This window comes from Patella vulgata, chromosome 7 (assembly GCF_932274485.2).
Source record: "Patella vulgata chromosome 7, xgPatVulg1.2, whole genome shotgun sequence".
NCBI classification, from domain to species: Eukaryota; Metazoa; Mollusca; class Gastropoda; family Patellidae; genus Patella; species Patella vulgata.
In genome coordinates this window covers 21,352,647-21,424,735 of record NC_065885.2, presented here as the reverse complement: position 1 = coordinate 21,424,735, position 72,089 = coordinate 21,352,647, and the positions used below count along the sequence as shown (strand labels likewise).

Sequence of the window (72,089 nt, the reverse complement as noted above, 5' to 3'; positions counted from 1 at the left end):
TAACATCGTAATAGATAGAGGAATGGCTTTACATAAAATGCTGCGATTAATTACAATTGGCTTAGGAGGAGAGGGCTATCTTAATTTCATTGGCAATGAATTTGGTCATCCTGAATGGCTGGATTTCCCCCGGGTAGGAAATAATGAAAGCTTCCATTACTGCAGACGTCAGTTTAACCTTGTTGATGACGAAAACTTGAAATACAAATTCTTAAATAATTTTGACAGAGGAATGATGCATTTGGAGGAGCAATATGGCTGGTTGGCTCACCCTCAGAATTATGTGAGCTGTAAACACCAAGGGGATAAAGTTGTTGTGTTTGAGAGAGCAAACAAGTTGATTTTCATTTTCAACTTCCATCCATCTCAAAGTTTTACTGACTATAAAATAGGAGTGAACATTCCTGGTAAATATAAAATTGTCTTGGATAGTGATTCCGAAGAATATGGAGGTCACAAAAGATTGGATCATAGTACCGAGTTTCTGACATTCAATGAACCATGGCATGATAGAGCTCACCATACCTTTGTTTATATACCAAGTCGAATGGCAATAATATTAGCTAAGGTGGATTAATGATTGACAGTATAGGGTTTTAGTTCATAAATGATACTGTATGGTTTATTTTAAATGGATTGACTATATCAATATAATAAATATATCTAAATATTTAATGGAAATTGGAATGTGATATGAAATAATAGGAGAGTTCTTTTACCGGTGAACATGTGAATTGATTTTACATAGACCACCTTCTCCACAAATTAGTTAAATTTGATTACACATGTGGCCATGGTATTGATAGTTCTGGTAGTATTGCTGGCTTCTAAAAGTTGATTCACCATTTCGAGTAGCTGTATTCATATTCTATAAAATTAGAAACAGCCCATCTTCTTTATTTTCATTAGACTTGTCATATATATGCTTTTAAAAGCACAATGTACGCTTTTCAATTAAATAATTCATTCTCTGTTGATCTGATCAGGTTTTACATAATTATGATAAATTGATGCCATAAATATGATAATTTGCAATATAAGTAAATGTACATGTTATGTAAAGTGTAATAATCTATATATTGAATATACATACATGTACTAACAGTATTATAAAGTGCTAAATTATAACCAAAACTGTGTATTAAAAATATTGTTGAAGTGCTTCTGGTATTTATTATCTACATGTAGCTATACATCATGAGATATCTTAATTCTCTATGATTTACTGGTTTTAAATGTGCATTATAAGGTGTGATTTATTGATTAGTGTTGACATGGGATGATAGATATTGCATATTGCACAGTAGAGTATTTAGCCATAAATTATGCATTCTATTAGCAAGTGCAGAGGGACCACACTACACGCAAAACAAAAATCTACAAGTAGTACAAGATAAACCTGCGGACAAGACAGAAAATAGACATTGCAAAAAAGAAACATATTAAATCAAGTGAATGGATATATTTATAAACTTTTGAATCAGCTGATTTGGCTCTTTTATTGTTATACTCCCACATGGAAATGTGGTCGTATATTGCCGTCGCCCCCGCCCGTCCGTCCGTCCGTTCATCCTCCACAATTTCTTGTGAACACTCTACAGACTACATTTATCAACCGATTGTTTTGAAATTAATATATGTTGTTTGTATTAGTGAGATGAAGAAGCCTATTTAATTTCAATAACTTCTGTTAATTTCTTCTGGAGTTATGGCCCTTGTTTCACTTTGTTGCACCTTGTGAACACTATAACGACAAAAGTTATCAACCGATCTGTATGAAATTTATATGCATCATTTAAATTAGTGAAATGAAGAAGCCTATTGAATTTCAGCAATTTCCGTTAATTACGCCGTGAGTTATGGCCCTTGTTTCACTTTGTTGAATGTTGTGAATGCTCTAATGACAACAGTTATCATCCGATCTGTTTGAAATTGATATGCATCATTTAAATTAGTGAAATGAAGAAGCCTATTGAATTTCAGCAATTTCCGTTAATTACGCCGTGAGTTATGGCCCTTGTTTCACTTTGTTGTACCTTGTAAATGCTCTAATGACAAAAGTTATCCGATCTGTATGACATTTATATGTATCATTTAAATTAGTAAAACGAAAAAGCCTATTGAGTTTCAGTTATCACCTAAATTAGTGAAATGAAGAAGAACAAGCCTATTAATGTCAGCAATTTCCATCAATAACGTCTAGAGTTATGGCCCTTGATTTACTTTGTTGAACTTTGTAAACTTTCGAACAACAAAAGTTATCATCCGATCTGTATGAAATTTATATGCATTATTTGAATTAGTAAAACGAAAAAAGCCGTCGAATTTGAACAATTTCTGTAGATTGCTTCCAGAGTTACCGCCCTTGTTTTAGTTTTTAGAACCTTGTGAACCTTCAAACAACGAAAATTATAATATCATCTGTATGAAATTGTCTATTAAATTCCCCTAATTACCTACAAAAGAATAAATATGTGACAACCATTGTTGACTGCTCGATCGCTAGCCTGGAGGTCGGGTGTACGATCCCTGCATTGGCCGAGAAAGTTCATCCAGATTTTCCGGCGTGGTTCTCCCTTGTCAGTGATGCAGGACGGAGGGGCTGACACGGAAAGCTGTCTAGTCGTTCGGATGGGACGGAAAACCGAGGTCCCGTGTACACATTGGCGTGCACGTAAAAGATCCCTTGGCAGTTGGAATTTGATATAAGAATAGGCCGTAGTGCCGTTGTCCGGGCAAAATTTCCCTCATAGCACACTGTATGGCGTATGCCCGTCTTCATTAGCCCAGGTTAGGAGCAGAACAGTAGGACGTTAAACTCCATTTCATTTTTTGTCGACTGCTCGGACGATTTAGCTGCTGTGGGCGTATGTTTTGTTGCCTGGCAACCTATCTTTTTTATATTGCTGTTGCTCCCGTCTGTCCCTTGGTTTTGCGGCCACAATTGCTTGTGGACACTCTAGAGGCTAAAGTTAATACCCGGATGACTTTAAATTTATAGACAGTGTTTAAGGTCATGTGACGAAGAACCCTATTGATAATTACTGTCAAAGTTCTGGCCCTTGATTACTTTGAAATATCTTGTGGATGCTCTAGAGGCTAAAGTTAATATCCGATTGACTTCAAATTGATACAGTGTTTAAGGTCACAAGACGAAAATCCTATTGATTTTCAACGATTTCCGATAATTACTGCCAGAGTTATGGCCCTTGATTACTTTGAAATATCTTGTCGATGCTCTATAAGACTAAAGTTATCATCTGATTGACTTTAGATTGATACATAGTGTTTAAGGTCATCAGACGAACAATTCTATTGATTTTCAATGATTTTTGAACAGCTAAATCCACGATATTAAATGTTTCATATACTAAGTGTTAGCATGGAGCAGAACTAAAAGCCAAACAAATTATTATGATTTTCTGATAATTACTTAATGAGTTGTTATTCTTAATCAGATTTTAGTGTATTATAAATGTTTCATTACCGACAATAGAAAAAATATGCGAAAACTCTTGTTGACTGCTGGGACGACTGTGGGCCTATGTTCCATTGCCTGGCAACCTGTCTTTAAATGAAGTATATGATGTGTCCTTTATGTACATTATATACTATTAGGATTTATCCACCATCATGAAGAGCACACCTCAGGTCTGTTAAACAGTATTTTATTCACAGGATACTGAAATAAGCCAATGTCTTATATAAATTGGCTTACAGGTACAAAAACCAAGATACATAAATGATGCAAACAGATATTATCGATCAAACATGTTTGCAAAGTGTAAAATTACATATATAATAAGATTACAGAATAAATATAGTCAAGTATATTATCTTGTTTAAATTCGAGTAAACAATAAAATGGGTGAACCCCTCGGGACTACACCTTGTTTAAATTCATTTCACAAAATCATGGTCGGCTGATGTAACCGATTGGAGGTTAGGTTGGGTGAACGGAGGGTGTGTGGGTGTGAATTCAGTATACACAGCAGAGGACTCAAATTTAGAATAAAATATATCGTAAATAATAGTAGACAGGGATAACAATAATAACTTATTTTAATGAAAATATTGTACCAACCAAGCGATTTGACTATTGAACAGTCGGCATAACCCCCCCCCCCCCGACACACACACACACACACACACACACCACCGTACAGTGTGTTGTGAAGCAAATTTTGTCTGGATAGGAATTGAATTATAACTGGCAAGGGTTCTTTCACATGCATGCCCAAATTTCTTTCCACCCCTTTACGTGCAGCACCACTGGCAAGGGGAAACTACGCTGGAAACTCCTGGGGTACTTTCTCAGTCAACACTGGGATCGAACCCCAGACGATCTAATAATAGCTTTTTCTTTAAACTTTGAACTGTTTTCAAGGCCTTTTAAAATCTGGCAGGTTATTCCAGTATCTGATTACAGATGAATTATCATATATTTCGTATCTTGAAGGTCATCCCAAGGTCATCCCATAGCAAATTGTCAAGTGGTGCAGTTTTTATCCCAAACATGGATATGACAAATAGAGGGGTCGCCTTCCTAAACAGTCTCAAGTGGTTTATCTGTTTTCTCAAATTGCTAAAGACCCCTACAATAAAATAGTACCATACGTTTGTCCCGAATTGACTTTGTGTCTAGTGGACGTTAAACCTGATTTCTTTCTCTCCTAAACAGGTGCAACCACTACTACTAGTATATGAGAACATAAATAAATGCTTTGGATGCCATTACCAAATATAGCAAATGATACAAAAATCATAGAGAAGTAACTGTTATCCTCTAGCCAGCTGGATCCAGGTTACCACTTTTATAATGTATCCTCCTTTTAAATCAATTGAAATGAAATGAAATGGGGTTTAACATCCTACTGTTCTGCTCCTATCCTGGGCTAATGAAGATGGGCATACGCCATACAGTGTGCAATGAGGGAAATTTTGCCTGGGCAGCTGCGCTACGGCCTACTCTTATATCAAATTCCAACTGCCAAGGGATCTTTTACGTGCCCGCCAATGTGTACACGGGACCTCGGTTTTTCGTACCATCTGAACGACTAGACAGCTGTCCTTGTCAGGCCCTCCATCCTGCATCACTGACAAGGTGAAACCACGCAGGAAAATCTGAATGAACTTTCTCGGCCAATGCAGGGATCGAACACCCGACCTCCAGGCTAGCGAGCCAGCGTCTTATCCACTTAGCCACGTGATCCCCCCTTTTAAATCAATTAAGGGTTAATGTAAATCATACTCATAAATAACAACAGAACATGACATTGGATTTCATGATTGTATTTGACTGGAATAATACAAAAGTTGGATAAATAATTGTTTCCTTTATTAATGATGGTGACAAATTCATCTACCATTTTTTTTTAAATCAGAATAGCGACATCATAGAGATCATGGTAGCTTATACATCTGTACATGGCAAATTAAGAAATCTTGGGACCTGCAATTCTTTAATTTTGATTTTAAATGCCGAAGTTGAGATATCAAATAAAATAAAGTTGGTTTCATATGATGATACATAGTTACAACAACATGAAGAGTAAGTGACAAATTTACACCTATTATCATTGTGCTTTCAAAAATCTGTGTCCAATACTGATATAATTCAGTTGTTTTAAGCAGAGAAAAAAGAAAGAAACTAAAGTGGTAAATAGTCCACATCACATTTAACTATATGAACATTTTGGTTATACATAAATTAAAGAGATATGCCCATTAATTGTAAAATTATAATAAAATTGTTGAAAATTATTTATCAATCACAGGAAAGTGACAAATGTTGCAAAAAGGGAGTTTCAGTTTGGGTAATAAAGGAGTTTAACACGCTAAAAATGAAATGCATCAATATGGGCACTTTGCGCCTCTTCTTCAGTGTTGTATTAAATTTATATAATGATTGACCTAATTTAATATAACAAACATGTACATGTAATAAAGAGAGGTACTAATTGTTTAACATCACAGAGTTAATAGAGGAATACATGTGGAATAACATATATATTAAGTACAACTAATACCGTTTTTGGGCCAAGGATTGACCATTCATATATAACCCACACCCTATTTTTCAAATTTTTTAAAAAAGACCACAACCGTTGCAAGTTGTGTCCAGGCAAGTTGGTTATTTTATAACATATGTCATCAATGCTTTCGTGTTGAAAGCATTATATACAAGCACCATTAAATTAAGTAACAAATGCCCTACTGAACAATGCATTGGAGATATTCCACACCCCACTTCAGACAAACTAAAATATGGTTTTATATTCATTCATTAAAAACAAGAAAAAAAGTATGGTTTCGCCTGGCACAATTAACTATTTTCATAGAATACATGGGTCGTTAAAATATGTTTCAGTTATTTAGTCATCTGTGGAGAGCATACATGAAGTTTTAATATTTGTTCCAAAAAAACTATTTAAACTGTTGTGCTATTGTGTTTGATTATTGGATTTTAACAACATTTGTCTTCTCCATGTCTAAAATTACAAAGCAACTATTCGGTACATTACAGGGGAAAAATATAGATGTTTCTAATTATCTAACTGATACAACCTTGTTTCAAAAGATTAAACTTAACAATTATTTAACATGTATTACTGTACAAATATGATAAAAATCTTATAGAACATACAATAGAGAAGTTTATAATTATCTATGTATATAACACACCGATTAACAATTTAAAAATCTACTCAATAATAATAGACCACTTACTACCCTTTCCGAACATATTGCCTGTGATTCCAGAAAAAATCCATTTTTCAACACCTCAGGAATTATCCATTTTCCACATCTAAGGTCGCAAGATTATATTTTTAAGATAAAGATATATTTATCAAATATATAATACTAACAATAAGTCATATTCTTCATAAAGACATTAAAGATAAATTATATGAATCTAATTACATGGACAGGAAAAGTGTTTAATTGTGACTTCCCAAAAATGCTTTATTAATATAAGACAAATTACTTATATAGCAACCTACAAGTATGTGGCATTATAACTATAGTATTGATATGTTTGGTATGGGGACTACACTGTTTGACAACACACAATATAATAGCAGCATGCTCTATTATTATATTCTTGAATTCACTATCTTCAGTAATGCAATGACATAATTCCGCAAAGTACATGTACTACATGTACTACAAAAGCTGAGAGCAATATAATACATCGTTTTGTCATTAATATTGAGAAATAAAATTGGAACATGTGTACCAGCAATTGGTTCTTGTTTCCTAGAGTGGAAATTTATCCATAACCAAGAAAACAATCTGAAGCACTTGGTAGAAGTACTAAAAGGAAGACATAATAAATAATACACAAACAACTGAAAAGTAGATTTTCTTTAAAACAAAGCTGTTCAACAGTTTCTTTTTTTTAAACTTATAATAACATAGGAATTATGATATAAAAATAAATATGTAATTTAATTTAAGGCAGCTTGTAATAAAATATGTTAAATCCTATCAAAATGTATGGCAAAAAATGAAAAGTTGCAAAATATAACTGATTTAAATTGAGCATTATTGTAATATCTGTTACTAACATTCAATACTAAATATATAATAATTATTGTACAATATCAAAGTAGTACGTAATTAACATCAAGTGATTCTGCTGTCACATTTTACTAACAATTAAGTGAGTTTTGATAGAGGACAATTGAAACATAACACAGGAAGACTATTTTACAGACAATGACCACAGATCTTGAAGTTTTATTTCCTCTAACATTTTTTATACGAAAGTAAACTAACATACATAAGATATTCGCACTAGCTCAATTTAAGGCAGTTTCATGCTGCTTCAAAACCTCTTAAACCATGAAATCTAATTTATTTTGAGTTAAAGAGATTTATATGATATTTATCACTAAATAATGGTGATTTTATAGCTAAATAAATAAAATGTATTTTTAGATAAAACATTTCATCTAGGGGCATATAATCATCTTAAAAACAAATCTCAACAATATTTATTAAGCAGCCTAACACATGAGCCATAATTATGAACCTCTGTATTAAAACTATGTTTGTTATCCAGTTTCTGAATCATAATAATACAACTGAATACCATGATTAATAAATGCCATATTTCAAGGGCAGACAGTCATAATTTACACGTAAAATATTTTTAAAAAACACAATACTGACGTTGAATGTAACACTAAAAAGTATTAAAATTGAATTCCTCTGATAAATATCTGCCCATAAACACAGAGTGAATAACATCTTTAAGAAAAAGTGACCAGTACTGACAAATATTCATATTATAAAGCATCTTATTTAACTACACATTTATCACAAAAATTGGTAAAGACAAAAAGAGGAGATCAGAAAAAGATTTTATTAACAATGTCCAGTTTATTTTAAAATACATGTGTTTTTATCCATCCATTTCTTAAACTCTTCCTCTCTGTATTACTGTGTTTTTTGATTTTGGGAATCAACAAATAAAGCTGTGTGTTGTACTACTACTTGTACTATGTTTTTTAACGGAGTGGCTGGGTGATTCACAGAGATCTATATCACGATAATAGTTGAAAATAAAACCAGAAATAAATCACAGTGAATCATCATCACTTTCAGAGGAAGAATCTAACATTAAACTTAATAACAATAAAGATAGCTCTTCATCTAACACTCCTAAATGGTCGAGTTCATCTCGTACTTGTAAGAAATCCCATAAATTGCTATGGTTAATGATATCAGTTTCTCCATTCGCATTTTCCCGGCGCCGAATTGGTCGAGGACGGGGTTCAGCCTTAGTTCCGTCTGGATAAGCGTGGAGATAGAAGCACTTTTCATTGAAAGGACATTCTCCTTTTCCTAAATCAAAATAGCGACATGGTTTGGAGCTGAAAAAGTAAAGAAAAATATATAATTGATGGCAGTTAAATTTATAAACATGTGAAGAGAACAGCAAGAAATGATAAAATATGGTAAGACGTTTATGTTGAAAGAAAAGCAGTCTTGAAATTTGTGCCACAAGAGGTCATTGAAAATTGAGACGCTCAATAACTAAGTACTGTTAAACTAACCTTAATGCATTTTTATAACCTTCTATTAATTTGGCTTTATCTTCTTCACATTCTACCCAATATTGACTAGGTGCTACAAAATCTGACTGTACTCTACATTCTGGACAAGCTCTGATAAAATACATAAATACAGCAATATCAAAACATCAAAATATAGTCTTTTAATAGGTTGATCTGATGTTTTATTTTCTATTGATGATGAGAAAGGCTCTTATTAATCTTGGGTGAAATGGGGTTTAATGTCCTACTTTTCTAAACCAACCGGGCTTATGAAGACAGGCATACACCATACAATGTGCTATGAGGGCAATTAAATACCTTACATCCCGCCGCACCACCGACAAGAGTAAACCACGTGTGCAAATCCCGAAGAATTTTTCAGCTAATTTCAATTCAAAAGATTCCGTGGAAGATGGTTAGTATAATTTTTGGCATGAATTATTAATAATAATAATAATCAATTTGTATAGCGCTGAGTGCTCCAGCTAACAGCTGCTCCGCGGCGCTCTTGATAATTAAAATGAATACAATGTAAAACAAATAGTTCTAAAACATTAAAATGTCAACATGTTCATAGTTTAAAAGCACTTTTAAAAAATTTGGTTTTAAGATTTTTTTTAAAAACAGCAACATTAGTAGAGTCTTTTACATGTCTAGGTAATTCATTCTACATATTAGCAGAGGCGTAAACAAAAGCCCGTTCACCAGTTTTAGTTTTTACTGTAGGAACATGTAGTAAGTTTTTATCAGCAGCGTAGGTTCCTGCATGGTTTATACAGGGTTAAAAGTTCATTAAGATACTGTTATTGATGGTTATAATCAATTATAGTATCAATGGAGACCGTTTTTTTTTACATCACAAAATGAATTATTGTGACAATTTTATTTTTATCTCAAATCAAAGAGGTTATACTTTTACTTTGAGATTTTAACATGGTAACTTATTTTCTCTAGTAGTATGTGCTAGGAATGGACGTGTGAAATTTTATCTGCCTAGAAATCATTTAAGTTTTATGTACACAATGTGGATGAGGGGAACTTCAACAGGAAGAGCTATTCTTTAAATATTTTTACTATCTTTCAATTAGAAATAGTAAGCTTTGATCATACAACAAAACTTGGTATCAAGAATATATTTAACCATATATCTGCAATTAATGTAACTGATTACCTTATTATTTTGTTTTCAAACTGTTTGGCACACCTCCATTTACGTATACAACTGAGACAGAAAATATGAGTGCATTTTGGTAATATACCAAACCTTCGTTCATTGACTGGTTGTTTATCTAATACTATATCCATACATATTCCACAAACTTTATCTTTACTTCTAGCTACAGCAAATGATAATTCCATATCTTTTTCATGTTGTTCTGTACATTCCTACAAATTGAAGCAATTATAAACTTATTACATTCAAATAAATGAACATGAGTTTGATTTTTTTGTTGGGTAAAAAGATCATATACAAATGAGTGCAACTAGTCACGATACTTGAATGTATACGTCATCAAGATATGATGTTTCTCAAAGCGCAAATTTTTAATATATGACTGCGTCAGAAGCTATGTAGTGTATAAGTATGACAATGTCCAGGGTTCTGAATCCACATCAGTTTTGTATAACAGGCCTACATATATTTATCTGTGCATGTTTTTTACTACATTTTGTAACAGGTAACTTACCGAAGTATGTTTTTTTCGCAGCTCTGGATCAGTGGGATGTAAAACATTGAGACCACATAATTCACACTGATTGCCATGGAGATATGTACAGTTGTTACCATACCAACACTCTCCACCAGCAGCATATGGGCATAGTTCATTATGGCTATTGAGTTCGTTGTTTTCTGATTCTTCAAGATCTTGACCACACAATGTGGCTTTGGCATAGGAAGATGGAACTGTAAAATAAAATTGTAAAAAAAACATGCTTTGAGTCACTTAAATTTCTACACATTAACAGAATCAGTGCTGTATTTTACTTTTACTGGCCTGTAGAAAAGTTAACTTAATATAAATTATTCAACTTTATTTGTAACAGGGTACAATATACTTTACTTGATTGTTACTTGTAAGTTTTTGTATATACTCTAAATAATTGGTTAAAGGGACTATCCCGGTTTGAACAGAGTCTTAAAAATAAAAGTCTGAGTACGTATGAAATTTAAGTGCCAAAATATAGAGGAGTGGTGTATCTACCTTGTCTCAAAATTTCAGCTCAAAATATTGAGTCGTTTGGACATGAACGTCAAAACTGCTTATCCTGACACGTAACCTTTTTAAGATTTCGGGTCAATTTTTTCGTTGGGTGACCTGATAATCGATTCCCGTTCCTTTAGAGGTCTATACAGTGAATGACACATGTGCTGTACTTGATAACGAAAGGTAAATTTCACCTACACCTTATTCTTATTAAAAAAAGGTCTGGTTTTATCCAGACACCATATAATACAGCTTGGGGCACCAGTCTCCATTTCCAGACGGAGACTGACAGATTTAAGTTGTTTGAAAACGTATCACATATATTGAGTTAGTTGCTCGGCCCAAAGGTAGATGATTTTAAGGGATTTTAAGACAAATTTGTTCTCCAAAATATTATCAGGATTGGCCCTTTAAACCTATTTTGATTTGTTATGTACTATTATATAATCACTGAAAAGTTTTAACCAACATAAGAACTATATAAAGATCATATTTTCAATTACTTTAATATTATAGATAGTCCACAAATATTGATTTTACTAAATTAATCATATTGAATAATCAAAATAACTTACTAGATCCTTCATATTTTTCACCTGGTACAAACTCTTTGGCTTTTACCCATTCTTCTGGTGGTTTACCATGAGGTGATGTGTTATTTTTTTCTGGCTGGACTTCCCCTCCTTTCTTTAACGCCACAAGTTTACTTTTCCTTGTATCATAATCTGTTTTAATGTGAGGTTTCTGTATAAAACTTTCTGGAGATTTTGAAAATTTCTTGTCATTTGGCTTATTTTTATCTTTATCCTGTCGGACATGGTCATATCTGCAAAAATAAAGATAAAAGTAAGCTTACTCTTGACAAATGAAATTAAAAATATGAACTCGTACATCATATCTAAATCATTTTTAAAAGTATTAGTGGGAATTTATTTAAATAATAAGAAAGAAAAACAGGACTTGTTACTACAGTGTATACATTATCCTACAGGAGCTGAACATAATATTTCTTACAATTACTTTACAAATGAAATTGTGTTTAATATCCTACTGTTCTGTTCTGGCTGGGCTAATGAAGACAAGCATACACCATGCAGTGTGCTATGAGGTCAATTTAGCCTGGACAGTGGCGCCACGACCTACTCTTATATTGAATTCCAACTGCCAAGGGTTCTTTTACGTGCATGACAAGGTGTACATGGGACCGCGGTTTTCGCACCATCCGAATAACTATTCATTGCCTCTTGCCAAGCCCTCCATCCTACACCATTGACAATGGGAGATCATGCCAGAAAATCCTTATGAATTTTCTCGGCCAAGGCAGGGACTGAACACCGGACTCGAGGTTAGCAAGCCAGCATTTTACTCACTGAGCCACTATGGCTCCAGATTACTTTACAATTTGACACTAAACAATTGTAGTCTGACTAAACTAGTGGACAACAAATTTGATTATCATATTACCTGCATCGATCTCCATAAGCACAGCTTCCTTTTAAATAATATCTACATACCAATGATGGTGTAGCATTTAAATCATGAGCAAATTTACATCTATCTCCTTGTGTACAAGACCCATGGAGAAAATATCTAAAAAAATTACATTAGTATATTTTATATCCATCCTTGCATATTGACCAATCAATTAAAGGACAATATTGGTGTCAGTCATTATCACATATGTGATAGAACTGGTTTAACACCTTCCAAATATAATTTTAACACAGATATCATTGCTATGCGTTATCAAGGTTACAACAAACGGAAGTGACAAACGCAAAAGGAAAACACAAGTTATCCTTCTATATAACTGACTGAAGTGACGAGTGATAACAGATACACGTTCGAATTACATGTACTGCTCACTAATAATTCCTTTGAAGACCAAAAGTTGTTATATGAGACTGTGGGAGGATATGGCCATCTCCAATCCATTCAGAGAAAATCCAGATAACCTAATCAAAACATGTATTGCGTTAGAAAATTTCTAAGTTATTTATTGTGTTGAAAGTTATAATTACAAATTAGAATATCATGTTGCAATATTACAAAATTCGTAATATCACAAAATATATTTTAGTTAAGCTATATTTACAAATATATTTTAGGTTAAGCTATACATGTATTTACAAATATATTTTAGGTTAAGCTATATTTACAAATTTATTTTATAGATAAATGAAGATGCAATATCTGATGATTTTTTACGTGCCGATATAAAAGTTAAATGAAAAAGACATGTTTTCAACCACAAGACAGTTGGCTTTGTTTGCTAAATCCAATGTGTAATCAAGTATTTGAAGCCACGATAATATTACATATTCGAGTTGCTGCCATGACTCTGAACATTGATACATATTTGATTTGGTGATGTGCAGCAGGATAGTACTAAAAATTATATTTTAGCTGTGATCTATTTATAAGTCCCATCAGGGGTGCTCAAATATGATTATATGATATCTTTTACACAAACTGGTTAAACTGTTGAATATGTTTTATATGTGGCTTTAGTTTCCTGGGGTTTATCTATGCGCTAATGCAAAATATCTTCAGTGCCGTGATTTTCAACATCGGATAAGTTAGGCTTACTAATATTAACTTTATTCAAAATTATGCTGTGTAGAAAATAAATTTCATTTTTTTTAAAAAGATAGGTTGCCAGGCAACGAAACATACGCCCACAGCAAATAAATCGTCCGGGCAGTCAACAAGGGTTGTCGCATATTTTTACTTTTTTCGGTAATGAAACATTTATAATACACTAAAATCTGATTAAGAGCAACAACTCAAGAAGTAATTATCAGAAAACTATTAGAATTTGTTTGAGTTCTGCCCCATGCTAACGTTTTGTATGCAAAGCTTTTAATATCATGGATTTACTGTTCAAGTCATAAAAATTCATTGAAAATCAATATACTTGTTCGTCTCAAGAGTCAAGATCTTAAACTCTGTGTATCAATCTGAAGTCAATCGGATGATAACTTCAGCCTTTAGAGCGTCACAAGATTTTGCAAAGTGATCAAGGGCCATAACTTTGGCAGTAATTATCGGAAATCGTTGAAAATCAATAGGAATCTTTATCTTATGACCTCAAACACTGTGTATAAATTTAAACTCAATCGGATATTAACTTTAGCCTCTAGAGCATCCACAAGATTTTTTGAAGTGATCAAGGGCCATAACTCTGGCAGTAATTATCGAAAATCGCTGAAAATCAATAGGATTCTTCGTCTCATGACCTTAAACACTGTGTATAAATTGAAAGTCAATCGGATATTAACTTTGGCCTCTAGAGCGTCCACAAGATTTTTCAAAGTGATCAAGGGCCATAACTCTGGCAGTATTGGAAATCGCTGAAAATCAATAGGTTTCTTCGTCTCATGACCTTAAACACTGTGTATAAATTTAAAGTCAATCGAATATTAACTTTGGCCTTTAGAGCGTCCACAAGATTTTTTGAAGTGATCAAGGGCCATAACTCGGGCAGTAATTATCGAAAATCGTTGAAAATCAATAGGCTTTTTCATCTCATGACCTCAAACACTGTGTATAAATTTGAGGTCAATTGGATATTAGCTTTGGCCTCTAGAGCGTCCACAAGGTTTTTCAAAGTGATCAAGGGCCATAACTCTGGCAGTAATTATCGGAAATCGCTGAAAATCAATAGGCTTCTTCGTCTCATGACCTTAAACACTCAGATATTAACTTTAGCCTCTAGAGCGTCCACAAGCAATTGTGGACGCCGGACAGCCGCCGGACGGACGGACGGGGGCGACGACAATATATATGACCACATTTCAATGTGGGCGTATAAAAAACTGATAACATTGCTGTATATTGCTAGGTTTGATTAGGCATATCACGTTACCCAGTGAATGCATTCTGGTTGCAGACCTGACCTGGTTTTTGTTTTTTTTTGTGTATTCAGCTGCGTTTTCCATACTTTGTATTAAATTACAACGTTAACATTATTAAACGTATAAATATTTATGCTAACGCTCTTTTATTAGATATCTACTGAAAAGTACTGACGCTTGTTTCAATGGCTCTGGCCTATTTTCGATTTTGTTTACAAACAAAAACCAGACGTACACTACAAAATAAGTCAAAGTGGAGGGAACAGGACTATTTCCATAAATAGCATGTAATTTCATATTTGAAATGATAAGCACTGAGAAAAACATTCATGCATATGTCTGAGGAAGGCTTATATTAAATAATAACATAATTCATTGTTTTAAAGTAAGTATATTTGCATAAATCCATTTTGTCTACCTGCATTGAACTTCAGACGTCCAAGGAGAGGCCTCCGCCATTATTACCCATATTATCCAACTATTCAGACATATTTTCGTATTTACATTAAATCGGACAAAAGGAAAACAAACTCAGTGCTACGGTGTTTTTATTCGTCACGTGTCTATGATATCATTAAAAGTTTTATTACACTAAATATCTTATGTCCTTTTGTTTCAAATAAAGAAACGACATAATAATATAAATCAAATTTATAATAAAATTTTGGTGGAATATCAGTCTAAGGGAAGCAACTCCATTTAACAATGTCAAATTTTAATACTTGGTTGAAAATGAAATAAAGACTAGTAATGAAAACCTTCTAGGCCCGAATCATTTACTGATAATTTTTACTCTTTAATGATTAATTATGTACCTAAATTATTATCTACTTGTCAGAAATACAATGAAAAAAGAAATAATGAAAAAAATGCAAGATGGGTGGCCTTTGGATACAGTACTAGGGAGGAAACTCCATTTATTGATGACAATGAAACAAAGAAATTGAAAACCCCCACTACATGATATTATTATTACCATGGACCATGTATTATAAGGTCCATGTTATTACTAATAGTTTCTCTAACTTTCACGAATACAGTTAACCATTTGCCTGTCAAAAATGCAAGGGAATTAAAAAAAAAAGAAAAAAAGAAGAAGAAAGAATGATAGATTGGGGGCGTAGCAGGGGCGGATCGAGGAATTTTTGCGGGAGGGGGTTTGTTAAGGGAATTTGACAGTTGACAATGCATGATGCCATCATATCCCCAAATTACATATGCATACATGCATGATGCCATCATCATTCTGAAATTACATAGGCATACATATACACTGAGCTTTTTAAAGAAAGAAATCCAACATTCCGTTTGGGTGGGTTGGATGGCCGAATATGGTTAGCACGTGCGCGCTGTATTATAAGGCCTGTCATTGAGTCAACTGGCGTGGTTTCGATTCCCTGGTTGTACGTGACAAGGAGTAGGGTCGCCTGTCCAACCTCGTGGGTTTTCTCCGGGTCCCCCGGTTTCCTCCCACTGCTAAAGACCCCTACGCGCAAGCGAATTATTGAAATAAAATTAAACCATATGTTAGTCCCGAAATGACCTAGTTTTTGTCGAGTGGATGTTAAACCCCATCTCTCTCTCTCCAACATCCCGTTTGACGTCAATTTTTATAATGAATTAATAGGATCACATTGCGATTCAATTTCATTGATGCAAAGCATTGATTGTGATATCACATTATAATATCATATATCTCGAACTTTGAATGCCCGACCAATCCCACCATCTCACGATAAAGGATATAGCACACGACCGTTACACTTTTCTCATAAAAAGTGTTGTTTTACAATTTTTTTGACGTAGTCCCCCCCCCCCCCCCCGGGATCCGCCCCTGCGTAGTGTAAAACTTTGACATTACTTCATATAGGCTGTATCCCATGTTCGGTACAAGTATAAGTTGATGCAAGATCGATATCATATGTATCCATGTAGAAAAGTTCTCCATTTCCCGACTACGTTGTTGTTCACTTGTTGTTGCTTAAGGATTTACGTCTGCTTCTACCTTGGGTGATATCGCAGACAAATTTTCGATTTCATTTTCACCCACGGTAGTTACTAGTTCTACCGTGAAGAGCACTCTAAAAACTCCATTTAAGGATGACAAGTTTCGAAACGTGGGTGGAAATGAAATCGAGAAATGGAAAACTTCCACCTCTGTTTTTATTACTAAGTTTGTAATATAAAATTTGGTGGAAAATCAGTCATAACGATGTCCAATTTTCAATACTTTGACTACCGGTAGTAAAGAGAACCTTCTACGCCAAAATCTATCTTTCTTTTTTCTCTTATTCCCTCGCATTTTTAACAGGTAAATGTTAACTGTATTTGAAAAAATTACAAACTATATGTAATATATTAAGTGGTGGTAGTTTTTAGTCTCGGTCACCCATAACCTCCTAGTCTGATAGAGACTAGATAGTTTTAAATTTCTTAGTGTCATTTAATTTTCATCCATGTTTAATGGAGTTTCCTGCCTGACTTTTAATATATCCCATTTAAAGGTACAATAACACTCTTTCTGACTTGACAGTTCCAGAAAATAAAAAAAAAAGCCTTATTCTAAGTAATAGATGTGTTAGTGTCTTACCTGTTGTGTAAATTATCCATTAAATCCTATTTTACTTGTCCAGAGGGTTCAAAAATATTTTTAAATCCAAGTCACATTTGAAAAGCTTTACGTCAGGCTTTTCAAATCATTTATTTGAATTTTTCCAATTTTTTAAAATTAGGTGTGTTAAGATGAAATTTGTATCATCAATTAATTGGAATATTGTAAAATAGTGCAATTTGTTGACCAGAATAAAGATTGGGACATATTATTCAGTTACAACAAGAGTGGTATTGAGCCTTTAAGGCCACCCATATTGCATTTTTTTATTATTTCTTTGCATTTCTGACAAGTAAATAATATTTTAAGTACATATATCATTAAAAATTACAAACTATCAGTAATAGACTGGGGCGTAGAAGGTTTTCAACACTAATCTTTATTTCATTTTCATCCAAGTTGGCCTATTGAAATTTAGCATCGTTAAATGGACTTCCCTCCCTTAGACGGATATTCCACCAAATTTGATTATGCTGTTTCTTTATTTGGAAAAAAAATTGTTCATGCTAACTGTATTCGATAAAGTCACAAACGATTTGTAATTGATTAAGTGGTGGAAGTTTTCCATTTCTTGGTTTTGTTTCATTTTTATCCATGGTTTGAAACTTGTCATCCTTAAATAGAGTTCCCTCCCTTAGACTGTTATCCAAAGGACACCCATATTGCATTTTTTTCATTAGAACCCTGTAATCGCATTTCTGACAAGTAGATAAGAATTTAAGTACATATTTAATCATTAAAAAGTACAAAATATCAGTAGTAGAAGGTTTTCATCACTAGTCTTTATTTCATTTTCATCCAAGTATTGAATTTTGACATCCTTAAAGGAGCTAAGTCTCTAACTCAATATCATCCAAAATCTTCAACATTTAAAACACGAATTATTTGTCAATTTAAAACAACATTGATGCTGTGATCTTACCGGAAAAGGGTGGGCTTCTGATATCCAATATTTAAGACAAAATAAATATTTTACCATGTAGACTGGAATAACCAGGCGCTAGGAATTTGCACTCGATTGAGACGGCTGGCTTATTTCACGGAACATAACTGATTTGAAATTAGAGAGAGTAAAAACGGAAACGATTGAATGTAAATCAGTTTATATACATTCATATTACGGTATTATATGAGTTGCGACCCACTTGTGTCAATTTCTAGGTCCCAAATATTAGCGATTTAGCTCCTTTAAATAGAGTTGCCCCCCTTAGACTGATTTTCCACCAAAGTTTTATAAATTTGATTATAAACTAGTGATTGTATCCCATAAAAACTGTGTTCTGTTAAATTTGATTATGTCGTTTATTTTTTTATTATGGGGATCATGGTGGTTAAGCGGGTAAGACGCAGGCTCGCTAGCCTGGAGGTCGGATATTCGATCCCTGCATTGGCCATTAAGGTTCATCCACATTTTCCGTCACGGTTTCCCCTTGTCAGTGATGCAGAACGGAGGGCCTGACAAGGACAGTTGTTTGGATGGGACTAAAAACTGAGGTCCAGTGTACACATTGGCGTGCACGTAAAAGATCCCTTGACAGTTGGAATTCGATATAAGAGAAGGCCGTAGTGCCACTGTCCGAGCAAAATTTTCCTCATAGCACTCTGTATGGCGTATGCCTGTCTTCAATGTGGAAGTTTTCCATTTCTTGATTTCATTTCTACCCTCCCTTAGACGCTTATTCCAACCTAGCTACATGGTAGGCCTACATACCTAACGGATTAAGGCAACCTCCAGATTTCGTTAGGGTCACGAGATGTAAACAGCGCTAGGGCTAACCAACTATCCTTGGCAGCAATTAGGTGCCCTAGTAGGCCTACGTTTACATCTCATGGCCTTGACAAAATCTGCAGGTGAGCTTAATATTTAGATCTAACCACATAAGGTCTGCGATATCACACAAGGTTGAAGCGGACGTAAAGCCTTACGCAACAACAACGAAATTGAGAAATGGAAAATTTCCACCTCTGTCATAATAATCAAGATGCCAAATTAAATATTAATTTGTTTTACAACAGCTGAAGGGAAGATAACCTCTCTTTCTCAAGCATCTGGTAACCATCTTACCATATTTGTATAGTTAGAGGCTTGTTAACTGATAATATATTGGAACTATATTCTGAAAAATGTGTCTGTGACTGTATGATATAACATATTGAAATTTATTTTGAAAAAAAGTGTCTGTGACTGTTGATATAATTTTGCTGTATTAGATATCCATTGAGTTCTGCAAATATTGACAATCAGTTTCACTCTTCATATTGTCTGTTAACATGGAATAACTTAAAACATAAAAATGATTGTTTCATTAACTTTTATTAATATATTATAATCCAAATGCTAAAATTAATTAAATATATATTGAACAAATCATCAACTAAAAGTTTAACAAATGTTAGTGCAATAAGTAGTGATTTGAGCATAATTATGAATTATTTCAAACATCCATATCTGAAAAAGATAATTGAGCTGTAAAAAAAGGCCCAAACAAAAACGAACAAATTCGGTTAGGACATTAAAGTAGCCAAGTCTCTAACTCAATATCATCCAAAATCTTCGACACTAAAAACATGAATTTTTTGTCAATTTAAATCAACATTGATGTCATGATCTTACCGGCCAAAGATGGACTTCTGATATCTAATATTTAAGACAAAATAAACATTTTACGATTGGTACACAAATCGTGTACCATAATGCTTTTCAGCACTATTTGTCATAAGGGACTCGAGAAACGAGGCTAGGCATATTGCACAAGTCATGTCAAACAGTGACCCATATTCTTATCTGGAGAGTATGTGCAATAAATATTATCGGTGTATACTGGAATAACCAGACGCTAGAAATTGCCATTCGATTGAGACTTCTGGCATATTTCTGCGAACATAACTATTTAGAAATTACAGTAAAAGCACTAACGGTTGAATGTAAATCAGTTTAAATACATTCATATTACATTATTATATGGGTTGGGTCCCATTTGTATCAATTTCTAGGTCCCAAATATTAGCGATTTAGCCCCTTTAAACGTAAATTTCTGTGAAACTTTCTGTTAAATTATTAGCCCCCTGCTCATGGGAACATACCTTTTAAGATTCATTTCAAAATTAATATCATTGCTTTTTTTCCATTGTTTCACATGGGAAATTCGCAGACCTTCTTATTTCATTAATATCAAGCCAAATATACAGCATAGTGAGAGGCCATTCATTTAATATACACTATTCATTGGAACAAGCATATTTTTTGATAACATTTAGCTTTTGGAGCATAAATAGATATCCTAAATTTTGTAGAATAAATACATCTACCCCATTTTCTGATAAAATTAAGTTATAGAGGCATAAATAGATATCCTAGAATAAATACATCTCTAATCATAAAAAAATATTTTATAATACGAATACATCCTTAAAGGAGATGGTCGACATATTTCTATATTCTAAAAATAGATTTTATAACTATGACAGCTACTAGAATCAACTTTTTAAAACATTTTAGATGCTCCCATTCAAATGCAACACTAAATTAGAGATTGTATTTAAGGATGTCACTGGTGAAACTAGAACTTGAATTTATTAAAAACATAACCAGGTTTGGACTCCGAAGGCGATATAGATACATCAGATAGTATTGAATAGGGGGTACCTAGAATTTATCTAAAGGCTCTTGCAATTAAGTAGCTGTCATCATTATTTATCTCAGGTAATAATATACATCTAAAACACATGAACCATCTCCTTTAATGGAAATAGTTTAAAACACAATTACATCACACAATGTCTAATAAAACAAGTGGTTGTCATGCAAGTTATGCCTACATTTTGCCAGAGAATGGGCTAAAAACTAATGAGATTTTTTTGTATATTCAGGGGCCATATTCCAGAAAGTTTCGGTCCAATATGTGCGAATATCGACAGAAACCGAAATCCTTGGGTTATAAACATACATTTCAAGTTTCATCAAAATTGGAAGAAAATTGTGATCTCTAGAGTGTCCACAAGCTAAAAACGTGATTTTTCGTACAATCAGGCGCCATAATTCATGAAGTTACGGTCCGATACATGGCAATTTTGAACGGAGCTGGGATCTTTGGGAGATAGACATATATAAAAATTGTGACCTGTAGACTGTCCAGAAACAAATGTGAACGGACACAGATGGACAGGGGCGATGACTACATACGTCCACATGAAAACGTAAACATATAAAAATACCTTCAAATACCCAAAATACAACAAACTAATTCATTTTCTAATTTTAACAGCTTAATTCTGATAAAATTGAATGTAGTTACCTTTATAAATTTTTTAAATAAATATACTTGTATAAAAAAAAGTAACAATTAAGAATTAATTTACACCCAATTATATCACAAAATTACCAATATATAATGCATTTGTTTCCAAAATATAATCATCAGAAAATTAACAACTATAATAAAATTATAACAAGATAATTGTGTATATAATCATTAGAAAAATAACAAATATGACAAGATAATTGTGTATATATTATAAAATTGCAAAGGTAAATATAATACATTAGACTAATATAATAACAGTTGTACTATTACACAGACTATGGTGGAACAGAAGTTGTTATTGTTTTTAAATGAAAATCAGAATTGTTTGGCAAGACATATATTCATTTTAAATATTTTAAAAAAAAGAAAATCTTGGCAAGATCATTAAAACCAAAGCACCTAAAATAAATAGAAACGTTTCACTAATTCTTTCTTTCATAATCTTAGTATCTGCCTATGAGGTGTTACAATATATCCATCCCTTTATGGCCAGACAGTATTAGATTGTTAGTCAATTCTTTTGTCACATTAAGCCTTACAAGAAGAAGAATAATCGACAGGCAAGTCATTAGGTCATCCTAATTAGCAACAGCTCCACCAGTCATCCACTGTGTTGTAAGTGTGATGCTCATTGTGTGTATTTGAATTATAACCATTTGTTATACATATGTAAGATATAGGTTCCAGTAATTAAAAGATTGAGGAACCATTCCAGACTCGTTAGTTATTGAAGAACCTAATGGGTATATCTTATTCTTTAAGCATATGATCCATCTGGTTTAATAGAAACGACTCGGTTTTCCTTTCTTGCGGTCTCGGCAGCAAAAACTAACAGATGACTGGCTAGAGTTTCATCTGGACCTGTCACTAGATCTTCTTTCTTATTCTCCTTAAAAAATAAACAGGTTGTACTGTTATCACTTTTACCAAGAAAATAAAATGTAACAAATTTAGATTAATGTCATATTCTAAACAAATTTAAAACTTTACACTCACCAAATTACTGAAAAATTCCAAAATGCTCACCTAAAGAGTAGCATATTTTAGATGAGCTTTTCTCCAAAACCAAATAAAAATAAACCCTTACAACTTGCAATATTTAAAATGTAATTATCTTAATAAAAGATTGGATGATATGTCTCAAATTTTATATCCAATCTTTGGATATAACTGTTTTGTCAAAAACACCTAATGTAATACTATAGGGGTTATTTTAGTTCTAGGAAAGGTGCTCTGCTTAATATATTGAAGTGGTTAAACAAATGGGTGTCAATGAGAAATCGGTTAAGTAGGTATTTTGCAAGATTTAAACATGCATTACGCAAGAGCTAAATCTGATTATTGCAAGTCTTTATTTAGGCTTCAGATGTCAGAAATTATAAATTAGATCTTTATTTACACAAAAAGCACAAAATCAACTCTGTAGACCCACGGATGGCTTGGATTCGGCTTGGATTAAAACAGGATTTTGTTGATTGATTAAATTTTTAAATGGCGTCGTAAGTGGAGATTAACCGTTACGTTGATGTCATACTCCCGGAAATAATTTTAGATCGAGGCTAAATGATAGATTGTACGAAGCGAGGCCGCATGTCAGTCAATTTGATTGAAAGTTCGATATACATGTATATGGCCTTGATATTATGTTTAGTTGTGGTTAAAATGAGAGTTTGGATGTCGGTATTATAGGCTACGCTCTTTTGTCACTTGCGTTTACAGAAAAATTATAGAAATTGATAAACATCGCAGCTAACAACATCACCCCAGTTGAATTGCAGCTCCATTGGATCACTGTTCGGGAGTTACGCAGGCCTACCAGTTACAGTACAAGAGTACAAGCAGGTTAACAAGAAGTCGGCTATAATTATGCCTTATTGATTTGGTCCATTTCTGTCAAACTTTCGCTTCTTATCTATATATTAAAAGTCTTATTTTTAATTTGTAGTAAAAATAAATGTGATACGAATTGAATTGCAACCCCGTCTCAAACCACAGCCATTGAAAACGTTACTTGATAATCGAGATTATGTAGGTGGAGTTAACGCCTGTCAATCAAACGATCGTCCATTCTCGGAGATGGTGAAGAGACAGTTGACTCCCATTTCTAGTCAAAAATTACAATAGTGATAACTTTGTTCAAAATAAAGTAATTTGACTGAAATTTTCAATATATTCTTCTTTCATCATCTATTTTTGAACTGTTATAGCAAGAATGGCCAACTCTCTATTAAAATCTCCCTTAATGTATCTTTAACTTTCTTAGACTAACTCACAGACAGTCTCTGCTATCATCAATTGCTGATAGTAGGGTACTATCGTCTAGTCATCTTGTGCACAGATTAGTCCAATTAAATAGAATAAGCAGCTAAATCGTCCGGGGAGTCAACAAGAGTTGTCGCATATTTTTACTTTTTTCGGTAATGAAACATTTATAATACACTAAAATCTGATTAAGAGAAACAACTCATGAAGTAATTATCAGAAAACCACATTAGAATTTGTTTGTTTTTTATAAAGTTCTGCCCAATGCTAATGTTTAGTATATGAAACTTTTAATATCATGGATTTAGCTGTTCAAGTCATAAAAATCATTGAAAATCAATATACTTGTTCGTCTCAAGATCTTAAACTCTGTGTATCAATCTGAAGTCAATCAGATGATAACTTTAGCCTCTAAAGCGTCACAAGATTTCTCAAAGTGATCAAGGGCCATAACTTAGGCAGTAATTATCGGAAATCTTCGTCTCATGACCTCAAACACTGTGTATAAATTTAAAGTCAATCGGATATTAACTTTAGCCTCTAGAGCATTCACAAGATTTTTGGAAGTGATCAAGGGCCATAACTCTGGCAGTAATTATCGAAAATCACTGAAAATGAATAGACTTCTTCGTCTCATGACCTTAAACACTGTGTATAAATTCAAAGTCAATCGGATATTAACTGTAGCCTCTAGAGCGTCCACAAGATTTTTCAAAGTGATCAAGGGCCATAACTCTGGCAGTAATTATCGAAAATTACTGAAAATTAATAGATTTCATTGTCTCATGACCTTAAACACTGTGTATAAATTTAAAGTCAATCGGATATTAACTTTAGCCTCTAGAGGGTCCACAAGATTTTTCAAAGTGATCAAGGACCATAACTCTGGCAGTAATTATCGTAAATTGCTTAAAATAAATAGGCTTCTTTGTCTCATGACCGTAAACACTGTGTATAAATTTAAAGTAAATCGGATATTAACTTTAGCCTCTAGAGCGTCCACAAGATTTTTTGAAGTGATCAAGGGCCATAACTCTGGCAGTAATTATCATAAAATCGCTGAAAATGAATAGACTTCTTTGTCTCATGACCGTTAACACTGTGTATAAATTTAAAGTCAATCGGATATTAACTTTTGCCTCTAGAGCGAGAGAGAGAGAAATGGGGTTTAACGTCCACTCGACACAAACTAGGTCATTTCGGAACTACCATATGGTTTAATTTTATTTCAATAATTCGCTTGCGCATAGGGGTCTTTAGCAGTGGAAGGAAACCGGAGGACCCGGAGAAAACCCACGAGGTTGGACAGGCGACCCTACACCTTGTCACGTACAACCGAGGATTCGAAACCACGCCAGTTGACTCAATGACAGACTTTATGAAACAGCGCGCGCACGCTTACCATTCAGCCATCCAACCCCCCCGCCTCTAGAGCGTCCACAAGATTTTTCAAAGTGATCAAGGGCCATAACTTTGGCAGTAATTATCGGGAATCGCTGAAAATCAAAAGGCTTCTTCGTCTCATGACCTTAAACACTGTGTATAAATTTAAAGTCAATCGGATATTAATTTTCGAATCTAGAGCGTGAACAAGATTTTTTGAAGTGATCAAGGGCCATAACTCTGGCAGTAATTATCGGAAATTGCTGAAAATCAATAGGCTTCTTCGTCTCATGACCTTAAACACTGTGTATAAATTAAAAGTCAATCGGATATTAACTTTAGCCTCTAGAGTGTCCACAAGATTTTTTGAAGTGATCAAAGGCCATAACTCTGGCAGTAATTATCGAAAATCACTGAAAATCAATAGGCTTCTTCGTCTCATGACCTTAAACACTGTGTATAAATTTAAAGTCAATCAGATATTAACTTCAGCCTCTAGAGCGTCCATAAGATTTTTTGAAAATCAATAGGCTTCTTCGTCTCATGGCCTTAAACACTGTATATAAATTTAAAGTCAATCGGATATTAACTTTAGCCTCTATAGCGTCCACAAGCAATTGTGGGACGGAGTCTGATGGATTGGGCCACGAATATATACGACCACATTTCAATGTGGGCGTATAAAAATGGTAATTGCTCTGCCCCTAACAGCTGACACATCTATACTTTCTATATAAGAAAGAGCGAGGTTAAATTTGCCATCAGACATTATTCCGAGATCCTAGGGAAGACATCATTCAAAGTTCAGGGGAACATCATACCCACAGCCTCTCCAGCTTAGAGGCCAGGGATAGAGACATCATTCGGCGTTCCTAGGACATACTCTCAGTCTCTGGTTCTAGAATGGGATAGAGACAATATGTAGTGTTTCAGCCATTATGCTTGAGTGCTAGGCTTGTTAAAATCAGACTGTAGATATTATAATAACTCCTAATGTACTATCATAGATGTTGTAGTTTCCTGTATTTGATATATAAACAGAGCTAATTGATCATATGCACAATGTGAAGCCAAAGTTAGTTCCAAATCTATAATAGTGTCACCCTAGTACATACATGTGATTGGCCACAAGTAAAATGTCAGGAGATTTTTGTAAAAATGTCAGGAGAATTAAGGTCAAAAGAGGGAGACTTTATCACACATTAAAATTACCCACCCACTATGAATAAAAGATAAATTAATTTACATATTTTATATATTTTAATATGATTTGATTGTTATGATTACACAAACTTAACAAAACACATGAAAACACACGATGTGGCGGCAGTCTTGGACGTCATCTTGAATTTCTCAAAACGCTCAAGGGTGACCGAGGTACACCCGGCAGATTCTGAAAGAGGACACCCTAGGCTACTAAAATCACTCATAAAAAAAACTTTGTATATACTTTTTTAGCCTGTGATCATCTAGATTTGTCTCTGACGTATATTTTTGTAATTCTGTTCTGTTAGGCCTTTCAACTTGTGTATTTATTTTTATCAGATGCTAAAAAATTTCTTTAACAGAAACAACAGTACAACAATTCGTTTCTACATTTTATGTCAAGCACTGGATGCATAGGTTACAGAGGTTTAAACAATGGTATACATAAAAGTCATTCTCTACACCTCATGTGGCTAGATTTATTGAAAACCACTACATCACCAAATGGTCGTCTAAGGACTACATGGTATCTGACCTCTAAAGAATCTAATGCGTGTCTAATTGTAGCACCCAAGTCCAACTCCATAATATGCCTATATTTCGGCTATTAATTATTCAATTGGCCAAATAAATGTAATTAATCATGTGATTGGTTACTTATGCCCTAACCGGTAATTTTCCCCTCATGTGTATTTTAAACAATAACAACTTAGCCTAGAAAAATGTAAATGACCAACATGTTTACTAAACTATAGATCAGTTAAAGTATCAAAATAACCTGCATTACTCACAAAATTTCTTGATTGTGAATTTAGAATCCATAATTTGTAAAGTTAACAATATTGTTTCAGCCACTATAATGTTAAAGAGCCCATAACAAAACCCTGCTTTCATTAATATAGTTATTGTGTTCCATATTATATTTTTGTCTTTATTATGTGTGTCAATTGCTGTATGCGGCACTTAAGAAGGAACTTGTCTTAGTTGGAATTTCGCAATCTAAAGGAGGTGGTCATTAAACTAGCTAAGACATTACATCATTAGAAATAATGTTACTTTAAAGATACTGTTCAACATAATATGTATGGCCAGTCTTTTATTGTTTGCACAAATGGAAAGTTGTCAGTTTCAGCCCATTACTTACCCTGACAGTTTTAATAAAATACTGCATTAAATAGAAATCGGCACCTCCATGACCTTTCAGTACGGTTGCTTCAATCTTAGGTTTGTGCTGACCTGAAACATTGACATAGAAAGATTACAATAAAATTTCAGCTTGGATTCAATAAAATTAAAAATAGGTATATCAAAAGATTTTAGAGTAGAATTATAGGTGATATCCGTAAAACAAAACATCTAAAATGGTGAACGATCATAGCTTTTAATCGAAGATTAGTCATAAAAAATCAAAACAAATATTAAATATTTAACATGAATCGAATGATATATTTTTACATCAATTTTGACCAAATTTTTGGCAGTTTTGACCAAAGTGAATTCTGGCTATTTTGGCTAACACTCCATTTTGACCATACTCAGATGACATTTTGATGAAATATATCTTACTTGTTTGTCCTGTAACAAAGTCACAAACTTCAATAACATTTGATTTGCCATCATCAAAATTTAATTCTCCCTATAATTATAAACAGGTAATATTTAATGTAATTTACAAAGAAACACCAGGGGCGGATCCATGAATTTTTGCAGGCGGGGGTTGCCAGGTTCCTTTTAAGGAAATTTAACAGTTGACAATGCATGATGCCATCATAGTCTTCAAATTACGTAGGCATACATGCACTCTGAGCTTTTTAAAGAGAAAAATCCAAAACCCTGTTTTGACTTCAATTTTTATTATGAACAAGCCAACAGTGAGGCTGATGTCCTCCGCCGAAAACCTCATATAAATAGATGACACATATTAATTAATCGCATATCTATTTTTTTCAAAAGTATCAAGCAATCAAACTGATTATCAACTGTACACTAAATTTCATCACTCTCTATCAGATAGAATCAAAGTTATCTTGTCCCAAAGCATCGACCAAGGAAATTGCTTATCTCTGCTTAGCTTTAGCTTGAACTCAGTCAAGACGAACATCTACATCAAGTTTAAACATACTACCTCAATTGGAAGCAGAGTTGTTATGTTCCAAAGTCTTGACCAATCAAAATGCTTATTGTTCCTTAGCCTAAGCACAAAATTCTCATCATCGAACTTAGTCAAGGTATTGATGTAATGAAACTATACACCAAGTTTCATCACTCCCAAAGCATCAAGCAATCAAATTGCTATCTCTGCTTACCCTAAGCAGAAAATGTTCATCTTCGCACTTCATCAAGGCATTGACCTCATAAAAACCTACACCAAGTTTGTACATTCTAGCTCAATAAGATTGAGAGTTATTGTGTTCCAAAGTATCGGCCAATCAAACTGCTTATCGCTCTGCTTACCCAGAGCAAAAATGCTCATCATCAAACTTAGTCAAGGTATTGATGTAATGAAACTTTACACCAAGTTTCATCACTCTCACTTAATTGGAACTAAAGTTATCGTGTCCCAAAGCATCAACCAATCAAATTGCTTATCTTTACTTAACCCTAAGCAGAATATGCTCATCTTCACACTCCATCAAGGCATTGACCTAATAAACACCTACACCAAGTTTGAACATTCTAGCTCAATTAGAAGGAGAGTTATTGTGTTCCAAAGTCTCGGCCAATCAAATTGCTTATCGCTCTGCTTACCCTGAGAAGAAAATGCTCATTATCGAACTTAGTCAAGGTATGGATGTAATGAAACTATACACCAAGTTTCATCACTCTCACTTAATTAGAACTAAAGTTATCGTGTCCCAAAGCATCAACCAATCAAATTGCTTATCGTGTCCCAAAGCATCAACCAATCAAATTGCTTATCTCTGCTTACCCTAAGCAGAAAATGCTCATCTTCGAATTCCATCAAGGCATTGATGTAATAAACACCTACACCAAGTTTGAACATTCTAGCTCAATTAGAAGGAGTGTTATTGTGTTCCAAAAAGTGTGACGGACAGACAGACGGACGAACCCATTTTAATAGTCCCCTGCTTTCTTCGAAAGGCGGGGGACAATTAATAGAATTGCAGGAGGGGGTTTGTTAAGGGAATTCGACAGTTGACAATGCATGATGCCATCATCATCCCCAACTTACATAGCTTACATAGGCATACATATACACTGAGCTTTTTACAGAAAAAAATCCATCATCCCGTTTGACGTCAATTTTTATAATGAATTAATAGGATCACATTGTGATTCATTTTCATTGATGCAAAGCCTTAATTGTGATATCATATACGTCTATCATTATCTTGCACTTTGAATGCCCAACCCATCTCAACATCTGATAATAAAGGATAAAGCACACGACAGTGACACTTTTCTCAAAAAAAAGTGTTGTTTTACAATTTTTTTTATGTAGCTGAGCAGAGGTGTGTGCCCTTCCGCTCCCCCACACCATAGTGCTATCAAATATATTTAAATGTTAGCTTTTTGCAGCATCTTCAAATCCTGTTTTAGTCATAACATTAATTGCAGCATCTAGAAATTGGCAATCATTACTAATATTTGTGGTAGCTTGTCTTAATAGACTATATATAATACGTACCCTAGTTCCATAAATCGTAGTTTTTCTATCACAAGCACGTTTGGTAAATGCCATCATTGTTAAAGAAGCTGTTTCCCCTCCCTCATATTGAAAATTAACTATCTTAAATACAAAACAAATACTAAATAAGACATATCAATTAATGGTTATGTCTATAGTATAACAGCGGAATAAGAATTATGTCAGTATAACTTATCTACAATATTGTGGAAGATGAATCTGGTTCATTTCCATACAGTATTTACAAAGACATGGTGAAAACCAGCCAATTATAATGTTCTCTAAAATCTCTTGATGGGCTTGTATTTAATCTGACAGAATTCACTGAATCCAAGCCGTGAAATGATCTACAGTAGCTATTTTGATTTTGTTTTCGTATTCAAATATTTTTTAATGGATTATTTGTCCACCGACAACCTTAATAGAAAAATTTTCCTCACTTTCCAAATAGAAAGTTGACAAGACAATCTGTATATTTTTGGCTGAACATTGTCTGTCTGTCCAGGTAAAAAATAAGGTGTATTCCCGCGAAGGCGCAGTTACAGAGCGTGACCAAAATTAATCCTTCCCGCGAAGGCGCAGATATCGACGTGTCAGCTTTCGTTTGAAGAGAGACATGTTGTTATTAGGACCCAATTAACGGTGTTAAAGATTTTATGAATTTATGTTCACTCTGAATTTTATTCACCAATTGACAACTAATGATGAATATCATCAAATCACCCAAGTAGTGTTCACCTATTTGCTCACTCACACAATCAATGTCATTTTTAAAGATATAAAATCCTGTTACACTATCCGAAATTCAGATAATATTCTACAATGGCAAATGCACAACTTGAATTCAGCTTTGTACCTACAAATCGCGGAGGACGATATCTTTGCTCAGGTGGTTATATGTAACGTGTAAGTAAACGAAAAATAGATGAAACTACTATTTGGAAATGCAGCACCAAGAATTGTAATACTTCAAGGGTCAAGAAGCTAGTTGGAAAAGCCCACCCTAATGATTTTGAATTGATCACATTTTTGCAACAAGAACAAAATATTAATGAGATGGGGACAGGAACCACCAAAGAAAGATATAAATATGCTCAAATTCAAAGCCAGCTCGAGGAATTGAAACGAAGACACCAGCAAGATGAATTTACATTAGTCGAGTATTTAGACAGGGTGTCGTATTTGGCGAAATTGAACTAATATTTGTTATATTATAGTTGTTTTTATTGGCGAAGTTAAATTAATTTTTGTTATAGTATAGTTATGTTTTTTATTTATTTGACGAAATTAAATTAATTTTTGTTATATTATAGTATAGTTATGTTTTTTATTTCTTATCTGAAGCTAAAATGTTGGTTAATTAGTTACAGTGGGGATTATGAAAGTGGAAATTCTTATCATAACAATCTATAACACCATTGTTACGTTTTTAATTCATTTTAATCCATTTTAATCCTTAGGGCTGGATTCCTGCGAAGTCGTCGAAAACGACCTTTTTTTAATCCGTTACGGTCAATAAACCCAAAATAAGGTGCTCTGGGTTGGCAATAAAATGTCAAGTCTTTTAATTTCATGTATTGTTAAGATCCCATACATGCTACCAAAGATGTCTGAATTGTAGCATTGTTGGGCCAATTTGTTCAACTTATTTGAGGTTCTATTATTAAAAGAGTATTATCACCTACCTGGTTTGACATGACATCATTATCATTCTGATAAACACAGATACCATACGGACCTGTACGTAAACCTTCAGTTACACTTTCTATATCTGGGACATCAGCTACAATATTAACAGGCCATCCAGTATTACCCTAAAATATACACAATAAACTCAACTGACTGTACACCATCCCAAACTTAGGCTGCCTGTCTACAGCTTGCTCCGCCTGAGAACAGGCCCTAAGCTAATTACCCGACATTTTAATTCCTACATCGACGATTTTAGTCGAAAACACTGAGTATGCTTTTAGTAATTTTTAGAAGTATTTATTTCTCTTCTATTGTCATATTGAATGAAAATAAAAAAGGTAGTTTCACAGAGGCGGTTCTGTTTGCGAAGACAAATTTAGGAGTATCTAACCTTGTTTTGAAAGATAAACAGATTGAAACTCTAAAGACAGTCTACAATGGCAAAGAATGTATTGCAATATTACCACTAGTACATATTATATATAGCTTTTACCGGATTGGCAGAAGTTGACATTTTGCTAAAGACATGTGTTTACATAAAACACATGCTTAATCAGGTTATTTTTACTCTGTTGTGTACACAAAACTGTAGTCCAGTCGATAAGTCCCGGCCCAAAATGATCACATGAACGTTTTAAATGGCGGCTAACTAGGGCAGTGATCATAATGACTATGACGTAGATGGATCGCCGAGTGCAGATTGACTGTACACTACTGACCATGCTAATGTCCCAGTCATGTGGGATTCGCAATCACATAGTACTGTCTGGATAACCATGCCTGTAAGTTTGCCATAGTACTATACACATACACAATAGAGTGAAAAGTCGCTTATATGACATCCATGTGACCTCCCACTCCCACTACAATCAGTCCGCTCTTCATGTAGTGGAAGACGTCGAAAGCATCTAACACTGGAACGAAATATAGACTTGTATTTTAATCAGATTGGGGTGTTGTTACTATTTTCAATATTATTATTAATATGGTTAGGTAGAAAACAAATTTTTAAATTAAAAAAAATTGTTTGTTTTGAAAAACAAAAGTTTGGTACAAAAGGGCAGATTTTTGAGAGGCTTCTCAAACGGTCTATGCTGTAGTATAAAGTCTTCTTCATTGCAACAGTCACAACAAATGACTAACAATTTAAAGGACAATAGTGATGTTATCACTCATCACTTATTTGGAACGTGTTTAACCAGTTCTATCACATAGGTGATAATGACTGACACCAATATAGTCCTTTAAAGGTTAACAATTAATGTACATGTACAATTTATCAAGCAATTTTATAATTATGTTTCTCACCATTTTAACATGATCCAGATAAAATCTTTTAGCTGAATAAGGACAGTTAGACTCTATAGCTCCTGGACAATCAAGACATCTTTTAGCTGCACCTGGAGGCTAAAGCACATAGTAACTATCAATATTTCATTTTCATAACACAGTTACCCAAAAGACTTAAAAGTCATTTGGTGGATTCGTGAAAATTGAAACTGTCAAAGGAATATCAGTTTAATTCCGTTCGACATCCGAATGATGAATTGAAAATTTCTCACCATTCAGCATCCTCTGCAGATTATATAATGAAGCCAGTGTTAGGTGATATCATTTGATGAGCCTCTTTTTAATTTGATTCAATGAAAGATTTATCTATCACTGATATTTATGTTTGGATTTCTTAATTAAATATTAAATAATCAATTTGAGTTCAATTTAGGATGGATGAATCCATGAAAAATTAGATATTGTCTGAAAATACATGATCAGGGTCTTTGACTTTAATATTCTTGACTTTACAATCATATTCTGTCAAGTTTCCCAAACATCATGCAAGACAAACTCCCCCGAACAAATCAATATCTTTTCTCACCTAGCCATACATACATGCTTTTTTGTTCAGACTAAATATGTTGCAGTCGAAGTGTAGACAAAATAGTATGGAATCTATCTCCACTGCTATCATGAGAGTGCTGATCGTATTAATAATGGTGCTTACCTTGTTACTGGAGTTAAAATGGGATAAATGGCCAAACGATGAAATTTTTTCACATTTTCGACCTCCCATCCAATAATTAATAAGATCCACATCATGACAGCATTTAGCCAGTAAGGAATTGCTACTTTTAGCTTCATTATGCCAGTTTCCTCTTACAAATGAATGAGCAAAATGCCAATAACCAACCTGTCAAAAAATACTCATAGATACATTTCCATGAATTTATAGGGTATGGCCTATAAAGAAGAAACACTCAATCTTACTAGAAAAATACTGGATTCCTTGAAAAACATACATGGGGTGCCAACAGGACAAAAATGTCAGTTAGTGGTAAATGGTTCTTATGTGTTGATCTAATGGCAAACGGCTGTGAGAACACTGAGAGTCTAAAAGGTGTAGTAGACTCTGCGATTAAATTGCAGAAAAAGAAGTTGGTAGAGAATAATCCAAGCACTTACTTTTATATTTATTGTATATCAGGGTTGGGAAATAAACATAATTCTTTTAAAAAAATATTATGGGAGATTAGATAAAGAGCTGGCAGTATAATAGTTAAAAAAATGAAAATAAAAAAAATAATCTTGTTCTTAAAATCTAAATCAGATTTTTATTCAAATTCAAACCAGATAACCTCATTTCTATAATTTTGGGTAAATATCAGATTGTAAAGAGATTAGACAAGTTTAGACAAAAAGGAACACATGGATATCGACCAAATTTGATAAGGACCCTGTATACCTTCAAGAAAACTGCTATAGTGTTCACAAGCTTGATGAAATCCATTAAAATCTGAAGCCTCTAAAATGATCTCAACATTTTCAGTCGAAGGGCTTGGGGACTAACTATGGAATGATAAGGTTTTTTCCTCGCAACCACAAACAGATGGTTTCGGAAGGGGGGGGCGTAATTCAGAATTGAAAGGTTGTGGATGGCATTATATTGATAGGATTCATCAGCTCATGACCCAAATGCTTCAAATTTGCAATAAATCTGTTAAAAACGAACGCTAACCGCTATTTATTTATAACTTGATTTTAATTGGAAAAGGGATTTAAACCTGTATTTGGAGAATTTCAAGACACAAATTGGTAACTTAGCAAATAAAAAACATGTACATTTGTATCTAAAATAACTTACTGGTTCTGTATGTTGAATATTTACAACATCTCCTATAGCACCACTGTCTATGATCTCTCTTATTTTCTTTGCCCATTGAATATATCTTAAAACATGACATACAACAAGTATAACATTATTATCTTTCACTGCCTTAACAATCTCTTTACAGCCTTCTGCTGTCACCTAAAATATACACATTAATACTAAACTAAAACAAGTTTTTTCACACCACCACAACAATTTAAAATACAAACTAGGTACCGGTATCTGAAAATACTACAATCCATAGCAACACTGGATACAACCACTATTGTAAACTACAGTATTGTGGAAGTTGAATATCCAAAAAGGAATACCAGTTAAAACAGATTTCAATTCAATATTTACCAGAAATGAAAAATTTATCAACATTCAACATCTTCTGCAAACAATATGGTCAAACTGTTGTTAAAACTATAGTCAAATGTTAAAGACTTGAGTATATTGTAGAATGGATTAAGCCATAAAAAATATCAGATATTGTCATAGGTGTATGTCCCTGGAGGACAGGAATGCCTATGAATATTGTCCAAAAAATGTAAATGCATTGATTTATTGTTATGAATTAACCACAAAACCAGAACCATAAGCAGACATTTGAAGAATACCATTTAAAACTAGACAGGGGTCAACTGGTAGGTTGTTTAAATCTTTACTAAATTCTTTGAAATATTACATCCCTATAGATTAAAATACATAACCTTTACCATAACAACCCAACATTTAAAGATACATTATGGGAGATTAGATAAAGAGATGGCAGTTCTCACTATCATAGTTAAAAACTAGATAATGTAAAGGGAATTTGCTGAAAATTTCAGTCAAATTGATCCACTCTGAACCGAGATTTTAGCGATTGAATTTTTTGCCTAGCCTCGATCATCATTACTAAAGTCGGTACGATAAAAAACATAGTCTCGATTATCCATTTCATGATTAAATCATGAATGGAAGTCAAACAGCAAATCGGAACCTAATCCAATAAACATCGCAGGCTAGCGATGACATCGAACGTTGATTATGGTCTGGATAAGTTAACTAATGTCTAATTAATAATTTAGATAACTTTTCAGGCCTACAGAAAGACCTGCAATAGGCATATTTAGCTCTTGCATAATAGATGTTTAAGAAATGAAATGAATGTCCTACTGTTCTGCTCCACCATTTAAGAAAGAAGTGTATGCAATAAAATACTAATCAAATCACATACTTACTGCCATTGGTTTTTCTAATAAGATATTATAGCCCATTTTAGCAAAAGCCACAGCAGGTTCCTGCCAATATCAGATTATATATATAATTTAGAATTTATTCATATTAACAATAATCTAATTCTTAATTGTAAAGATGACAGTGTATTAATCAAAAGGGTATTTTTTAAAAAATGTTCATACGTGTAATTGTTATCGATCAAAATACGTCATTTTCAAGGCGATTCTATATACTGGTACACGTACACATACAATAAATTGAATCAATGTAAAAGTGAAGTAGCCTTAAATGCTCTGGCCTGTATGTAATGTGTATAATTGTAGAGGAATATACATACCCAATAATTTAGAGTGTTTTATGTAAATGGAAAAATCAATTTTAGGACAGGTCTATAAATGTGACTGAGTGAAGATGTCTCTCTGAATATGGATGAATTTGAATGATATTGGTGTAAAGTGTGCATTGTAGTTAAATGAAATGAAATGGGTTTAACGTCCTACTGTTTTGCTCCTAAACTGGGCTAATGAAGACGAGCATATGCCATACAGTGAGTGTGCTATGAGGGAAATTTTGCCCGGGCAGCGGCGCTACGGCCTACTCTTATATCGAATTCCAACTGCCAAGGGATCTTTTACGTGCATGCCAATTTGTACACGGGACCTCGGTTTTTCGTCCCATCCGAACGACTAGACAGCTGTCCTTGTCAGGCCCGCATTGTAGTTAAACACTTTACATGATCATAGAAAGTGATCTTTATTGAACATATAACTTTCTTTTAACTGATTTTTGTAATAATGTAAACATTAAGAAAAGTTTCACAACTTACTTTGTGTAACTCATCTGGTGTGGTTATAATAACACAATCTGCAAATTTATCTTTTTTCAGAACATCACTCCAATCTAACATAAAGATTGATTATAAACACTATAACACCTGATTTCTACATTATTTCAAGTGTTAATTTAACATCAAAGAATTTTAAGCTTTGTTAAGTAGAAAGAGAGAGAGAGATAAATCGGGGTTAACTTCCACTTGATACAAACTAGGTCCTGTTAGGACTAACATATGGTTCAATTTTATTTCAACAACTCGCGCGTATGTGCAATTACTCAACAATTTGCTAACAATGGTTTCAACTAAACATTAAATACAGAAACTCCCACTAAAACAGCATAAATACACTATACCCAAGTTGTAGTGTAAGTTGTACAGATGTATCATTCAACAATGGCCGATGCATGGGCGATGTTTTGTTAAATTTATAACTAAAACAGTGACCGCAGGCTGCGTTAAGAGGGGTGACCTTAATTAAAGAGATGAAAAATGGAATTCTATGGGGGGAATTTATTGTGACCGCTTACAAGGAGATGTCGCTGAATAGGAGTGGCTGCTCGTACAGATTCTACTGTACATGTATTTGTAAATCTGATGATTGAAGCTGGTTAATATTGTACATTACTGATCACAAAACATCCAAACGTCTATGGAGGATATAGAATGCACACATCCAAACGTCTATGGAGGATATAGAATGCACACTAATTCAATCAATCACAAATAAAGTTAGCGTAGCTTTATATAAATAAAAACTAACAAAACAGTTTCAATTAAAAAATCAAATTTAGCAAAGTATTCAATAAAATTATCTACCATTAAAAGTATTTCCATCTGGTATTTTATGTTTTTCTTGAAGTTGTTTTCTCTGAAATTCTACGGGGCAAGCCACACCAACTATCTGGCAATAAAACATAAATTAAATTACAAATAAAATAATACTTTACCAGATATTCATCATATCGACATCAAAACATTTTCTATTCTTGTTAATTACGATAAAATACTTTGTAGCCCTCATTTGAAATCAATTTAGTATTAACATTTGTCAGATTGACATTTTCCCCATTGAACCATGTGGAATTTTACCCCATCAGTGACGTTCATTATCTTCATTCCAATGATTTACAGTGTGCACAACATTCAAGTAATAAATCCTACGCCCCACCCACCTCATCAAATTAGATGACTTTAAATTATTTTGTATAAAGATTCTCTTTCTGGTCATATTTGCTAGTCTTGACTGACTGGCACTGATATTTATCTGTCAGTCATTTTACATTCCATAGAATCAAGTATTTAAAAGAGAGAGAGAGAGAGAGAGAGAGAGAGAGAGAGAGATAGAGATGGGGTTTAACGTCCACTCGACACAAACTAGGTCATTTCGGGACTAACATGGTTTTTTAAATTTTTATTTCAATAATTCGCTTGCGCGTAGGGGTCTTTAGCAGTGGGAGGAAACCGGAGGACCCAGAGAAAACCCACGAGGTTGGACAGCCGACCCTACTCCTTAGTATTTAAAAGAATTTGACAGTAGCCTTAAAAGACGATAAAGTTACATTTGCAGTTTTGCCGTACATGTATAATAATATGCATAAATTTGTATAATATCAAAATTATCATATTCCTTGAAAATAATATCTTGCTAATCTGAAATCAACAAATGACATACAAAAGTTTACGGGCTGGAAAAATTCACAACTGTCTACATTATGAAATTAATAATATATTTTGGCAATTTTATTTGTCTTTTCAAATAATTTCATCCAGTGGTTTAGGCAAACTGTTGGTCTAACCTGTAGCTCTTGTGGAAAGTGAATGGCATAGCTGGAATATGTCTGTCCTCTACTGCCAGCTCCAATGGAAATTGCTGTAACTATTTTCTTCTTATCAGACATTCTAAAGAACTTTTTGATACTGCTAACAACGTTCACTATAAAATATGAAATTCTTGTAACATACAATTGTACTTGTAGAAGAAATTGTGCCATGAACAGGGAGCATGTCAATATGTAAACAGGACATAATATCAAGATAAGATAATAAGATAAGACTAGAACTGCGATGCAGTAATGACGGGTTTCACCGGTGCCACGTTACCCTAAACATATGTCACTTCCGGTACCAATGAAACCATTAAACAGGTTTCCACCTCATCATTGCACACATCAAATAAAATGGACGCCGAATCAACCAAATCCAGCAATATCAATTCATTTTATATATTTGTTACATGTAAGTGTACAGTACTTCCGGTGATAATGAAAATATTCAATTAGTTTTATGAAATCAGAAATGGCATAAGGCATCACATGGTGAAAATTTTATGTAAATTGAATAATAATTGCCACTTTTTTTAGACCAAAAACTTTAAAAAGTGACTTGTAGAAAACCGTCAATTCCTCTGCAACCATACAAGTTAGAAACCATTTTCTGGAATCTGTATGATCGTATGGGTTTATTCTATTTGTTGATGGGAATAAAATATCATAATTTTAAAAACATAACAACTCAGACTCATTTGAATAAAATATCTGTTTTGAAAGCTAAAATACAGTTTTTGCCAAAATGACGTTACTTCCGGTGATAATTAAAATCTTAAATTACTTGTATGAAATCGTAAATGGCATTAGGTATCACATAGTGAAAATTTCATGAAAATCGAATAATAATTGACACTTTTATGGACAAAAAACCTTGAAAAGTGACCTGTTGAAAATTACCGATTTCTCTACAACTGAACAAGTTAGAAACCATTTTGTGACACCTATATGATCGTATGGGTTCATTCTATTAGTTGATTAGAATCAAATATCAAAATATTAAACAAACAACAAATACGACTCATTTCAATAAATTATTTGTTTCTAAGGCTATAAATACAGTTTTTACCCAAATTTCGTCATTTCCGGTGACATGGAAAATGTTAAATTGAGTTGAACTAGTCACAATTGACATTATGCATCAAATGGTGTCACTTTTATGAAAATCCAATAATAATTGACTCTTTTACAAACTAATTTTGAGATAGATTCTCTTCATATGGATTAATGCTACAAGTTTATGAAAGTTGCGAAGAAATATTTTAAAATATGAAAAGCCTGAATGGGTTGTAAATAGCTCATTTTTTCACCTTTTTTCACCTTTAAATCAAAATGACCCGAAAACGAAATCGAAATTAAAATAACTGAGCCCGATGTTTTCTGCGCCTTTACAGGGCACACACTTTCAGTCATAACAGATTTGAAAAAAATAATATTTGCTTTCAAAAAGTGGTACCGAACTGTCAAAATTGTAGTTTTTGCTAAATTTACGTCACTTCCGTTGCCGAAAGGTAACTTTACCGGTAACAAAAAAAATGACATTTTGGATTACGGAGCATATGAACTTTGTTTTATACAAATCGAGCAATAAATAATTAATCCAGGACTGAAAAACTGAATTAGCCAATGGGGGTCAAGGAAATTTACGATGACAAAAAATGGTGCCATTTTTGGTCAAATCAGATGACTCTTTAACCCTGGGTAAAATACCACATTAAAATATTCATGAATAAAAAAGTTTTTTGTAAAAATTTAAATTTTCAAAATTTGGCGCCTAATATCTCCGACGATTCGTGGAAAATCAAAAATCTAAAGAACCGTGGCTATGTGCCTTGTCTCTGGCTATGTCAAAATGTATCCAATTTTAAAATCCCACGATTATTGTTAATATTACGGCAATATTTCAAAAATCGACAAATTCGACGATTTCGGACATTTTGCATTGTCGCAGAACGTTCGAAATAGCTTTAATCTCTAAGTCACACCCACTTTTCCAGCAAAAACGAAGACATCGAATCAATCCGACAAGTAGTTTCTGAGATACAATCAAATTGGAAAAAAAAAAATGTACATGTAGCGCTACACAATTTATGTTCTTAGATTCATTGCATGAAATACAAAAGCACTAACTGATTTTGAAACTGTTTTTGGTGGGTTAAATAGATTTTCTAGAGAATAGGGTAGATAATTATCCGTAAATGTTGGGTATATGTAAACGGTACGTAAATTTTCATACAATGAACATTCTAGTAAAAAATGTGCTTCATCTTCAGTTTTGTGCATAGAGTATTGTTGGCATATTCTTAGATCTGGGGGGACATTTTTGTATCTGCCCATTTCAATTTGGAGTGAGTGTGAACTAAGTCGGAGTGCGGTCATGGCTATTTTATAGTTCTTGTTATGTACATAACAGAGATATTCAGCAGGTTTATAGATTTCTGTTTTAAATAAACTGTAGGTCCTAAGTTTTGAAGCTTTAAATGGACTGGAGTGGCATGATTCGGTGAAAAGGGAGTTGAATTTGGATTGAAGTGATGATTTGATATTAACTTTAGTGAGGTTTATCAATGTAAACCGGTTTCCAGAAATCTTAAACAAAGTCTATTATTTCAGTGAATAAAATTGGTTAATCCTACATGGAAGGACCTTACATCTATTTATATGAGTCACAAACATTAGTCTGAAGCTCTAAGATGTTTTCAAATAAATACCAAGGTCCAGTTGTCTGGTGGAATTGGAAGACCTTGTGCTTGGAATTACATAAGCTCTGTAAACTGTTGATAATTTCAGATAAGGTAAATGATTTAGTGTTGGTTTTCTTAAGTAAAAACTTGGACTTAAAAAAAAACAAAAACATTTCTCAAACTTTTTTCTTTCAGGTGATGACCAAGGCTCTGAAAAATTAATAATAACTGTTTGCATATTTACATCTTTACAACATACAAATTTATCTGCAAGGCAATTATCCTTTGCTGGCTACCAAGTCATGTCACAAACAGCTTCTGCAAAATTATTCCACAATTAGGTCATGTCAGATGTAATAATGAGACAATAAACACAACTTCATCATCAAAATAGTACAAATAAAGTATTTATTGTGTGACAAAAAAATAAATTCCCCCTTTTAGGCGTTTAAATTTGTCCCTCTTGGTGGTGTTGAATACCAAAGATATGGATTGAAATCTACAAGTTGTATCTTAAAATAAAGGTAAGGGATGTTTCTATCCATCAGAAGTGTAAAATTCCAAAAATCGTATTATTTTTCAAAAAAATCATTTTAAAAGTGTGTAATGGACGTTACAAATTCCGTATGTTTATGTTACAAATGAAGAGGCATTCTTTTGTGATATGATGTAAGTATTTCTGTTGATCTACAGATGTCTGAGAAGAAATTGTTCACATTTTCGATTGTCCACTTGAGATTCTACCAAAGAATCGCGTCCGTTATTTGCCTTTTTGATGATCGATATTCCCTGTCCTTAAACTATTGTTGTCGTCACGTCCGTTATGCCAAAATCACGTCCGTTATGTTATTACAAGATATTACAGATGCCAAAGCCACCTGCTTTGCGCTCAAAATGAAGAGTCGTTCCTCACATTCAGGTGATCAAACAAAAATGAAATAATCCCACAAATTTGATTGATAACCATTTGACCTTCAGTTTTATGTGTAACGGATGTGATGGTGGACGAAATTGATAATGTCAAACATCACTACCGTTACACAAAGAAGCTAAGATAACCTAAAGAAACTTTATGAGTCTTTATTAAATTGCATTAAATTACATAGATTGTCTTGTTCCTTGAATGACATTTAGAAGTAGAGGTACAATATTCATAATAACACAACTTTATGGATTTACTACTTCTTAGTTTATTACATGCAACGTTTCAATACTCTTACAGGTATCTTTATCAAGCAATGATCAATAATGAATAACAACCATACATTTATAGTACATTCATGAGTAAAAACAATATAACAATCAAAACATAACATCAATTAAGATTTATAACAACAACTATTTCCCTTTGAATATGACTTCACTATCTCTATTAAATAACAATGAAATCTTGCCCAATAAAGTGTGTAGAAGAGTTATCAGTTCAGAAATTTCACACTGTTTTGAAATCAGATGTCCAGGAAAGATTTCTTGGGGTAACAGGACACAAAGCTATATTTCTATATTCAAGAATACAGATTTTGATATTATCACACTGCAAATCAACTGGGCCAGTATTTATTAGCAGATTTGGGGCAAATATTAATTGGACATGTTACGTCTGTTACAAGCTCGAATGGTCTGCAAAATGTGTATTTGCACAAAAACAGAACAACAAGTTATCTTTTCCATTACACAATTAGAAAGATGAGTTATTAATAGAAGTTTCTGACCCCCCAAGAATTGGAAAAAAATCAATTTAAATTTTGCTGCCTTTTCATCTGAAGTTCTACACCTTATCATGGCTTGTGTCATAACAATGATGATCCATTTGAATGTATAGGGGTTGATGGAACTGGATGTGTAATAGGTTTTTATTTAATAAAATGAGACATTATTGTGGTATTGTACATGATGAAGTGATTAAATAAAATGATGAAAGTCAGTATCAAATGTAATATTATGTTCAACTTAAAGTAGCCAAGTCTTTAACTCAGTATTATCCACAGTCTTGGATACTGCAAACACAACTTATTGGTTAATTTAAATCAACATTAAACATGCATTATGCAAGACCTAAATCTGACTATTGCAGGGCTTTCTTTAGGCCTGAAATGTTATCTAAATTATTAATTAGACATTAATTAACTTATCCAGATCATAATCAACTCTCGATGTCATCGCTAGCCTGTGATATTTACTGGATTAGAATCCGATCTGCTGCTCAACGCTCATTGATGATTAAATTAAAAAATGGATAACCTAGAATATGTTTTTTCTCTTACCAACTTAGTAATGATGATCAAGGCTAGGCCTAAAATTCAATCGCTAAATTCTCAGTTCAGAGTGGATCAATTTGACTGAAATTTTCAGCAAATTCCCTTTACTTTACCTAGTTTTTAACTATTATAGTGAGAACTGCCAGCTGTTTATCTAATCTCCCATAATGTATCTTTAATATTGTTGTCTTTCCATGAAAAAATAGGCTTCTGGTATCCAATATTTAAGACACAAGGAAAATTTTAAACTTGGCACACATATCGTGTGCAAAATGCTTCGAGTGCCACTTGTAATGAAGTGACAGGATGAACATGGCTAAACATATCCCACAAGGGAAGACTATCGAAATAGATTGTAATAACCAGATGCTAAAGACTGCCATTTATTTGGGAATCTTTGCATATTTCGGCGAACATAACTGATTAGAAATTACAGTAAAAACAGAAACGACTGAATGTTAAAGGACAATATTGGTGCCAGTCATTATCACATATGTGATAGAACTGGTTAAACACATTCCAAATATAATTTTAACAGAGAGATCACTGCTACGATAGCTGAGTAATACAGGATGCACGAATCGGAAGTGACGAACGCCATAGGAAAACACGGGACATACCTCTTTATAACTGGCTGAAGTGCCGACTGATAACAGATACATGGGCGAATTTCTGCTCACTAATAATTCCTTCGAAGACCAAAAGTTGTTATATGGGATTGTAAGAGGATAGCTGACAATTCAATACAGTAATTGAATGTCATTAGATAAGAGAACACGAGAAAAATAGAAATAGTCTGTACATTCCCTTGTTTATATTCATTCTATAGGGGAGAGCGTGGCTAGTTCGCACCATTTTTAATGAAACCAACATATCTCGATAACTTTTGAAGCTACGTTACCGTAGACCAGTGTTTCCTAACCAGTGTGCCGCGGCACACAGGTGTGCCATACTATGTGTCTATGACTAGTCTGTGGCTACAGTTGTATGCCGTCTATGATTTGTCATGTTTTTTATTTTGCAAAAAAATCAAATATTTTTCATATATAATATTATATATTAAGTCGGGTGTGTCGCTGTTTTTTCATGTGTTTCAAGGTGTGCTGTTGGCACAAAAAGGTTGAGAACCACTGTCGCAGACCATACTAGATTAAAGACAGTGGAGTTGGCTAATTTACGGCATACATTAAATAGTTTTAATGACAGGCGTATACAAGTAATTCATCTCAAAGTCACCATGTCCGAATGGGCGAACATCAAGCCTCGGGTGTATGACAGTAAGTGATATGTACCTACGCCTATACAATTGCGATGCGGCACCGGTTTACTTATGCCCCCGTCAGACCAGGGTGGCGTCCTTACTGCGCTGCTGCGACCGTACGGCGACCAGAAAATGCACAAGGTCGCCGGCAAGGAAAAATGCTGAAAAGTCAAATTACTTCACTCTGAGCCGAGAAATTATCATTTCAATAACACTCTAGCCTCGATTGTCATTGTTACCATAATAAACAAAGTCTCGATTATCCATTTTTACAGTTGAGGCGCAGATTGGATTCAAATCTGTTTAAAATCAGACCCATCAGAGTTGATTATGGTCTTGCCATATTAATAAATTAGGCGGAGGACTGGGAAGTTCTAACTAGCTTAGTTTTCAAAAGTCGTTGCAACTCACCGCTGTGGAAAGTTTTAATATTTATTTCTCGAGAAATAACCCTAATGTATTGTAAACAAAACTGCCACACTCCAATTTATGTGCCAGAAACGTTTTAAACAAATAATCTAAACGACAGCATTTTTTGTCCTTACAATAATAAAAGTAGTGAGACGGCGAGCTTTCAGCCAATGAAAATCTAGTAAATAGCGAATAACAGTAAATACACGTGACCTTAAGGAGAATTTAATAGATCAATGTCGTTGTTTTGCTATAATATAATTAGGTCGATTTTTTTTAGCCAAACTCGTTGTAAATCATATTTCTAATGAAAAGAAAGTGCGCACTATTAATACTGGTATTTACCGGTGTCGGCTAAAATGTAATAAGTGCATAAATGTGAAAGATTTAGGTCAGCGATGACTCATAGTCATTGGGTCGAGTGTCCAACTGACAGCTGCTTACCACTTGGCGATTATGTCACATGTGCCGTGTTTTCGGACCCTCCACCCTATCAGACGGAAATTTTTCCCCGATGCCAGACAAGCTTTACCCCTCTTACTCCGTGAAGCTGCTGTCGGTAATACCTGACGGGCTTGTCCTCTCTCAACAAATTTTAAGCTGTTTGTAGCCTGTGTAAATGTGATGAATCAATTTATTATTCTTAAGAAAGTAGGCCTACACGACACTGTGGAATTAATTTTTGCATGCATCGTGTTTAACGTCCCACCACAGCTCCGAGTATTAAGATAATTTGAGAAGGGTTGGAAATGTTGTTTGATAGCAATGATATAGGCCTATATATAATCGAATATTAATATAGATAATTGCCAAATATCAAAATCAATCAAGGTGTGTGAAGCTATATTTTATTAGAGGCTCTCTTCCTACTGTAGTCTTTGCGTGTGTAGACATACATACTTTGCATTGTCGAGTTCACCCTAATATTAACTGGTTAGAATAGATCCCCTAAGCCCACCGTTCCTCATCTCTAATAAAGTCGACACTGTAGCATCCAAATAATATAACTGTGCATAAATCAAAGGCAAGGCCCAGCACCCCCCCCCCCCCCATCATACACTGCTTAATCCCCGAACCCTCCATATAAGGTTGGAAATACCTTTTAATATCAATATACCCACAAAAGCACCCCTAATAAGGTTTGACAATGTAATAACAATTAACTGATGTTTTGTGGACAGTTATCTGTGTTTGCTAAATTATGACTTTTTGAAATTAATGCATAGGTATAATACAGGTTGTGTTCTAACAACTGGCTAAAATGTCCCTTGTTTGTCCATTCCCCTATTTTAAAAAATATATATAGACTACTTGGTCTTGCTCAAAGGAGTGGTCTATGGGAGTTTTAAAAATAAATTATTTTTTTTAACATTATTTATTAAAAGATAATTGGATTATAGAGCAGGCAACCCCACTCTCCAAAAAAAAAAAAATACAAAGATATAAATATTACAATCAAAACATAATGAAATTACAATAATAAATCAAATACATAAATAAACACAAATATATATTACATACACTCACACACACATGTACACACTACACATACACTAATTCATTGATAATTAACATCAAACAACTGAGAAAAAATGTACCATAATAGACTAAAATAAATATGTATGCTGCACATGTCTGATATATAAAGAAATAGTTAAGATTTTTAATACATGTAGTTCAAAATTTAAACATTAAAGTAGCTAAGTCTCTAAATCAATATCATCCAAAATCTTCAACATTGAAAACACGATTTATTTGTCAAATTAAATCAACATTCATGTTGTGATCTTACCGGAAAAAGATGGGCTTTTGATATCCAATATTTAAGACAAAATAAACATTTTACCATTTGTACACGAATCGTGTACTATAATGCGCTTCAGCCGCAGTTGTATCAAGAGACTCGAGGGACGAGGCTAGACACATTGCACCAAATCAAACGGCGTATATAGACTGGAATAACCAGACGCTAGAAATATGCACTCGCTTGAGACTGCTGGCTTATTTCGCCGAACATAGATGATTTGAAATTGGAGTAAAAACGGAAACCATTGAATGTAAATCAGTTTATATACATTTATACTACAGTATTATATGCGTTGCGACCCACTTTACAGGAACATCTTTTTGATTCACCTTTGAAGCTTCTTCCTTTGTTCCTAAAGAAAATAGGAAATATGATAGAAAAAACATAATTGTATGTCACGTGTGAATTTTTTTTTGAGCAATGCAATCTCTAAATGAAATCAAAATCTAAAATTGCTTATTTAAATAAAATTTCCGCCTGTAGGATCAGTAATCTTTGCAGATCTTTTTACGGCTTAAGACTAATTGCCTTTGATTTTTCTGTAAAGGCTATTCCAAACTATGCTCCCACAAGACGGCAGGTTTTGTTTTAGACCAATCACCGACGGAATATAAATTTGACAAAGTTCCATGGAACCTGACTAAAATGATTCTAATAAGAATGTAATTTTAAATATTATGTGCTGTACTCCATATTTCTAATATTACTTTATTGAAAATGATATTTCATAACCCTTGACATTGTAATGTAATTTGTTAGTTATGTTTCATAAAAATGTTTTGCCCTTCACCAGTTTAGGCTTCAGTTTTGTTTTAAAACTTGAAAGTTTGCCCACCACTGGTTTGCGTGATACCATGTATTGTGAACAAGTACTTTATATATTTCTTAACAACAACCAACGTGAACACTCACAGCCTAGAAAAAATTTAAATACTAAGACTAAGAAAATAATAATAATAAAATAACTAATAATAACATACAAACATACATACCTTCGAACACATCGCGATACGTGATTGCAATGTTTTTTTCTTCTCCATCCAAAGTCTGCCACTTTTTTGAATATTCCACACAATGCCTCCAGGTGTTGCCAATAAAAACCAGTAACTTGCAGGGCTGTGTTGCATTCTGATGAATAAGCCACTTCATTTTTCTGGTCAGAATGCCAGAAAAATGTGTCCTTGTTGACTATAATACGCCATGATTGAAGGATCGGGGCTAAACGTTTTCTTTATTTTGATTGGCCAAAATGGCACTCGGCAACAAACTTCGCGTGTATTCCTACGCGTGTAATGTTTATTTTTTAGGTGATTAGGTTAAAAAGAATTCCATTTTTAAAAAAGAATTATTAAATACTGGCACATGCCGAATGTGTGGAGATCATGGTTTTTAAATTAGTACAAAGAGACGTGTAATTTAAAAAATTAAAATCTCCCACATGGCTCGCATGGTATGAGATTTCCATCTGTGACACATTTCATTTGATATGTCAATTTGAAACTTCATTATTTACCTTTCTAAAATTGCAATCTGAATGATTTTACAATTTGTTTGGGGAAGTTGTGGTCAATACAATACCATTTATCACTGAACATGTCAAGGAAACTTTTAGAATTAGGTCCCTCAATTTTGCGGTGCACACAGGGGTCTGTGCAGAAATTACATGTTATGGTCATATTCCTGGCATTTGTGAGTCAATATCTTTAATTTAAATTTGTACTTTGAAATTAATTTCATTCATGTGAGACAGTCATAAAATAAAGCTTTGACACCACATAGCTTGTAATTTCCAAAAATGAATCTAGAAGGAAAGTTTGTCAAATCCAGTGTTTTTGTCCAGCTGAAGTTAGTAAAATAGTAAATACAATAAAATTTATTTACTTTCATTTTGTTTATTTGGTTACAACTACATATTTTAAGACTCAAGAAATGATTTGAAATTTTAAAAAGTAGGTTGCTTATACTCTTCATCGCAATGTTTTCCAACTGTTTTTGCAATGAACACAGGATTTTCAGATTTGGGGTCTGCACAGTAAATAATGCAATCTGTTTCACAGAGGTCATGTGAAAGCCTTCTTCTAACTCTTACGTGAGATGACTGACCTTTATAACTTCAAATGCCTTCTACATGTGATGTCACATTACAAGGCGTCACTCATTTGCTCAATAGCGCATGCACTGTTTTACTGGTTCAGGCAGAATGGTGCCTTTTACTCATTTGACATACCTATTTACACCAAATAGGAATTTTTTTTTTTTTACTTCAAACACCTTTATTTATTTTTCTAATACTTCAAAAAGATGTTCTAGAACTTAATTTGCAAAAGCAAAAAAAATTAGTATTGTGAGCTAATTAACCTGCACCAATGTCATCACTCTCAGTGATTGTAGCAGCCTAGCGAATATTCACTGCTGATTAGTTTGTAACTAATGGTCACATTCCAACTTTTGTGAGATTGCTGAAGAACGACCATACACCAGTATCACGTTATCTTGAACGCAATACAGTCAGGAATTTCAGTCTGCTGTTTCATTAGTTCAGCTCTGAATGTACATGTAGGTCTCGTTACACTCACTATTTATGTTCAGGAACCGCCCTATTGAATCCTTGTCGAAAAAGTTTCGAACCCCAGTCAATTTTACTGAGCAACTTTTTACTGCTAAACGGTCGCAACTCAGTCCCTGTGAACGCCTGTACAATGTAAAGGAACATTTTAGTGAGAAAATAAGACCTTGCTTACCTCGCTAGCATCAGTATGTGTGACATAACATGCTGTTAAATATATGTTCCCTTCTGCTAAACAGCTAAACAGACCAGTAACGTCTTATGTAAACAGTGCACGCGCTATTGAGCCAATAATTGACGCCGCGTGATGAGACGTCACATGTTGAAGGTAGTCATCTTTTACAGAGATATTAGAAGGCTTTCGTAATACTCTGTAAAACAGATTGCTCAAGAGTGTCCATATTTCAAGTTTCGTTTAAATCAGATAAAATCGTGACCTGTAGAGTGCCCACAAACAAAGTGTGGACAGACGGACAGGGGCGACGGCATAATCCGTCCACATGAAAATGTGAGCGTATAAAATCTTTGCGTCTCAATCCCGATAATATTTTGGAGAATAAAACTGCTTAATTTTGTGTTAAAAGCCCTTAAAATCCTTTACCTTCGGGTCAAGCAACTGACTCAATATACGTGATACGTTTTCAAACAATTTTAACCGGTCAGTCTTAATCTGGAAATGAAGACCGGTGTCACAACCTGTATTATACGGTGTCGGGATAAAATCTAGCTACAAATGTTGTACCGTTAAACTGTGTTTAACGCTACAGTTGATACAGTCTAAATGCACAATTGTCAACACATGTCATAACAGTTTGTTTTGACATAGGTAATTCTATCACTAATAATGAAGACTGCACCACTAGTTTAGTTTAAACATATTTTATTACTTTAAAGTAAACGGATTGGACAAAAGTTACTGAAACTTACTAAAGAGTCCTCTAAAATAGTTATTGAACAGTTTTTCTTTGTGGTAATGCGTTATACATTTTCAAAGTGACATTTCTTTTAATGTAAGCCGCCATGACACCAGCCAGATGAAATCTCACCAAATTTCGCTTAACAGTTGGGTTTCATCAAATCATATAATTATGCGGTAAGACTTCAGCTTTATTTCAATGGGAATTGGTTTATTATATGCTAAGCTATGTGCAGTACAGTTTGGGGTCAGTTTATGTGTAAATTAAGGGGGCTATAGGCCAGTAAACCTTTTGTAGTCATTTGACTAAAAAACTGGCGCAAGGGACCCCGTAGGACGAGCCACTTCTGTGGCTGGAGCAAGGCGGAAGACATCAATAGTGGAACCATTTCTGGATAAAACCAGACTTTTATTTTATAAAAATAATGTGTAGGGGAAATTTACCTTGCGTTATCAAGTACAGCACATGGGTCAATCACTGGATAGACCTCTAATTCTAAAGGAACGGGAATCGATTATCAGGTCTGGTCACCCAACGAAAAAATTGACCCGAAATCTTAAAAGGGGTTACACATCCGGATGAGCAGTTTTGACGTTCACGTCCAAACGACTCAATATTTTGAGCTGAAATTTTGGGACAGGGTAAATACACCATTCCTCTATATTTTGGTGCTTAAATTTTATACTTACTCGGACTTTTATTTTTGAGATGCTGTTCAAATTGGTAGGCCTATAGTTACTTTAAAAATTGACATGATATACCTATCTTATTTTTATGACAAATACGTGGTCACCACAAACTATTGCATAACTTATACCGGTTGTGACACGTGTACTCTCTTAAACTGTTTAACCGGAATCAATTAACAATCGTTAATTAAGCACGTCTTTGTTGTCTGAAACCCTAAATCAATTTTAACAACTTTCACAACAAGCACCTGTTTGTTTTTGTTTTTACTTTCGCGCTTCCGGTTTAGACTCGATATCGGTAACCAATCAGCTTCGTGGTTGCCCACCACGTGACCACGCGTTCTCGGAACCTAGCGGTGAACCTCGTGTAAACCTGGCAGAAACCACCCTATTGTCGGCTACAGCTACTTGCAAATATAAACAACAAAATGACCGATGCAAAGGCTACTTTAACGCGCGATGGAACAATGCAAGTGACTGCAAAGGTACGAAAAATTTCCTGGTGTATTTATCGCAAAATTTAATCCTGAACATAGGGATACAAATTTTTGGGAAGCCATTTATTTTTCTATGGAAGATGATAGGACTGACCTATTTATGTTAATATCTGCGTAATTATGCCAAAATAAGACGCAAGTAACACATTGTAAGAGAGTATATGCTATCATCTTAAGATATATTGTATAAAATGTCCTTAATTTTAGCACCATATTGGTAAATATAACCTGATTATTTGATCGAATTTTCCATCCAAAATGGCGACTAATTTTCAAGCAAGGTCACAAACTTATAAAGCCGCTCATGTAGCATCTTTCATTCTGTGAGCTAACCGATTATTGACACGTCTTAGAATACAAATGGCTAGGTTCCAGCGTGCTTGTATGACTTTGTTGTGTTGAGTGACATCAGTGATTTTGAAGTACTTAAACATTGGGTTTTTAGAACAAGGAAATATGCTTCTTCATTGTATTGTATTACTTATCAAGCCTATGGATGGCTACTAGGCCTATAGATATGCATATCTAAATGTAGGCATAGGAGTTCATGAATCAAATGATGAAAGTCTTTAATTTGTAGAGAATTGTTTACAGATTATTTAAATGATATACATATATTTGTCTATTTCACATTCTTCATAAACAGTGCAATATAAATATTGTTTGAAATAGCGATTTGACACAAGCTCAAATTTATCACAATAAATCTACTAGGCATTGCATTTGTAGCTTTGTTTACATAGGTGTGTCCACTAGCATCATATTGCTCCCAATAGAAAAAGGCTTGCAGAGAAAAATCACACTTTTTACTTAAAAATTGTATATAGTGTATGAAGCCTGAATGCCTTTGTCTTCGGTATTTCCTAATTATAGAATAGCCAATAGCTTACATGTTCTTTATAAAGTGGATTGTGTGGAATTGAAATATATACATCAGATTAATTGTTAATTTAGTTCAAATAGGCAGCTAACAAACTGGATTATTCTGGTCAAGTCATTGAGCAAATAGTTGGAGTATCCTACTTAAATTATTTCCTAATGGTTTTCATTAAAATGTTGATGATGTGTACTGAATTTGATTAACTAAATAAAGTATATATATTCACAGGAGGGTATAGACTTGCTTAAAAAAGAAGGATGTAACAGATTATTGGCAGCACAAGGATTAATTTCAGATGTTGGAAATTCTAGCTCTGACAAACCAGGACTTCCTAGAGATGGAACTATGGCAGTCACAGCCAAGGTATATTGGTCTTTATACATCGACATGTATATGTTGTATATTGTCAACACTGTCCGTCCTTTGATTTGTAAAAGCTTGTGGACTCTCCAGCAGGCTAAATTTATACACATTATTTATGTTAACGAGGCAAGGAATAACTTTGATTTCATTGATTTCAGATAATTACAATAATGGCTAGGAAGAAATCAAATTTTAATTATTTCTGATAATTACTTCATACGTTCTTGCCCTTGATCAGTTTTTAGTGTGGTGTAAATGCAAAAAGGATTAAATATGAAGCCTTTATGAACTCTTTATGAACTGCTGTGGGCATATTTCATTGCCTGGCAACTCATTTTTCATCTGTATCTTTCCCCACAATTCATTTTTGGCACAGAGGCAGATTTTTTTGAAAAAGTTAAATACTGTGTAAAAGTATGATTTAATAATACCATTGCAGAGGGTCAAAATCATTTAAATTTTCTCTATTATAGGAAGGAGAAGCTGTTCTTGATAGTTTAGGGGGTAAACCTGATGCTGATGCAGCCACGAGAGGTCAACAGAAAAAAATAGAAGCCATTCAGAAAGAAACTAAGGAGGATCCTCCGGCTAAAAAACCAAAATTAGCAAAGGATGGAACAATGGTGGCAACAGCTAAGGTAAACAATTGTATTTCTTTTAATCTTTTGACCTGTCAGTGACTTGTTGTTTGAATGGGTAAAAACCCACTGAGGTCATGTGTACATGTTGGCGAGCATAAAATATAACCCTTAGCAGTTAGAATGCGACTAAGGCAAACTTTCCTTCATAGCAGAATGTTCAGACTTGGTGTAGATGTTTGTTGAATGTAAGTGAATATCTTGACAGTTCTATGATGAGATTTTTCTGCGTAGGTTAAGTAAGATTAGTAATTTGGTTTGTCTGTCCAATGGGCATCCTCGTTAGAGATAAAGGGATATAATTTATAGACAAGGCGGTCCCACGTGACATCTTTGTTTACCTTATAGCACAGTTTTCCAGTACATTCGTTACGAACTCGTGTGTTGACAAACGTTAGTTTTTGTCATTAATATGGAATTTAATACCGATACGGTTCTCTTACCATTGATAAGGTCACGTGGAACCAAGTTTTTACTAGCGTCATCTGGTAGGAATTTCTTCAGCGAGGACGCCCATTGAGTGTGTGTGATTAAACTTTGGTGTAGAGCTGGGCGATATCCCTGGAGACAGATACCGTGATATTTTTTGAAAATATTGCGATATAATCACTATTATCGCAACATTTTATAAATGTCAATTTCAGTTTATCACTTTTTAAATGTAAAAAAACATGCATAAAAAGTTGGAAATACCCCCGGAGTATTGCCATGACACTTTCTAGTCAATATTAATAAGAGTTTTTACACTACAAAATTTAATGAGCTGGTTCAGAAACAGACCTACCTATACCCATGAAGACTTGCTAAAGATGTTTGTGTTTATTACAATTTTAATTTCAAGTTTATTAATGATATTTTATTTAAATTAAGAATATTTACATGAAGAAGGGACAAAAAATATTTTAAAAAAAGCTTGGGTTCTTTCGGTCAAGTATTTTTTTTTTATAACTACGGGTACGATTGGATGCTATTCATTTACACCAGCAAAACGTTTTTATCTCATTCAAGCGCATACCTTCTTGAAAATGATAAATTATACTATAAAACATAAGTACTATGTCAAAAATTGTCCATTGATTCCATACCTTATAAGATCAAACGTGCAAGTAATTAATGCGTGTCATATTTGTTTTGAGATCAAGGCCGTGGACATCACCATTACTATTGAGCTGTTTATTAAAGATACTTTCCTGCGTACAGGACTAAACATATTCAAACTAATTAATCTATCAAAAATTTGCTTCGAATCCCTCTCAAAACTTTGTATTCACAGGGAGATCTTCCACGCTATAAAAAAAATATTTTTAGAAGCCATGTTTGTTACCTAACTTGATTGAGGGAGGGTCCATTTATACAGAGAACTAAAAAGTAAAAAGAGCTAACAGAAACCATGTTTGTCGGCTAACTTGATTGAGGGAGTGTCCATTTATACGTTTACACCCCTTAATGTTCCCTAAACCGCATAACCATTCGATCAAGAAATAACAACTGATCCCTTGGTCAAGCTGGCAGACGATAAGTTGCTAGTTAGTGATACCCTGACATTTTTGCCCAGTGCTTGCCACATGGGTGTTTTTGGGGTAATCCAGTATTTTTCTAGTAAGATTGGGCATCTATACATTCCATATATACCCAAATTGCCATACTTTTATTGGAAATAACCACCTGATAAATACTCTCATGACAATGTTTAACGTCAAAATAATTAAAATTAGTGGGCAGGCTTAACATGTATCCATTGCTTTCTATGAGCATATTTACATGTTCCATTAGTTGAAATTAATAAAAGGCAGGAGAGCTAAGAAGAAAAAATGAGCTTACAGAAACCATTTCCCTGAAAAAGCTGTCGCATGTTTTTTTTATATGAATCAGTGTTCAAATTCTTGTGAAGTGAATAGCCAATATCTTCTCTCAGTAAATGCTTTCAAGCAACCTCTAGTTTTTCACAGATCTGTCACTGCTTAACATCTTTGCATAGAGCCAGTCTCCACAGATGAGTATAACAGATGTTCAAAACATTTCAACTGTGCAGCATGAAAGGTACTCTGTCCTTTATTTTTATTGTAATAAATAAAATAACACTGTGTTTCAGGAAGGAAAGGCATTAGTAGGTGGTGAGAAATTAGGAGATACTCGACAAGAAACAAAAAGAAAATCTGACAAACCACAACCGAAAAGAGAGGGTACAATAGCTAAAGCTGTACAAGAAGGTATATAGACTAAATAGTAGAGAGCTAATCAATCAGTTAAATCAATTGTAAACAGCTTAATAAAGTGGTGGCTCAATGAGTGAGATGCTGGCTCGTTAACCCTGAGGTCCCATGTTCGATACTTGTGTTGGCCGATTTTCCAATGTGGTTCCCCCATGACAGAGGGCTTTTCTTGGGACACTGTATAGTCCTTGGATGGGACAAACAAGCCAGGGCCCTAGTACACATTGATGTGCACGTAAAAGAACCCTTGGCATTTAAAATAAGAGTAGGCAGTACTGCTGCTGTCCTTGCTAAATTTCCACCTCATTAGCCCAATCAGTGTAGGACGTTAAACCCCATTTCATTTGATTCCCCTGACTTCATTAGCCCAGGGGAGGGGGGTGGGTTGTCAAATGGTTAGCGTTTGCACGTTATATCATTAGGTCTGTCATTGAGTCAACTGCCGTGGTTTTGGTTCCCCGGTTGTTAGTTACTAGAAGTCGGATCACCTGTCCAACCTCGTGGGTTTTCTCTGGGTCCTCCATTACCCTCATTAGCCCAGCCGGTGCAGAAGGACGTTAAACCCCATTTCATTTTCTTTATGAAATAGGATTTAAAGTCTTAGTGTTCTGCTTTAACTGGGCTAATGAAGGCGAGCATAAAACCCCATTTTCATTTCATTTGATTCCGCATTCCAATTTTATTTTATACAATCTATCTCCTGGAGCTTTGGAATGGTGTTGGGTAGTTTTAAAGGACAATGTTGGTGTCAGCCATTATTACATATGTGATATGATTTTAACACAGAAATCATTGCTATGGTAGATGAAAACACAAGTTAACCTTATATATCAGCTCATTGATACGATTGTAATTCCTTTGAAGACGAAAAGTTATGAGACTGAGAGGATATCTGACAATTCATAAAAAGAATTGACTGTCACTAGAAAAGAGAAAACAAGAAACATAGAAAAAGTCTGTGCTTTACCATGTTTTTATTATGTAGAGAATAAATAAAAACAAAGGGAATGCACAATGTTTTTCTATTTTCTCTTATATTGTGACAGTTCTTTTTATTAATTGTTAGTTTCAAACTGATATCTTCTCATTGTCTAATATAACAACTTTTGTCCATTAAGAGCTTATGAAAATCATCTGAAGCACTTTATTGCTTATATAGACTTGCTGTAGATATTTATCAAAAGGAAAATGTTGTTTTTAAAAATATTTTTATACATTTTAGCTAAAACATTGTTTCCCGACACTGAAATAGATGTAACTGAAGGTCGACGAACGCGTTCTGGTAATAAACCAAGCCCTCGCCCTGCCAAGCCAGCAGTTAAAAGAGCAGGAACAATGCAAAAAACAGCTAAAGAAGGGAAAGAATTTTTGAAAAGAAAAGAAGAGGAAAGCGAAACAAAAGAAGAAAAAAATGATGCATAAATTTGTACCATCTCATTTTGAACATTTTTGTAGAATCGGTTCATAATATTGTCTGCTGACAAATCTCATTACCATTGTAATATTGTCAAGAATACTGTCATGGGCAGCCATTTTGTATTCTAATATACATGTACCATTTTTGTTGTTTGAATGTTTTCAAATATTTTAAAAAGTTGAATTTTAAGAATTTGGGGATCATTTATTTGGCAATTTCATCCTTCAGAAATTTTATTGATATTGTTCAATATATACCCATAGTTTGAACATTGTACAAATTGGTTTATATATTTTAAAATGAATTGGATTCTCCTAAAGTTTGGCCAATTTGACTATCATTGTTAAGTGTTAGTTCTAATGTACAATTTACATTTTATTGTATGTTTTATTTTTGTATGTTAGTTGATCTACGATTTTTAACAAAATTTTAATGGGATTTGAATTTTAAACTGTTGAGATGTGAGTTGAATTGTAGAACTGTGAAGGGCAGCTGAATAATGATTTATGCTTTATGTTAAAATTTGATAGACTTAAATTAACCAGGTCTCCAATGCGCAACAGAAGCCACATACTTGTATTGATGCCAAAATATATGTGCACTTTGAGATGGACTTTTGAACGACAAGAATGGCAGTAAAATGTTTGGTGTATTGGAATGTATTAAAAGTATTTTTTCTATTAAAATTTGGCTGTAAATATGTGGACATAATGCTTGTGTTCAGTTAAAATATTTACCTCTATATGTTAAGTTTTTCTAAATGATTGACTTCTTATATCATGAACTAAACTGAAATTGTTTCAAAGAAATAAAACATTACGTTATGTGCAATTAGAGTATATTTTATTGTCTGATTTCGTAACAATTTAAATCTGCAAATGGGAACTTTATCAGAAAACAGTTTAATCCTAAATGCTTTAAATCACACATAAAACTAAAAAATTAATGTTCCAGATTTGCAGTTTCCAATAAAATTTTAATCAAAATATGTAATGTTTAGTTAACCAGTATACATGTAACTGTATTCTCTTATATAGATCACAACTCATACTTTTAATATCATTTTATTTCATCAACATATTGTAGATATTGTTTTTTCCTTCATTTGATAATATAAATTGGTCCAAGTTCCCTTTCATTAAATCATGATTCAAGTTGGCTACAGTGCTTATATTCAACTGGAGTTCACATTATGGCGCATTGTGGCTATGTGCACCACTCATACTATCGATATACCTCCATTTTCTCTACATGGCTCAATTTGTATGCCTGGCTCATACTTTTAGCCTTCTATCTGCAATCATGTACACTAACACTATATAAGGTATAACTTAATACTGCGTAAGTCAACGTACCAGTGGTGCATATAGTCCAAACTTGAAGCCCATGTGTGTAACAGGTTTTGAACTTTTTATTCATAGTCATAGGAAAAATGATGTTGCTATGCCTAGACATGATTTATCATATGAATTTTATATACTTTTTAAGTGAAAAGAATTTAGATATTAAAATTAAATGTTATTTATTTATATTTGTTCTGTGTTCTTTCTAAATTTAAAATTGCATGTGTAAGATTTAAAAAAAATTTTTTAATTCGTAAGTGAGTTAAATGTTAACGATATACAAATTTATTATTCTTAGATTTAATCATCTGTGATTTCAATTCCATTAGGATCATGATTCTTAAAAACTTGTCACATATGTGCATTTAATATATCTTCAATTATCACATTTTTACAGTTATAAGTTTTTGAGAATATGATCCTTTCTTTGAGTTTAATGATCAATTTTAGTTTATTTAAAGATATTCATATAAATTTTAGTAATTTTAATCTGATTTTAATAAAACTTAGTAATGACTTAATCCTGTTTAAGGAGTTTCGTGTATGACATATCTTCTGTTTATCTAAATGCTTGTTTGTGTAGACCACTTATTATTAATAGCCAAACCATTATCTTTAGATTTGAGTGTTCATAGTTATGTTGAACATAGTTTGACATTATGTATAATGATTAATTAAACTGAGAGAACTTGGACAATAAAAACACCATTTCTTTACAATCTATTTTTTCTAATTTTGATTTTCTAAACTGGCTTTACTTTAGTTCTTTATTTGAGGACCTGATCAATCAAATAATACTGGGAAGAAAAGGACATGATTATCTTCTACAGGGCAGCTACATTTAAAGCTCAAGAAACTTTGATTATTGGCCAGAGGCTCAATGCTGTGGTGTCCTTCAAATGGGTACATAACCAGACCCAACTTTTCTATAGTATTTTTTATACGCCCACATTTTCATATGGACGTTGGTCTGTCTGTCTGTCCGTCCGTCCACAATTTGTTTGTGGACACTCTACAGGTCAGAATTTTTATCCGATTTTGACGAAAGTTGAAATATAGGGTTATCTACCTAAGATCTCGGTTCCTTTCGATATTGGCATGTATGTAGTAGTTATTAGCTAATAAGTCACTTCCATCACATTTCTATCGAGTATTGTGAAGCGAAATGTGAAAAATAGTATTTATTATCGAGCCGTGTCAAGCGAAATTTGACAAATACTTTCTGCAATTATATTAAACGTAAAGTAAAGGACACTGCACAACGTGGGTCAATCCTGGTGAAGTGTGAATCGGTGGATGGTTCGTCCAAACAGGGCCGTAACTAGCTCAGAGCAACGAGGGGGGCGGGAAGTGTTCTCGGGGGTGCTGTAATATTGACGGACAATGTATATCTATTTTTTTTTATGACTCAATGACAGACTTTATGATACAGCGCTTGGTTTCTTTCGATATTCGTGCATATCGGATCGTCACTTCCTGAATTGTGGCCCTTGATTGTACGAAAAATCGCATGTTTAGCTTGTGGTCCCGCAAGAGGTCACAATTTTTATTCGATTTAAAAAACCGTTTGAATATATCACCGTTACATCCTAATGATGTTCCTTTAGTGAAAATCGGACTAAAACTGTCGGACAAAATGACCGCCCCTCGTACGCAAATAGTGTAAATATATGGTATGTAAAAAAACGTTTGAATATATAACCGTTACACCCTAAAAGTGCCGGACAAATTGACCGCCCCTCGTACGTAAATAGTGTAAATATATGGTATTTTTATCCGATTTAAAAAAAACCGTTTGAATATATATCACCGTTACACCCTAATGATGGTTGAGTTCGAATTTCGTGAAAATCGGACTAAAACTGCCGGCCAAAATGACCGCCCCTCGTACGTAAATAGTATAAATATTAGGTATATCGAGGCTGTCGACCCGCTAGAGGCCATATTTTTGATAAGATTTTGATGAAACTTTAATTTATGTTTATATCACAAAGATCTTGGTCCCTTTCGATAATCGCGCATATCCGAATGTAAATTCCTGGATTTTCCTCTGATTGTTAGAAAAATCGCATTTTTAGCTCGTGGACCCACTAGAAGTCACAACAATTTGTATTCAATTTTAAAAAATGAAGGTTGAGTTCAAATTTCGTAAAAAATCGGGCCCAAACTGCCGGACAATATGGCCGCTCCTTGTACGCATATGGTGTAAAAGTATGTAATACCAAGGTTGTGGACACTATAGAAGTAACAATTTTTACCCGATTTTGATGAAATTTGAAATGTACAATTATAATCCAAAGATCTTGATTCCTTTTGGTATTTGCGCAAATTTCGTAAAAATCTGACCCAAACTGCAGACCGGAAATATCAAACGATATCCATCAAACTTACAGGATATGATAACATTAGTAATATCTCGAAAAGGCAAAATTTCGACTACTTTCGGTTAGCAGTTTCCGAGATATCAGGTTACCATATATTTAATGTGACACAGTTGCAGATAGCAATATTCAACCCATTTCGATGAAACTTACCGATCATGATGGTATTAATAAAATCGCAGAGTAGCGAAAATTTTGACCCCTTCCGGATAGCGGTTTCAGAGATACCGCAGGTTACCATACATTTCATATGGCACGACTGCAGACCGCAATTATCAACCGATATCCAGGAAACTTACACGTTATAATAATACCTCAGAGAATCAAAATTTCGGCCAATTCCGGTTAGCGGGTTTCCTAGATATCAGGTTAACACACAGTACATGTGGCACGGCTACAGACGGCAATAATCAACCAGTTTCAGGGAAACTTACGACTAACTTACAGATCATGATAAGACTAACCATATCTCCCTTTTTGCATACCTGTTTGTTTTTCAATTTGGCCAATGGTGGCTGTGAGGTTCTCAACCGGGTTCATGGTTTTATCAGCAGAAGGTAAGCATGTGCGGCACCGTATGAGAAATTCACGACATGAATAATAATGTAGTTATCTCCCTTATACCACTCCAAAGCCCGACCCTGGAAATTAAAATAATTTATTAAGAGGATTGTCAGTTGCTCAAAGCCCAGTCTCATACTCCCCAATCCCCATAAATTCACTCCCATTTGTAACTCACCCATGTTAAATTACTACTTTCTAATTTAAAAAGCAAAAGCATAGAAATTATTTTGAATTGTATTTAGCTGTGTAATTCGACAAACAAAACTACGCCACCGAAGAATGATAGAATAGCTTATTAATAAAAACAATGTGCAATATCTATGTAGAATTCGGAGGATAAATATTTCAGCAAGTGATTGGTATTCTACACAGTATCAATTGTGCTTTTTTCGGACTGCAAGCAAGATCTCGTTAAAACGTTAACAAAATGTTGAATTTCATTCATGTATACACACACTGCATAATTCTAGATTCATTTATTATCAAGATCTGGGTTAGAGATTAAAGATAGTACCATTTACAAAAATCGCAGCATCATTTGATTTTGAATAATGACTCAAACACAAAACTTATACATGTAGTGTGAAACTGTAACACAAACGGAATGAATTTAAGTTTATCATCGTTAATTTCCCGTTCATATGGCGTTGTATACCTAATTATCAGTTGACGAGGTATACACACACGCTAGAGCATGCACATTTTATTATAGAAAATGTGTGTGTTATCCAGTGACGGATCATGAGGTCGCCGGGCCCCAGTGACAAGATGACACCCCAGGGGGTGGGGGGGGGGGGGAGGCTCCCACTATAAATTATTTGAAATTTCGACTGGTTCACGAGTCTTGTTTTCAAGAGAGCTGTTTGGGTGATAGCTACGATAACGTAGCTAATAACATTGAGATATACTGATGTGCTTATTTTTAGCTACGATTGGGTATCTTTAGATCCAAGTGGCAAACTCAATTTCTTTATTAATGCATGTAACATCTTAAAAATAAGATAATTTTATACTATTATGACTAATTAAAACTACATAGGCCAATGTCGTGGCACAACTATCGCCTAACTCCAAATATTCGCGTTTAAATTAATGAAGCGGCGTTTTTTTTTCGACATACACTGTCAAACATCTCCCTTTTAAAACTGGCGCTCTTAGTAACGGCTAAACGCCTCGATTTTAAATACGATGATTTATACCCGTTTCAGGCAGGATTATATGCTTAATTGTAGTTGGATGTGGCAGAAATATTATAAATAACAATAACCAATCGTTGTTTTGATGAAAAATATTGCCAATTTTGCTCACTGAGTCCCGATGTGATTTGCGTTGGGATTTGCTACGAGGAACTATATAGCACCATCTCTTATCTCGAAACACGGAGGGTTGAGAGATGAGGTTTGTTATCTAGTTGGGTGAGAGACCGGTGGGAGTGGGGTACGGAAATATTGGACAATTAATAAGACCGTTACCTGTCCGGGTTTGGGGTTATGGAAACATTTCTCATGCCAACCCACCCAACGTGGAATCGTTGATATTTTTTTTCTTCTGATCGATGCCCCTTGGGGTTCCCCCTAATTTGCCTCTGTTGCCCTCACCATGATCCGTCACTGTTAAGCCCTACACTTTTGCTTGTATTGCATTATGGATTTTGGGTTTGATTGCCCGGTCGGATCGACGGTATTATGTTATTGTAAAACAATGAGCGCAAGCAACAGGCGGGTTTAAGGATGTGAAAGAAAGAAAGCAATTAATTTTGTTATTGTAGTAGCCGAGCGACGAGGATGTTTTTAGTTACAATTTGAGCGACCTAAAGTTGACACTTTTTAAAGTCAATTAAATACAGCGCAAAATTAATTTTCGGCAATTATAATCTATGTATATACATGCATGCGCCATACGAAACCAATGTTGATTTTTATTTGCAATGAAACCGGGTACCGGGTCATCCGCGACACCTGCTTGCCCCAAGACAAATTTTAAATAAAATTCGGGACAGGTATTCACAAAAAAGGTCAAATAACATGTAGAATTCCAAGAAGTGAAAACGGGAACGCCGTATTATGTATCCAGGCGATTCATAGCCAATCTAGTTATCTATTCAAAAAAAAGTAGGGGATATTCAGAAACAATACAAAACTGTCGAAAGGCACTGCTGTTTTTATTAGAGGTAACCAGTGTATGTTAATAACATGCCAATTGCCTACACATGAACATAAACAATTCATATGGGCGGCTTATCTGACGGCCCCACTTCACTCGCAAAGAGATACACTGTCAAAAGTGAAAATGGAGGTTTTTTATTTTTGTCTTAATAATGAGTAATTGCTCCACCAATCCTCACACATTCAGCAATTCGTCGTGGCATGCTCCTAATTAACCGTCCAATCACGATTTGTTTCAATCTGACCCACTCCTCTTGCAGTGCCACGGCCAATTCTTGCAGTGTTGTCGGTTGACGTTGACGTCGACGAACAGGTCTCCCGATCAAATTAAACGTAATACACTAAAGAAAGATACGCTAAACAGCAAATCTTATGCAGGAACCGATAGGAAAGCAAACATGGATAGGATAAACCAGCAAGCGGCAGTTTTCATCAACCCGTCCTTGAAGTGTCAATTTGACAATGAACCCCTCTCACGTGTATGGCGCTATTGCGTGTCGCACACGCGGCTTAGTGGTTCTGTTGGGGCGATAAGTTCTTCTTCTGTGAACATACTCTGAAAGCATGTCAAGTGTCCATGACTATTTATCATATCACAACCTGCATATGTATTTGCATTTCAATATCCCCCACTTCTTTTGAAGAGTATATATTGTTTCACCCCAAGTTAAAAGTCTCCATGAATGCCATTAGGAGTCATTTTACGATATCAATAATTTATTAAATTTGTTTGTCTTATTTTGAGATTTAACGTATAATACATTTTCACTGTGTCATGATATCACATTATACTCTGAACCACGGTAGCTCGGTGAGTGTGGCACCGGTAGAATGACCAGGAGATTCCGGGTTCACTCCTGGTGTTGGTCGAAAACATTCCTCGAGATTATCCAGTCTGGTTTCCACTTGTCTTTCATTAGTGCTGGACGACGTACCTGGCAAGGAAAGGTGTTTAGGTGTTTGGGTGGCACGAGAAAAAAAGAGGTCCACTTTTTTACTCGTTAACCTGCACGTAAAAGAGCCCTTGCCAGTTGGAATTAGAAGACGAGTTGGCCCACTGTCTGGGCAAAATTGCCTTCTCTGCATGCTGCATGTCGTATATGCCCGTCTTAACTTGCTCGTTTGATTCACAATACTAGGGAAGTTAAACCCCCATTTCATTTCATTTACAGTTTCGACCGCTTTGTCCTATTGTTTGATTAGAGAAGCGTATAGATAAACTATAAATATCTTCATCATCAAATAGATATCGATAGATAGGTAGATGTACGACCTTGCATGATAACCGAATCTTTTAACATATATACCAGTAGGTTAAGTTTATCAAGAAAGTTTTCGCAGAGGAACATGTCTTACAAAAAGGTATGTTATTGTTATAACATAAAACTAGATTTTTGTGATCGGTGTTTCAATGTATATTTTGAGATCGTGTGGTTCCGGTCACGGATTTTGCACGGATTCTGCAATTAAATGATTCATTGCACACGCCCAAAAACCTTCAAGAATAAATCATATTTATGGGGTACCAAAATCACTATTTCATTAAAAAATTATGGTCATATTCGAATTTGAAAATTAATTTCGTCGAATGTAATGTAATTAATGCACAACTGTATATTATTTTACTACTAAATTCCTGGGATTATTGGGAGCCACTACAGGCTCGTAGCTAAGGGGATGGTGGCAGCTGCCCCCCCACCCGGATAAAATTGGCACCCCAATATGCTCCCTTTGGCGCCCTTTCCATTGGACGAAGTCAACGACTAACGTTCCCATGGCTGCACCATAAAGCCGAGTGACATTTTTGGGCGGGGCGCCCAACCAATGTAATTTGTTTTTATGGGCTCCTCGCCAATCCTGTAGTTATATATGAGGCGCCTCCCATATGGTGAGGCGCCTCATAATGAATCACATGATTAACACCACAATTTGATTGATAGGGCGCCCAAAACGGCGCCTTGGTGGGTCGCCTTATAAAGACAATATATGATAGTCGGGTCGCATTTAATGCATAATGCGGAGTGAGATTGGCTGGGAACTAGTGGGAACCGAAGACTTGATCAATGGGGCGTCCAAAACGGCATGATTGTTGGGGTGCCTCATCCCGGAGGGGCGTCCACAATACCGAGATTGGTGGGCCTCCCACGACGAGATTAGGGGAGGCCAACCAAGAAACCGACCACATACCGACGCCCGAAGAAATTTACCATAAGAAAGCCAACTGGAGATTGTAGAAATTTTCCAGGTCAAATTCACGATGGGGATGAGATTGATTCAAGCTCGCACCAGGCATGATAATCTTCAAAATTCAAACAAGTCGCACTCTAACCCGATTCCGAACTTTTCGTTATTCTCATAAATTGTTATAGGTACGCTAAAGTCGTAATTCTTCCTTCAAATTTTTCTGAGGGGAGAGCACCTTAGAAGCGTGGATCGTCGAGTGTAGGTACATCGGCTCCCCCAGAAGTCTCATCGGCGTCCCTCAGAAGCACTTCCCCCCCCCCCCCCAACATTTTTAGGTTAGCTACGGGCCTGTACTGTGATTCAGTGAGTAGTACGTTGGCTCGCTAACCTGGCGGTCCCGTCTTCGACCCCTGCTTTGGCCGAGAAAGTTCATCGGAGTTTTCCGGCGTGGTTCCTCCTTGTCAGTGGTGTAGGATAGAAGGTCGATTAAGGTACAACGTGTAGTCGTTCGGATGAGACGAAAACCCGAGGTCCCGTGTACACATTGGCATGCACGTAACAGGACCCTTGACAGTTCGTATAAGAGTAGGCCATAGCGCCGCTGTCCGGGCAAAATTTCCCTCATAGCACACTGCATGGCGTATGCCCGTAGGACCGTAAACCCCATTTTATTTCATTTCATTTTTTAGAATTATCCCTATTCAAAAAGCTCAGTGACAGTTTGTATGTTAGACTGTCTTCCATCATTAATCAAATACAAACATATCCCCTTTGGATATTTGAAAAATACGTATGACACAACTTGTGTGCCCACTATATTATTTGGCTATTTTAATTAACTCTTTCCTGTGCATTATATGGTTCAGCATTATCATTAGACATTGTGCGCTTGGCGAAAGACCCTTTAAAAATACCCCAAAATGCTTGGTTCAAGAACAAAGGTGATGGCTATCCACTTTGGATTGCAAAGCCTCTGCCCTAAAATAATTTGTATAACACACAGATGATAACGATGAGTACACGTATATTTACTGTTTCCAGAACATTTGACCTCTTCCACTGGTGCCATGTCAGAATTCAGAAACAATTCCAGATTTTCTTAACGTTGGTATATTGAAGGCATTGTTTGTTTTACATTACATTAAACTAAAGTGCATCTTTTTGATTTTAGGAATTTCTTACATTAACCACATTTTTTGTGTTTGGATTCGTCCACGTTGATGCTGTAAATAATGGCTTGGCTTTAACACCACCAATGGGTTGGTTGACATGGGAGAGGTTCAGGTGTAATACTGATTGTACAAATGACCCGGATAATTGCATTAGGTATTGCCTATTATCATATTTAAATATGTTTGATATCTTCAGACTATATCATTATTGGGGTCTATAATGACCCCAATGCTTCACGCCAAATTTTGTTCACTTGCTATTCAAGAGATAGTTAATATAGTTATATATTCTCATGACAATCAGTTAACAAAAACACCCGATGATCTTTAATTCTTGACAATTCATGTTTTATGAATTTTTAAAACGTGTACAATAAGTTATGAGAATCTTGTTTCAGGCCGTTTTTTTATTGGACTAAATTCGCATCTTCTCTTTTATTTTCTTTCTTTTCAAAACCTCGGTACTACAGTATACTAATGTTATGTACAACTCGGAACACAACTAATAAAACTAAATCATAGTCCGTACTCCCAAGTTAACAACATAACAATCTGGGTTCTACACTCTTTTGATCAGTGTGTGCAGAGGTTTGGTGATGCCCAGGAATAAGTCCTTGATTATATGGTTAGGAGACTCAAGTAGGATTTCAAATTTGAAAAAAAAAATTAATTTAAATTTCACTCATTGATTAGATGCACCCCCCCCCCCCGAGAAATGGATGACCGGGTCGCTTCGCCACCCTCTCTTCGAGCTCCTTAGTAATTATGCTGTCATAATGCTAGATTAGCAGAGTATTTGAAAACAATACATAACGTTCATTTTAACATTTTAGTGAGAACTTGATCAAAGCGATGGCAGATCATATAGTAGCTGATGGATATAAAGATGTCGGTTATGAATATGTTTGCATTGATGATTGTTGGCCCACGAAAGCACGTGGTCCAGATGGACGACTTATTCCAGATCCAGACAGATTTCCCAGTGGAATGAAGGCTTTAGCTGATTATGTAAGTCGTAAACAGATTAGACGTATAATTAACAGTCAGGATTATATCAATCACAGTCAGAATATGTTTTCAGGCCATCTGGTTTATAGAGCAAGATCCATGCAATTTGTTGACATATCTAGCTTGTTAACACCACCAACAGCCCCACCCCCTGTCCCCGAAATAGTCTATATCTTGTACCTCCATAACATGTCTATATCGATAGAAGCGAAAGCTCCAATGCTGGACTAGTTACGCAGTTACTTCTAATTCCATACAGATAAACGACGATGGTTTGTATAGAGTTTCAATTTGAACGGTGCTTGGTGTCTGCTATCTGTTTATTGTACTTATTATGTAGGTTCATGGCAAAGGTCTAAAACTAGGAATTTATGAAGATTTCGGACATTCGACATGTGGAGGTTATCCAGGCAGTGAATTCTATTTGAAGACAGATGCGCAGACTTTTGCTGATTGGGGAATTGATCTATTAAAGTTTGATACTTGCAATTCTGACCATGTGGACTTTGCATATGGTGAGCTATTTCATAGTTTCTTTTGTTAGTTATGTGAACTATTATATACACGAGAAGTGGTATCATATGTTAGGTTAAGACAAAGGACACATTGTCATTGTCTAGATTCCCAATTTGCGATAGGTCGAAGACTTTAAACACCCCATTCAATAACCATGAAATGTGTTTCGATTATGAAAGCGTCTTAGCATCTGAATCAATGTTACATCAATGAACATTCTTTCTTTAATAGATGCGGAAGTTACGGTCTAACAACTATGATGCCCTTGCTTAAAATAAGTTTTCTACGAACACTTTCTTAATTTAAGGTTTTCCCGCCATGGAATTTTATTTTAACCAAACCGGAAGACCAATTCTATTCGCCTGTGAATCAATGTTACACCAAAGCACATTCTTTCTTTAACGGATACGGAAGTTACGGTCTAACAACTATGATACCCTTGCTTAAAATAAATTTTCTACGTTCACTTTTGTAATTTAAGGATTTCCCGCCATGGAATTTTTTTTAAACCAAACCGGAAGACCAATTCTATTCTCCTGTGAATGGCCACACGGAGAAGGCTCGGTAAGCATACTATTAACCATCAACAATACAACTGAAATAAAATGAAATAGGATTTAACGTCCTAATTTTCTGCATCGACTCGGCTAATGAAGACAGGCATACGCCATACAGTGCGCTATGGCGAAAATTTGCTCGCACAGCGGCACTGCGGCTTATTCTTATTTCGAATTCCAACTGTCCAGGTTGGTTATAGGTGCGCGCCAATTGACCTCGGTTTTTCGTCCCATCCGAGCGACTAGGCACTTTTGCTTGTCAGACCCTCCGTTCTGTACCTCTTACGAGGGGACACACGCCGGAAAATCCCGAAGAAAAGAACTTTCTTGGCCAACACCGAGACCTCTTGGTTAGCGAGCCAGCGTCATACTCACTGAGCCACCGCGTCTAGTCCATCATCAGCTAATTTGTAATCAAAAGTTAAGCCACTGGTGTTAACGTTTCATGGATGTGTCTGATTTACCATCTTATTTCAGACCATTACTTCACGATAATTGGTTCAAGAGAGGACGGTATAAGCATATGAACCTTAAATTCGGCTTACACAGCCAGATTTTCCCATATGTTTTACTTTTCTCCCTTACAGAGCAACTTTTCTGCCATTCGAGATACTTGTAATATATGGAGAACAGGAGCAGACGTTCAAGATTCCTGGGACAGTGTCTTTGGAATTATAGATTTTTATGCAAACAACAAAGATAATTTCAGCTACTACTCCGGTCCGGGTGGATGGGCAGATCCAGATATGGTGAGGCTTTCTTTCTTTTTTGTCTGCTAACAGTTGGGTCTCAGATAGAATCGACAGAAAAGGTAAAAGGGGATTCATGGGAGTGTCCAGGAATTTAAGCCTGGGAGAGTCCAGGGTGGAGACAACGTCAAGTCGGGGGGATTACTCGAGAATTTTATAAAATCGTGAGCTCTGATAAAATTAATTCGGCTCATTTAGGTGCTTACATGTATTGGATTAGACTAGAGTGGAGTGGGATGGGGTCAAACCAACGACAATGCTTCGCACTTCTGTTTGTTTGACGTTATTTCGATCAATCTAGGAGATAAAAAAATATGCTATGCGCGGCAATGGGGATCAAATAATACATTTGGTAGAAGTTGTTTTTGTAGAAGGGTGAATTCATGAAATAATTTATCTCTTACAGCTGGTAGTAGGTGATTTTGGATTGAGTTATGAACAAGAGAGAACACAGTTTGGAATGTGGGCCATGTTTGCTTCACCTCTTCTGATGTCTGTTGACCTTCGAAATATTAGAAACGAATCAAAAGCATTGTTACAAAATAAAAATATCCTAGCTATCAATCAAGATCCAATGGGAAGACAAGCTACACTTAGAATGAAGGTAAGTTCTTGGATATTTTATTCATAACTATTCGGATATGTTTTGGTCGATTACCCATGGTGAGGTCTACATTTGCTAACAGTTTTCTATTAGGCTTAAATTCATTTGCTGCTATTGTTTGGCAACCATAATGATATATTATATGTTAATGAAATTATAGACTTGAGGACAGACGACTGTGGAAGGTTATTTTAATTACTGTGATCATTGAGTGTTGTTATTGTTTTTATACAGATGAATCAAGATAATATTTACGTGTTTACCCGACCATTAACAAATAACAGAATAGCTGTAGCTCTTGTTAATAAAAACAACAATGGTATGCCAACAAGATTGACAATAAAAGGAAGTGACGTAGGATTTTCCAATCAAAATGGTTATGACGTAGTTGATGGATTTACTGCTCAATCTATAGGATCGTTTCTACCAACGTCTGATGTAGTTTTAAATGTTAATCCTTCTGGTATTGTGTTATTTGTAGCAACTCCTAAATAAAAATAATATACATATGCATTTTGTTTAATATACTCTTTTTAGTTGGTCGTGTATGGTGTATCTCACATTTCTACACATTTTTAATTTAATTGTTATAATATCTTAATATGGTCGTGGACAATGTTCAAGTATTACCCTGGTAACACCGAGCATTGTTCCACATCAGTGTCAGACAATGTTTTGATTGTGAACATGGGAGTAGTAATTGACCGGATTGCAAAATTGGACCTTAGTCTGTTTCCATGACAAAATGCACCAACTAATCAACCCATCATAATCCAATTTCGTTGGAGAATTAAAATTATAACTCAATGAACACGAACTTCTTACACCACAAAATTGATAATTACTAATAGTAAATTGAGAATTTGACACCTACCGCAGATATGCCATAAACTGGACATGTCTCTGAGTTAACATATGTCTTAATGATGATCAGCCCTTAATACCCACCCCTGAAGATTTGTATAACTCAAGCATAGCA

At 34.5% G+C, this 72,089-nt stretch overlaps 5 protein-coding genes across 7 annotated transcripts in view; 3 read left to right on the top strand and 2 right to left on the bottom strand.

Moving 5' to 3' along the window:
* LOC126827657 (1,4-alpha-glucan-branching enzyme) overlaps positions 1-1,161 on the top strand; it is a 2,790-nt gene extending 1,629 nt beyond the window's left edge. Inside the window, exon 1 of the mRNA XM_050557102.2 lies at positions 1-1,161. This exon is cut by the window's left edge and continues 1,629 nt beyond it. Coding sequence (XP_050413059.1) covers positions 1-577 — 577 coding nt within the window. The 3' untranslated portion in view covers positions 578-1,161.
* Positions 1,162-5,276: 4,115 nt separating this feature from the next.
* LOC126827662 (probable E3 ubiquitin-protein ligase makorin-1) lies at positions 5,277-15,652 on the bottom strand. Of its 2 annotated transcripts, XM_050557112.1 has the most exons (7): positions 15,548-15,652; positions 12,737-12,862; positions 11,848-12,098; positions 10,754-10,971; positions 10,237-10,451; positions 9,066-9,176; positions 5,277-8,882 (listed from the first exon to the last, which is right to left on the bottom strand). In XM_050557112.1, exons 1-7 carry the CDS (start codon positions 15,586-15,588, stop codon positions 8,588-8,590), a joined length of 1,257 nt encoding a protein of 418 aa, XP_050413069.1. In that variant the 5' UTR covers positions 15,589-15,652; the 3' UTR covers positions 5,277-8,587. The 2 variants fall into 2 exon arrangements, with proteins under 2 accessions (XP_050413069.1, XP_050413070.1); XM_050557113.1 differs by lacking the exons at positions 5,277-8,882; positions 9,066-9,176 and having other exon boundaries at positions 10,233-10,451.
* Positions 15,653-20,035: 4,383 nt separating this feature from the next.
* LOC126827661 (uncharacterized) lies at positions 20,036-52,152 on the bottom strand. Of its 2 annotated transcripts, none has more exons than XM_050557110.1 (13): positions 51,932-52,152; positions 39,240-39,376; positions 38,260-38,344; positions 37,435-37,508; positions 36,611-36,670; positions 35,376-35,540; positions 34,239-34,424; positions 33,545-33,643; positions 32,230-32,358; positions 30,545-30,646; positions 28,462-28,531; positions 28,040-28,131; positions 20,036-22,933 (listed from the first exon to the last, which is right to left on the bottom strand). In XM_050557110.1, exons 2-13 carry the CDS (start codon positions 39,339-39,341, stop codon positions 22,802-22,804), a joined length of 1,296 nt encoding a protein of 431 aa, XP_050413067.1. In that variant the 5' UTR covers positions 39,342-39,376; positions 51,932-52,152; the 3' UTR covers positions 20,036-22,801. The 2 variants fall into 2 exon arrangements, with proteins under 2 accessions (XP_050413067.1, XP_050413065.1); XM_050557108.2 differs by having other exon boundaries at positions 51,860-52,151.
* A 27-nt stretch (positions 52,153-52,179) lies between these two features.
* On the top strand, positions 52,180-56,455 carry LOC126828048 (uncharacterized). The gene is made up of 4 exons (XM_050557629.2): positions 52,180-52,344; positions 53,465-53,599; positions 54,073-54,237; positions 56,330-56,455. Exons 1-4 carry the CDS (start codon positions 52,288-52,290, stop codon positions 56,453-56,455), a joined length of 483 nt encoding a protein of 160 aa, XP_050413586.1. The 5' UTR covers positions 52,180-52,287.
* Positions 56,456-65,667: 9,212 nt separating this feature from the next.
* Positions 65,668-71,276, top strand: LOC126828049 (alpha-N-acetylgalactosaminidase). Its single transcript, XM_056102260.1, has 8 exons — positions 65,668-65,682; positions 67,676-67,830; positions 68,510-68,684; positions 69,025-69,199; positions 69,682-69,764; positions 70,345-70,506; positions 70,913-71,110; positions 71,271-71,276. Exons 1-8 carry the CDS (start codon positions 65,668-65,670, stop codon positions 71,274-71,276), a joined length of 969 nt encoding a protein of 322 aa, XP_055958235.1.
* The last annotated feature ends 813 nt before the right edge of the window (positions 71,277-72,089 follow it).

Coding starts and splice junctions, on each gene's coding strand:
- LOC126827661 (XM_050557108.2), bottom strand. Junction 34,425..35,375: donor ATATTCAACATACAGAACCA/GTAAGTTATTTT, acceptor ATTTTTTGACAG/GTTGGTTATTGGCATTTTGC. Junction 22,934..28,039: donor ATTTTATTAAAACTGTCAGG/GTAAGTAATGGG, acceptor TTATTTTTTAAG/GAGAATAAGAAAGAAGATCT.
- LOC126827662 (XM_050557112.1), bottom strand. CDS start 15,588: ATGGCGGAGGCCTCTCCTTGGACGTCTGAAGTTCAATGCAG. Junction 9,177..10,236: donor TTTGAAAACAAAATAATAAG/GTAATCAGTTAC, acceptor GTATTTTATCAG/AGCTTGTCCAGAATGTAGAG. Junction 8,883..9,065: donor GGTTATAAAAATGCATTAAG/GTTAGTTTAACA, acceptor TTACTTTTTCAG/CTCCAAACCATGTCGCTATT.
- LOC126828048 (XM_050557629.2), top strand. CDS start 52,288: ATGACCGATGCAAAGGCTACTTTAACGCGCGATGGAACAATGCAAGTG. Junction 52,345..53,464: donor CAATGCAAGTGACTGCAAAG/GTACGAAAAATT, acceptor ATATATTCACAG/GAGGGTATAGACTTGCTTAA. Junction 53,600..54,072: donor CTATGGCAGTCACAGCCAAG/GTATATTGGTCT, acceptor TCTCTATTATAG/GAAGGAGAAGCTGTTCTTGA.
- LOC126828049 (XM_056102260.1), top strand. Junction 68,685..69,024: donor TGAAGGCTTTAGCTGATTAT/GTAAGTCGTAAA, acceptor CTTATTATGTAG/GTTCATGGCAAAGGTCTAAA. Junction 70,507..70,912: donor GATGGGCAGATCCAGATATG/GTGAGGCTTTCT, acceptor TATCTCTTACAG/CTGGTAGTAGGTGATTTTGG.